The 72,089-nt window shown below is 43.3% G+C and overlaps 2 protein-coding genes and 1 pseudogene across 4 annotated transcripts; all 3 read left to right on the top strand.

Annotated features, from left to right (window-relative positions):
- The first annotated feature begins 14,949 nt into the window (after positions 1–14,949).
- On the top strand, positions 14,950–16,165 carry LOC115165962 (DNA-binding protein inhibitor ID-1). The gene is made up of 2 exons (XM_029719516.1): positions 14,950–15,474; positions 15,608–16,165. Exons 1-2 carry the CDS (start codon positions 15,130–15,132, stop codon positions 15,641–15,643), a joined length of 381 nt encoding a protein of 126 aa, XP_029575376.1. The 5' UTR covers positions 14,950–15,129; the 3' UTR covers positions 15,644–16,165.
- Positions 16,166–18,185: 2,020 nt separating this feature from the next.
- On the top strand, positions 18,186–21,949 carry LOC115165960 (MRG/MORF4L-binding protein). Of its 3 annotated transcripts, none has more exons than XM_029719514.1 (6): positions 18,186–18,475; positions 19,089–19,210; positions 19,335–19,416; positions 19,507–19,581; positions 19,742–19,781; positions 20,703–20,811. In XM_029719514.1, the coding sequence occupies exons 1-6, from the start codon at positions 18,340–18,342 to the stop codon at positions 20,779–20,781; spliced, it is 534 nt and encodes a 177-aa protein (XP_029575374.1). In that variant the 5' UTR covers positions 18,186–18,339; the 3' UTR covers positions 20,782–20,811. The 3 variants fall into 3 exon arrangements, with proteins under 3 accessions (XP_029575374.1, XP_029575375.1, XP_029575373.1); XM_029719515.1 differs by having other exon boundaries at positions 18,192–18,475; positions 19,742–19,897; XM_029719513.1 differs by lacking the exon at positions 19,742–19,781 and having other exon boundaries at positions 18,197–18,475; positions 20,703–21,949.
- Positions 21,950–22,406: 457 nt separating this feature from the next.
- On the top strand, positions 22,407–42,600 carry LOC115166366 (elongation factor 1-alpha 2-like; annotated as a pseudogene).
- Positions 42,601–72,089: the final 29,489 nt, after the last annotated feature.

The following is a 72,089-nucleotide window of genomic DNA, read 5'->3' as shown; positions in this document are numbered from 1 at the left end:
ACTGGCCCTGTTCCTCTCCTGACCCATATGGTCTCTATCTCTTCCACTGGCCCTGTTCCTCTCCTGCCCCCTATGGTCTCTATCTCTCCCACTGGCCCTGTTCCTCTCCTGCCCCCTATGGTCTCTATCTCTCCCACTGGCCCTGTTCCTCTCCTGCCCCATATGGTCTCTATCTCTTCCACTGGCCCTGTTCCTCTCCTGCCCCATATGGTCTCTATCTCTCCCACTGGCCCTGTTCCTCTCCTGCCCCATATGGTCTCTATCTCTTCCACTGGCCCTGTTCCTCTCCTGCCCCATATGGTCTCTATCTCTCCCACTGGCCCTGTTCCTCTCCTGCCCCATATGGTCTCTATCTCTCCCACTGGCCCTGTTCCTCTCCTGCCCCATATGGTCTCTATCTCTTCCACTGGCCCTGTTCCTCTCCTGCCCCATATGGTCTCTATCTCTCCCACTGGCCCTGTTCCTCTCCTGCCCCATATGGTCTCTATCTCTCCCACTGGCCCTGTTCCTCTCCTGCCCCATATGGTCTCTATCTCTTCCACTGGCCCTGTTCCTCTCCTGCCCCATATGGTCTCTATCTCTCCCACTGGCCCTGTTCCTCTCCTGCCCCATATGGTCTCTATCTCTCCCACTGGCCCTGTTCCTCTTTCTTTCTTTCTTTCTTTCTTTCTTTCTTTCTTTCTTTCTTTCTTTCCCCTCCCTCCCTCCCTCCCTCCCTCCCTCCCTCCCTCCCTCCCTCCCTCCCTCCCTCAGTGTGCTGTGTGCTGTGTACTATGTACTATGTACCCATGATGCAGGCGACTGGCCAGGACTAAACACCTGTTGTCTGTTCCCAGGGTTTGTATGGAGGGTGGGGCTTTGTGCACATTGTTGAGGTCCAGTCACCTCACAAAGCAGCCCATACAGCAGCTGGGCAGGTGGCCCTGCACCAGCCTACAAAAGCACTGTGTTTTCCCATGGCCTCATTATAGAGGGTTTCAGCTTTGTTTTTGTGTGGTGGCCGTTTTAACACTTTGCCCAGCCAGGTCATGTTTGTAAAAAAATTGTTTTTAAAAGACACCGAAAAATACTAAACAACAGCAGTGACACGAGAAGCGATAACAAACAGGCACAATGTGGGTCTATTGTCAGTGCTGCAGCATGCCAAACCCACTCACACCTGCAGCCTCACCACATCCTGGGACACACCCCAGTGTACCTACGTCTGGTTTCGGTCTGTTTGAGGAGTGTGTGTGTGTACGTGTTTGTGTGTGTGTGTGTGTGTGTACGGCCGTTCTCAGCAACAGGAAGGTCAGAGTGAATGCCAGATCACAGAATGTGATCTGTATGGTTGCCAGAGCACCTGAGACCACAGTATCCAGAGAGACCACAGTATCCAGAGACCACAGTATCCAGAGACCACAATATCCAGAGAGACCACAATATCCAGAGACCACAATATCCAGAGAGACCACAGTATCCAGAGAGACCACAGTATCCAGAGACACCACAGTATCCTGAGAGACAACAGACTACCTATCAGCCTGCAGCAGTCTTTTCTCAAGGGGAAGACTTTCTTGTGTCTAGAACCTTAAAACACCTGTTCTATGGCCCAACTAAACACGGACTACTGATTCCCATCCCTGGTGGGATAATTGGTGCTTTTTGTGAAGGTTTGGCGAGGTCACCTATTGCCAGTGTAATGTGTGTCCAGCTGATTAAATGGATGATGTGTAAAAATTCAAGCTATGTAGGTCAGCCTGGATGAAGGTTGTTTGCTCTGCGTGTGAGTGAGCAGATCAACTGTGGGGTTTTAAGGGGGTTTGTTCAAAAGTTCTGAACACTAAAGTACTATTGTGGTGAGCACAGGGGCAGTTACAGCTTGTATTTAACTAGGCAAGTCAGTTTCAGAACAAATCATTATTTACAATGACAGCCTAGGAACAATGGGTTTGTTCAGGGGCAGAACCTTGTTAGCTCAGGGATTTGATCTAGCAACCTTTTGGTTATTGGCCCAATGCTCTAAGCACTAGGCTACCTGCCGCCCCAGTTCTAGCTTATTGGTGCTCTCCACATGGGCAATTCCCTTTTTTCTCCAGAGGACTGAGACGGAATGTGATGAGAGGGGAGGCCTCTCTGTCTGTCTCTCTCCATCGTTTTCCCTCTCTTTCTCCATCTTTCCTTCCCTGTCTCTTTAGGGGGTGACAGCTGCCGACTGGCTGTTAATCTCAGGCTGGTTGAGGATGAGGCGCTGTGGTGCCGTTGGCCAGCTGTGAACAGCTGGTCCCTCTAAAGGGAAGCCCCTGCACCCCCCTGCACCCCCCTGCACCCCCCTGCACTTCCCGGGGTCTTTCTACGGGTGCAGCAGAAGAGACACGGCCTCATTGTTGAGCTCATCTGGGGGTGTTTGGGAAAACAGTTGTTAAAAAGGGGCCTTGTTAGACCAGGATCATTGTCTCAGTGTAAATTAGTTAACATGTCTCCAGAGTCACTTACCCCAGACAAATCTGTTGTCACATTTTTGGAAACTAAGAGTATTCTGTTTATGGAAGTAATTTTTTTTAAATTTAAAGCTATACTTGGTTGGACTTTGTTTATTTTTTTGAACTTCTTACCTAATAAAAATAAGAACATCTTTAAGCTTCTTGAGTAGGTTGTGTGTATCTTTTCTGTCTCTGGGCTATAAGCAATTTTCAAATCTGATTTTGAAACCGTTCCTCTCCCACTTCACATCTGTGGATATTGAAAGGGATGTTTCAATTTCAAAGGAGCGTTTGCTAACAAAAACAGAATGGAGCTGTGGATGAAAAGGAGAATTTTGAGAAAGGGATTCTTTCCCTCCTTTTTCAACCCAATGGCAGTAGGAATTAGCATTTTTAGCAGTAGGGCTGAATAATAGACTGCAAGCTACTTGCATCAATGGAAGGGTACCACTTTACAACACCTCCACATCTAATATATGCCATTTAGCAGAACATTTTATCCAAAGCAACTTATATGGTTGGAATTGAACCTACAATCCTAGCATTGCAAGTACTGTACTCTACCAACTGAGCCACAGAGGACCATGTCTACAATTACAACCCATCTGGGTTTGAAGTGCCATAAATGCCACCAGAAGCTGCAATGGAGGAACTGGTAACAACTTATAAACATGCAGATGAGGCCAGGTCTGTCTGGCACATTCCACTGCATATTACATGGTATGCACTGACTGAAGGAAGAGTCAGGGCTTTAGCTAATGCTGGGGTGATTGAGGAGGGGGTCAGAGAGAAGTAGCAGAGGGGTAGGTTGGGCAGGGCTGTCCAGAGCATTATAAAGGCCCCAGGCATTATTTGATTTTCTACAAGCTATAACAGTGTCTCCTATTGTGTGGGCCCTGACTGTGTATGGCTCTCAGGTCCTGGGCTTCTCCAAGCATTTGCCATTGGAGTGGAAAGGATCCCACTGCACAATGTCTATGCTCTCAATAGATCTTTGCGTGCCATCGGTGCACTGTCACTAGCAGATGGCGAGCTAATTAGAAGCTATTAAGGGCTTTGAGAGTGTGTGTGGGAACCAGGCTGGTTGTTGGACCCTGGTGCTCAGGGCCCTCAAGCTGTGGCCACTGCCCCAACCAAAGCCTCGCCCTGCTGGGTGTGGGAGAGAGGGGGCAGCCCTGTGGAACCAGGCACCATGGGGAGAGAGGGGGCACCCTGGGAAGACCAGGTGACAATGTAAATGGACAATGGTTTTTGTATTATGCATGAGTGAGTGCCATAGTGGGGGGGAAAGTTGGTGTTGCATACTTTCACATACCTAAGTATAATATATCCTGCATCACATAGCTCTCGGGGGGTGAGGGCGAGGTGCTGTGCTGTGTGGGTCTGAACTGGGCTTGACCCACTAAGACCGCATCAGTGAGATGGGTGGCAGGGGTCAAGGGTCACAGCACAGCCACAGGAGGATGCTCATTAACTGCCTTTCAGAGGGCAGCCTGCTGCCTGCATGGTGATTCTCAGGGCTCAGTGGAAAACTAAAATCTATACGCTGGCAATGGCATTAGCCTGAAATCTATGAGTGGAATAATAACTCAAACAAACTGATTACCAGGCTAAAATGGCATCAAATTCAGCTGAAGATGGCATCTAATGTCATAATGCCATGGCATTTATGCACAATTCTAAAGCATACCAGATTGCTGAACAACTCAGATTGATAGAATAACTTTATTCAAGTCTAAACTTGGCATGAACGATAAGATTAGACATAATACATGCTCCTTTTTTGGATTTACCTTGAAATATCCCACTCAAGTAGAAGTACTATTTTAATGACATTTTACTCAAGCAGAAGCAAAATTACTAGTGAAAAAAAAACTAAAGTAAAAGTACAAAGTAACTCATTTCAAAAGTACTCAGAGTAAAAGTAATTTAGTTACTTTAAAAATAAAAACATTGACCTTGATAATTAGCTAATTTCGCTACGGTTACCTGAACGTTGTTACACATTACCTTTTCCATGCATTACATTGAAAAGGGAAGAGAGAAAATGTATGTATAGTATGAACTAAGTTAATGTCTTACAAGGCACATCTGTATGTAAGAAAACTAAAGATTTGTCAAAAATATACTATTAAACTTTGAAAATAAATGTAACATTAAAATAAATTATATTTATTGATCAATAAAAATGAAATACAAAATAAAGTGCATTAAAAATAAAGTTGCCAGACTTTAATATACTGTACTTCAGTACTCACAAACTCCCTCTTTCACTCACTCACAAGGGGTGGAAAGAGTACGGAAATATCCTACTCAAGTAGAAGTACTGTTACTTTATTGAAATTTTACTCAAGTAGAAGTAAACTGACTGACTTTGAAAAATACTCTAAAAAGAACAAGTACTCAGAAAAGCTACTCAATTACAGTAACGAGGGTAGTTGTAATTTGTTACTTTACACCTCTGTGCCTGGCTTATACATAACTACTGATTTACGTAATACAAATTAATAACTGGTTAGGGAGCCGTAGATTCCTGTTATGCCCTGTCATTCACACCAGAGTGTATTGTGGGACAGAGATGAATATCAATGCAGACCAAGAAATTGTCCTGGATGAGACTATTCTATTTGACATACACAGGGAGTACTATAAAGACAGAAAGCTATGCAGTATTATGTTCACATCCTGTCCTATATATGCAGGCCTTTTATTAAAAATGTAAATTCAAATAATAATAATACATGTTTTATTGTCACATACACCGGATAGGTGCGGTGAAATGTGAAAAGTGAAAGGCTTAGTGAAGATTGAGATCATGAAAGCCCTTATAATCTTCTGACCCTAACCTAAATGACCATCACAATGCGTTTCTGACACCAGATGTCAATGGCTGGTGTCCATCTCAATTTGACCTGTGGGACATCCCCCTCCAAGCTGCACTGTTTGCTGGTGCGTAGCATCAGCCCACGCAGAGAAGAAGTGTTCCCCTTTACTGAACACCATCAATGTTTTGCTCTACTGTGGGAATTGTGCTCAAATCAACGCCATACTAGCCACTTTCAATGTAACATACGAAAACAAGACGAACTATGCAAGACTTATGCAAAACTAACTGTACCAGAGATTTCTTGTAGGCAGAGCACATTGGAGTAGGATTCAATTCTATTGACAGGCACGACTCAGGCCTGTACTCTACACAGACCAGTGTGCAATAACCAATCAGAGCTGCAGTAGGCCTATATGCAAATAGCCATTGCCATATATGGATCTGTGTCATTCACTTTAAGGATCCGCCCCTTTTTCAATTTTCGCTTAAAATGTCATACCCAAATCTAACTGCCTGTAGCTCAGGCCCTGAAGCAAGGATATGCATATTCTTGGTACCATTTAAAAGGAAAAACTTTGAAGTTTGTGTAAATGTGAAAGGAATGTAGGAGTATATAACATAATAGATCTGGTAAAAGATAATACAAAGAAAAAAACAACCGTTCTTTTGTATTTTTTTGTACCATCATCTTTGAAATGAAAGAGAAAGGCCATCATGTATTATTCCAGCCCAGTTGCAATATATATATTTTGGCCACCAGTCAGCAGCAGTGTATGTGCAAGGTTTTAGACTGATCCAATGAACCATTCTATTTCTGTTCAAAATGTTGTATCAAGACTGCCCAAATGTCCCTGTTTATTAATAACTTTTCATGTTCAAAATTGTGCATTCTCCTCAAACAATAGTATGGTATTCATTCACTGTAATAGCTACTGTAAATTGGACAGTGCAGTTAGATTAACAAAAATGTAAGCTTTCTGCCAGTATCAGATATGTCTATGTCCTGGGAAATGTTATTGTTACTTACAACCTCATGCTAATAGCATTAGCATATGTTAGCTCAACCATCCTGTGGAAGGGAAACCGATCCCGAAGAAGTTAAACTACACTGTGTTTAGAGCATGAGCGGTCGTGGGTAGATGCGGTTGTTTTGAGATCAAAGCGAGAGCTGCATGTAGCCACGTGTGCACATTTGTTCATATTCTTCACTAGTTAGTGAGTTATTAGCCCATTTATAGCTAATTTCTAGTCAACAATGGGTGAGTGATTGCTTCATACAAGAGCACAAAATGTGTGCATTTCTAGCCATCTTTGAAAAGCAAGTCAGGTAAAGAGCTTTTTTTGTCTTAAAGGGGCAGTGTTGTATTTTGAGATGGTCTTGATGAAGCTAAGTAGCCAATAGGCAGAGGGTAACATAATTTGTCTGATTCTATGTAATAATGGTATGGGAATAATAATGCATTTTATTTTGTACAGTGGGTTCTTGCATCAAACAACACAGCATTTTCAGTCACTTCCTTGTCTGAAGGACAAGTGGATAAACAGGTTAATGTCAAGCCTTGCATGTTTTTTTCAAAGGTGTCATGGAATGTAGACCTAAATTGAACACCACACATTCGCTGCTCCTGTAGGCTAAATGACAGAACAGCTATTTCCATGTAAACATGTTATGGGATGCATTTTTCTTCATTGTTGTTGATGGTAGGCCATTCACATTATGATCAAATAGCCAAAGTAGCCTACTTGGCCACTGTTGAAAAAGTAACTTAAAGCGGGTACAGCCTCAGTGCTCATAGTAACTGTACGCCAGAAGTTGCACAGAATTCACAATGTTCAAGTTTGCGCTCAGCAGACCTGAAATGTGCTCAGTCAGAGTAATATGCTAAAACCGAAGTGAGTAATGCCAGCATGTTAATGCTGTCTCCACCAAGTCCAGGTTCCCAGGGCCTCAGTTTGGCCATGGGCGAGGCTCAAGGCCCCACCCCCTCGGAACGCTCAGCACACCTGCTCACAGGAGATGTTATCAGTCAAGAAGGAATGGTGAGAAAAGGAAAAACACAGATGTAGCTTTCAGCTAAATGGGACATGCCTCAAAACGCATCTTTATGCCTAGCAGCTCTGTCACAGCTGTTTACTGACATGTTGATATACTGTACACAGAGGTTAAACTGTGGTAACATCACAGCTGGGGTTGAACACTGACCAATTATGGAGTGAGAAAGTCAGACATCCACAATAAATAATATGCAGATATGATTAGCAAGCATGAGATTAGTCTGGCGGACACCAGCTCTCAATGTCACAGCTTGCTGTGCAGTCAAGTGGATTCACCACCTGGTCAGTCTATGTCATTGAAAAAAGCAGGTGTCCTCAATGTTTTGTACACTCAGTGGATAAACAGTGCATTCGGAAAGTATTCAGACCCCTTGACTTTTTCCACATTTTGTTAGGTTACAGCCTTATTCTAAAATTGATTAAATAGTTCCCCCCCCTCATCAATCTACACACAATACCCAATAACAGATTTTTAGACATTTGAGCAAATGTATTAAAAACAAAAACTGAAATATTAAATTTACATAAGTATTCAGACCCTTTACTCAGTACTTTGTTGAAGCACCTTTGGCAATGATTACAGACTCAAGATTTCTTGGGTATGATGCTAGAAGCTTAGGACACCTGTAGTTGGGGAATTTTTCCCATTCTTCTCTGCAGATCCTCTCAAGCTCTGTCAGGTTGGATGGGGAGCGTCGCTGCACAGGTATTTTCAGGTCTCTCCAGAGATGTTCAATCGAGTTCAAGTCCGGGCTCTGGCTGGGCCACTCAAGGACATTCAGAGACCCAAAGCTACTCCTGCCTTGTCTTGGCTGTGTCCTTAGGGTTGAGCTGTTGGAAGATGAACCTTCGCCCCAGTCTGAGGTCCTGAGCGCTCTGAAGCAGGTTTTCATCAAGGATCTCTCTGTACTTTGCTCTGTTCATCTTTGCCTCAATCCTGACTAGTCTCTCAGTCCCTGCCGCTGATAAACATGATGCTGCCACCGCCATGCTTCACCGTAGGAATGGTGCCAGGTTTCCTCCAGATGTGATGCTTGGCATTCAGGCCATAGAGTTCAATCTTGGTTTCATCAGACCAGAGAATCTTGTTTCTCATAGTCTGAGAGTCCTTTAGGTGCCTATTGGCAAACTCCAAGCAGGCTCTCATGTGCCTTTTACTGAGGAGCGGCTTCCATCTGGCCACTCTACCATAAAGGCCTGATTGGTGGAGTCCTGCAGAAATGGTTGACCTTCTGGAAGGTTCTCCCATCTCCACAGAGGAAATCTGGAGCTCTGTCAGTGACAGAGTGACCATCAGGTTCTTGGTCACCTACCTGACCAAGGCCCTTTCCCCCCAATTGCTCAGTTTGGCCGGGCGGACAGCTCTAGGAAAAGTCTTGGTGGCTCCAAACGTCTTCCGTTTAAGAATAATGGAGGCCACTGTGTTCTCGGGGACCTTCAAGGCTGTAGAAATGTATTGGTACCCTTCCCCAGATCTGTGCCTCGACACAATCCTGTCTCGGAGCTCTAGGGACAATTCCTTTGATCTCGTGGCTTGGTTTTTCCTCTGACATGCACTGTCAACTGTGGGACGTTATATAGACAGGTATGTGCCTTTCCAAATCATGTCCAATTATTTAAATTGACCACAGGTGGACTCCAATCAAATTGAAGAAACATCTCAAGGATGGAAAAAGAGTGTGCAAAGCTGTCATCAAGGCGAAGTGTGGCTACTTTGAAGATTCTCAAATATAAAATATATTTGGATTTGTTTAACACTTTTTTGCTTACTACATGATTCCACATGTGTTATTTCATAGTTGTGATGTCAGCACTATTATTCTACAATGTAGAAAATAGTAAAAATAAAGAAAAACCAATGAATGAGTGTGTCCAAACTTTGGACTTGTACTGTATATTAACATATATATATTTGTTTTATTTTGTTTGTCACTTTCCCTCAGATATCATACTAGAAATTGCAAACATGTATCTCCACCCCATGGTAAAATTAGTAGAATTGCATGAAATAAGTCTTAAAATGTCAACATTTTCTCTACGCCCCATGTCAAAATGTGTAGAATTGCAGGATATTATCTCTAAAACTTCAATTTTCTCTCTTCACTGTCAAGAGGGTTGTGGCTATGCAGTCCAGCGAGCCACTGTGGCCGCTCCTGATGAGTTCTGATTTTTTTGTGGCCACCATCAAAATGGTGTTGTTAATATTTTGTATAGTCAGTGTACAGTGAGGGAAAAAAGTATTTGATCCCCTGCTGATTTTGTACGTTTGCCCACTGACAAAGAAATGATCAGTATATAATTTTAATGGTAGGTTTATTTGAACAGTGAGAGAAAGAATAACAACAAAAAAAATGCTATAAATTGATTTGCATTTTAATGAGGGAAATAAGTATTTGACCCCCTCTCAATCAGAAAGATTTCTGGCTCCCAGTTGTCTTTTATACAGGTAACAAGCTGAGATTAGGAGCACACTCTTAAAGGGAGTGCTCCTAACCGATCAATCAGATTCCAAACTCTCCACCATGGCCAAGACCAAAGAGCTCTCCAAGGATGTCAGGGACAAGATTGTAGACCTACACAAGGCTGGAATGGGCTACAAGACCATCGCCAAGCAGCTTGGTGAGAAGGTGACAACAGTTGGTGCGATTATTCGCAAATGGAAAAAACACAAAAGAACTGTCAATCTCCCTCTGCCTGGGGCTCCATGCAAGATCTCACCTCGTGGAGTTGCAATGATCATGAGAATGGTGAGGAATCAGCCCAGAACTACACGGGAGGATCTTGTCAATGATCTCAAGGCAGCTGGGACCCTAGTCACCAAGAAAACAATTGGTAACACACTACGCCGTGAAGGACTGAAATCCTGCAGCGCCCGCAAGGCCCCCTGCTCAAGAAAGCACATATACATGCCCATCTGAAGTTTGCCAATGAACATCTGAATGATTCAGAGGACAACTGGGTGAAAGTGTTGTGGTCAGATGAGACCAAAATGGAGCTCTTTGACATCAACTCAACTCGCCGTGTTTGGAGGAGGAGGAATGCTGCCTATGATCCCAAGAACACAATCCCCACCGTCAAACATGGAGGTGGAAACATTATGCTTTGGGGGTGTTTTTCTGCTAAGGGGACAGGACAACTTCACCGCAGCAAAGGGACGATGGACATGTACCGTCAAATCTTGGGTGAGAATCTCCTTCCCTCAGCCAGGGCATTGAAAATGGGTCGTGGATGGGTATTCCAGCATGACAATGACCCAAAACACACGGCCAAGGTAACAAAAGAGTGGCTCAAGAAGAAGCACATTAAGGTCCTGGAGTGGCCTAGCCAGTCTCCAGACCTTAATCCCATAGAAAATCTGTGGAGGGAGCTGAAGGTTCGAGTTGCCAAATGTCAGCTTCGAAACCTTAATGACTTGGAGAAGATCTGCAAAGAGGAGTGGGACAAAATCCCTCCTGAGATGTGTGCAAACCTGGTGGCTAACTACAAGAAACGTCTGACCTCTGTGACTGCCAACAAGGGTTTTGCCACCAAGTGCTAAGTCATGTTTTGCAGAGGGGTCAAATACTTATTTCCCTCATTAAAATGCTAATCATTTTATAACATTTTTGACATGCGTTTTTCTGGATTTTTTTGTTATTCTGTCTCTCACTGTTCAAATAAACCTACCATTAAAATTATAGACTGATCATTTCTTTGTCAGTGGGCAAACGTACAAAATCAGCAGGGGATCAAATACGTTTTTCCCTCACTGTATATTACCGTATGACCTCAAACACCCACTCATCCCCAGCAGCCCTACAGTATGTCACTCTGTATATCAGACATCCGTGCCTGTACCCCCAGCACAGCACTCCACAACAAGTCACTTACCACATAAGGAGCTAGATAAGTCTATGCAACAGGAAGGGCCTATTTCTACATTCCTACACTAGCAAAGCATCATCAGTCTACAGTACACCTGTATTCAAAAACATATTGCCTTCCATTAGATTTATTGAAATTATGCTGAAATATGAACACAAACTAAGGCTGTGGACAAAAGGTATCACTGCAGTGAAAGTAATAGATAGGGCCAACACAAATGGCTGTGAATGGAGAAGGTGGCAACTGGCAAAACATTCCTGGAATGTCCTTCGTCCTTATTGGGCTCCTGAGTGGCGCAGCGGTCTAAGGCACTGCATCTCAGTGGAAGAGGTGTCACTATAGTACCTGGTTTGAATCCCGGCTGTATCACATCTGGCTGTGATTGTGAGTCCCATAGGGTAGTGCACAATTGGCCCAGCGTTGTCTGGATTTGGCTGGAGTAGGCCATCATTGTAAATAACAATTTGTTCTTAACTGACTTGCCTAGTTAAATAAAGGTTACATTTAAAAAATAATTTTAAAAACCTGTTGCTTAAGGATGCTACAGTTCGGCTGGCGCCTAGCTGAATTCGGCTAGCCAAACCGAACTAGTGTGCTCGCATACTCCCTTAAAATACCTTGCTTGAAATAAGGAGAAAAAGACGGCAGAAGTACTGTTTGTCCATTTTGAGAAGCCGTACCCAGTAATCACTTCCTCAAAATAGTCTGAATGAATCAAGAAATCTGTCATTAATTTGAAGTTTTTGCAGAGATCTTAGTAGCACAATTTTACATCTAACTAAGATGTTTGGTGCAGTATTTCTCAATGAAAAAATGTGCATGAAAAGAGTTGTCTCTCGTTGAATGACAACAAAGACATTATTGAAGAATCCCTACTGTTGACCAATCACTGACGAAGGGCCGTAGACTTCGGCTCCGAACTTCAGCTTGCCTCCAGAAAAATATTTGTGTGCTCAAACAGCAAAAAAAACCTCCAAAACCTCACAAAATGTTGTCAGAATATATGCACAAACTCTTCCGAACTGTTTCGGCTGGGAAGCATGGTGGATGCTTTTAGCTTCTCTCGCTCTCTGTTTCCTGTCCACAGTCTGCAGCCGGGTGTTACTCCCTCAAAAGAAAATCTGAAATAAAGAGGTTGAGAGATCAAAAGTCCCCACATTTCCACCACTGACAATTCATAGAATTCAACTAACAACCAACTGTGTCCAAACCACAGTGTGTCACAACAAATCTGGGAGGCTCCAACAACAGGGAAGTGAGCGAGAAGGGCGAGAAAACATTTTTTACACCTCAATTAGTAGTAGCCAGTTGTAATGAATCACTACAGAAAGAACCTCCTCTCTGTCAGTTAAAATCAGGATCTAATCTGTTTCACTTTTCTCTGTCCCCCTCTCTGGCCCTCCCCTCGCCTTGATGTGCAGTAAACAAGATTAAAAGGGCCCAGCTGTGTGGAGTTATTGTTGGTGTCAGTAGGAAGTGCTGATAGCTGTTGCAGCTGAACAAAAGCTGGATGAGAGAGCAGGGGGCGCTCCAGACTCACTGGCTCCAGACGATGATTTCCCCCCACAATCCTTGCTCTGCACTCCCATTGTTTCAGACCACTGGCGCTCCCCATCCCCAACATGACCTGAGAAATAGGACGGATGAAGAACAGGATGCCACTCTCCTCAGGCACAGCTCTCTGCACGCTGGTGAAGAAGAAGAGTTTTACACAACTAGTATAAGCAAAAGCAGGGAATTTGTTTAAAAGAGGGTTGTCCAGGGGAGAAAATCTGACATATTAATTACACTTCCATAATCAATTACATGCACATTATAAGGATGCATGCTTTGGTTAAAAAAAACCAAATTCAAACCATAGATTTTTTTGCTAACAATTTTCTCCGTTTTCACTTTGTATTTTCATGGCTTCTCTTGTTTGGTTCTGTCTCCAAATGAATTGCAAGTTTGTTGCAAACAGCACAATATCCAAGTATTTTTTATTTTAATTTATCATGCAGACATCTCATTCTGGTGGACTCTACAGCCAGCCAGAGACAGACACTGAAATAGCAACATTGTAATTTGTTTTATGTGTGAAAGATACAATGTAGCCTATGCCTGGACATTCTACTTGAGGAATTTTATTAGACAAATTAAGGGGCGGACCCAACTGAAGGAATTCAGGAACTATCAACGCAAATTCAAAGCCTTCTGTCTTTTTGTATTTCACTAGCCTTTGGAATTTGAGCAAGCTAGTGACAATGGCAGTTTGCAGGTGTGGGGCGGTAATCTCTTCAGAGTGGTTTAACTTGATAAATGAAAATGAATGCCGATCTTGGGCAGCCAGTTCTCAGGGTTTGCGCTGCGCAGGTGAATGGGGGAGTGCAAGCCCGTTGTTTGTGGTCTCCATGGACACCGCCCGCGCGGCGCCAGGTTGACAGCCGTCAGGGACTTCATGAATGGGTGACGTCATGGCACTGGCGCCTGCCAGTCTGCTTCGGCTTGTTTGGACAATCTGGGGAAGATTCAGTTCAGAGCAGAGCAATGCTATTTCAATGCCGCACTCAACACATCGCCCAGCGCACAGTGGGAACATGTGAAGGAATCTGTAAAATGATTCATTGGAAGACTAATTTATGAGGAACGGGAGGATTTAGGCTTAATGTGTGAAATATGCAATTTGTAAATTGAAAGATTTATTGCATAGGCTAAGCTATGTGGTTCCATGAGATTCGTCTTCTAATGAAATGCAAGTTTTAATAGATTTAAACTTTTTTTTATCCTACAATTCAAGTCATAATTTGCATACAATACTACAAAATACTGCTACATTGTAATTACTTCGCCACTTTTGGCCTATTTATTGCCTTACCTCCTTACTTCATTTGCACACACTGTATACAGATTTTTTTTTGTATTATTGACTGTACGATTGTTTATCCCATGTGTAACTCTGTGTTGTTGTTTTTGTCGCACTGCTTTGCTTTATCTTGGCCAGGTCGCAGTTGTAAATGAGAACTTGTTATCAACTGGCCTACCTGGTTAAATAAAGGTTAAATAAAATAAAAATCAAGCTGCCAAATTAGTTGATTCCTTTGCCTATATTGGATACGCTTTGTTGAACGGCCATATGATGATGCAACTTTCGTTTATAATAAGATTTTATATTATTATGCACTTTTCCATTTGATAAAAACGTAATATTTCTACTTAAGCAAATCAAAAAAATAAGCACTTTGATTTGGGGTTGGAAATGATTATGCACAGTTGGAATGAGCAGAATGCTTAGGTTGGCTACTTTATTTAATCGAGATTACAAATGAACTGGAATTTCAAAAATATAAAGAAATCACCAATAAAATAAACGATATTGTTGTGACAGGTCTGGCCATTTACCGTATGATTGAGTTCAATCGGTCTACTCAGTTAAAGCTACAATTAAAAACCTATTCATCTAGTAATTGCAGCATTCTTCATGAATATGCCCCCCACCCATGTCTCCGGGCGGTCTCTACACCTGCAGAGTCCGCGGGCGACGGACAGCTGGGTTCCCACACAGGACACCATGAAAAAAAAAGCACACATTTGTTTCCATTTGTAACACCATCATTTAGCAGATTGTAAAGATTGATAACACCCAGTCTCTATTGGTAGAGAGAGGACTGGAAGCCCGCCCCTCCCATGCAGCTGGGAGTTTCTCATTGGTCCAACCCTTCAAATGTTCCCGCTTTGGTCACTCCCCGAACCCTCTGGAAAGATAAATTCAGCCCGAGTTCACCTCAGCCACAAACTGTCAAGTACGCTACAAACTTAACGCTTACGAGGATATCACCTGAACTTTTCTAACAGAACTAGCAGGTATTTACCTACTTTGTGTTGTACATTGTAGCAGAAATATATAGCCTATATTTTAGCTTTTCAAGACGACAAAATAAGAAAATGAAAGTTGTCGGATCTACCTGCGCCCTGAAGAACACCGAGGATGTGGTCCGTTGTCTCTCGGAGCAGAGTATGGCCATCTCCAAGTGTAAGATCCCACTGTTGGACGAGCAGATGAGTGTATTTCTTCAGGACATGAACAGCTGCTACAGCAAACTAAAGGAGCTGGTTCCCACTCTGCCAGCCAACAAGAAAGCCAGTAAGATGGAGATTCTGCAGCATGTCATCGATTATATCTGGGACCTGCAGGTCGAGCTGGACACACCGGGCAAGCAGCAGATCTCAGGTGCAACCCGCACTCCTCTGACAACCCTCAATGCAGAACTCGCCAGCATCTCTGTGGAGGTATGTGTACAAAACAATTGCAGCAAATGTATTGTTGTTGCCTGTGTAAAATGAGACCACTGCATATTCCTGTGTTATAATCAAGTTCTGTGTCATAAAACTTACCATTATCCATTCCTCTTATTTTTCACAGAACGGCTGCGCTGATGACAGAATTCTCTGCCGTTGATCAAGGAAGCGACAAAACGAATCATTAGCAGAAAGAACGATGTTGCCAGCCATGCATGACATGTCGTCGAATCTTATGTCTTACATCCAGCAGTGGAACGACGTGATAGTCCATGATGTGCGTAGATAGACATTCAGGAGCTGAAACTACGAAGTGTCAGGTCAGCGGCGCTGTCCCCAAGCAGCCACAGGTGTCCTGCTGTCACCAAGAAGAGCGGTGCGCGCCATGAAGTCGACCTGAGGATGACAATCAACAACAATGCTTCCTAAGCCAAACGAGCTCTTAGATGTTGATACATGTTGGACTTTATGTGAAAGAATCTTTCATTCCATGTTCGATTTCTATTTTCTGTATTTTTTTCAAGTCATACCTAGAAAATATGTATATATTTTTGGAAAAAAAAAGTAAATTTCTCAGATTGAGCTATATTTGTATTGTATATTACAATGATGCAGATGTGATCCCAATATTGTTTTTATAACAATGTACTTATGGTGTTTTTATTAAAACAGATATGGTAGATGAGTGTTTCCTACTCTTTTTTCTTCATTCTTTAGTTTGAACCTTGTTTATTCACAACACACACGTTTTTAGCAGTTACATTTCCACACAGAGCGTCGTTTTAGCAGGCAGGGAACATTACAATGAGTTCAATCAACAGAACCATGTATTTGGATCTACTAAGCAACCAAATCATGACAACAGTATGTTGTTGAACATGCACTATGAAGGTGATGACAATTATTGCATTGACACCAACGTTTAATTGTCGCGTTCAGTTTCCAACTATAAACGGCACAGCGAAACGCTTACTTGCAAATTCCCTCAACAGTGCCGTACAAATATCAATATAATTAGTCAAATAGAAGTAATCAAGTATGAGTAAAACATGTCATTCTGACAACTCACTGTCATTTGGAATCGATGGATCTTTACTCCCACTAATTCAGAGTATAACAACGTTAATGAGATGCATATATGCTTAATGTTACTTACACAGCTTATAACACTTGGATATTATCCAAACTATTCTAAAATTAATAAGTGGGCATTCAACATAAACTAATCTATTGAGGTTTCCATAATATACCTACACCGTTGTGTACCTCTATAGGCCTACTTATAATTTAACTATAAAACTGCCTAATTGAAATACCTACCAAGGCATTCAGCATAGCACTCAAAAGTGGTTAATGAATATATATACAGAATGATTTTGGTTTAGACTGACAATTATTCATTTTCAACATTATTCAGTATTATTTCTGTTCTCATATTCAGTTATAACTTTAGCCTACTATTCACGATCTCTCTCTCTCTCACACACAAACACACACAGCGAGTCTCCTTTCTTGGCTGCGATCCCGGTCCATCTGCAGCCTGGCTCGCGGATTACTGTTTGTTAATGTTTCAATCAGCTGTGCGCCGAGGAATGTTAGGCTATTTAACCTGAACTTCCCCAGGTGTGCGGCGGCGCCGCTCAGTCTGGGCCCGCCTGCCCTTTCCTGCCCTTGGCACGATGCTATCACATAAACACAATCCCACACTGACTCGGCTTTAAAACATTAGCGCCGCAGCTGTGCACACTGCACTGCAGGGGATTTAGAGCCGCGTTACATCTGGGAGTGGAAATAAATACAACTGTTGAATAGAGCCTACTATCTACCATAGATTTGTCCTGAGTCTCCTGAGCTATTTGACTTGTGTTACTGAAATCCATGAATGAGGCATGAACATGACAAACTAATGTGTTATTATAATGTGCTGTGATAAAAAGCTGAAACTGTGAAAAATAAATCGTATAAATGACTTCTCGTTTTACTGGATAATATCAATAGTAGGCATAGCCAATTACAAGTGAACCTTGTTTGTTAGTTTATCTAATGCCAACCATGAGACTTTAGAAAAATGAATGTTAATTTTACACTTGGCATAACTCTTTACTCTTTGTAGGCTATAATATTACCCCGTTGGATACAAACATAACTAAGAAATATAGCCAATTATCAATCTAAAATAAAAAGCAATGTGGCATTTAAACTAAATCATTATACATTGTTCAATACATCTGACATGCAGGTCCTTTTTTCAATAGTCTTTTTTTCTCTGTTCAATAGTAATTTTATCATACTACCGTTTTATGAGTAGTCCTATTGAACAGTGTCTATTCCATTGTATTTCCTTCTACTGTGCTGAAGCCTGGTGAAGCAAGAAGACGCAAGGTCATGTAGCGCTCCCTTGTGATGATACATGGATCGTACAGGCAGCCCCTTATCTTCTTTCCATAGCCAATCATTTGGTAATAAAGTGAGTGATACAATGTATTGAGTCTAGACTAGACACAGTGCAAAATTGTAACCGTAAGCAGGGGCATGCGGCTACCCCAGAGCTCCAGACATGCCCTCTGTCCAGTTTGTGTGCACGACGACGGCCTCAAATATGGAATGCCCTGTCTAAATGTAGCCTGGTGTATCCAAGTCACATATACACATTTTAGGCCTACTTTACCTCCGTTTGTACACATGCAATATAAGACATTTTAAAAAACGATATTATTATAGCAAGCCTATCAAAGTATTGTATCAAACATCTCTGGGTGAAAGTGCATCCCAGTTGGATAACCGTTTTAGCAGAGTGATAGGGGCGCTGTTCTCTGTCCTGCTTGCAGTTTTCTGTTATTGAAAGAGGACAACAGCATGGGGGAAGCCGAGGTTGTTCCAGCCGACGAAAAACAGACAGACTCGGCGATCAGTCCCATCGAAGACTCGGTGGTATGGAGTCAAGAAGTCGAGGTGTGCCTGTTCCATGCAATGCTAGGTCACAAACCCGTAGGTAAGAATATAAAGTTAGCTAGCTAACCGTATGGTAGCTTGCTAACTCAACGTTAGCTAACGAGCTGTGTGTTGATCGTGTAGGCCTGAAAGCTCCAGGTTGTAGTGGAGACGTGACGCAGAAGACGAGACAAGAGCCCGCCACCCACAATCACAACAAACCCCCAACAAGTTAGCTAGCCAGCTTATTCACAGCTAGATATCTACTCATAGCCAGACAATGACACATCTCAATGAACTCACACAATCATTTAACATTTTAACTTGCTAGCTAGCTAAACATCTGCATGTTCTCTCAAAGTGTGTTGGTCAAATGTATTCACCGAGAGAGCGTTCGCTAGCGAGCCAATTGAACTTCCGGTCTGCATACACATGTGAAAATCATAACACAAACAGCTTCTCTTCCCAAAATCAATTGCTTTGCCTTTTCTTTCTTTTTTACCTGCCGTTAGCTTATTGTACTAGCTAAAGAGGAAGTAAACTAGCTATCTCTAGTTTTACTTTTGGCCAACATATTGTTCTTTTATGATCCATAACTAGATTTGAATGGTCTGACTATAGAATATTGAATCAGACTGTCAACCTAACACTTGGTCCGGAATTTGTTTCTGTAGGGGTAAATCGTCACTTTCACATGATCTGTATCCGGGATAAATTCAGCCAGAATATCGGGAGGCAAGTGTCATCAAAGGTGATCTGGGACCACCTGGGAACTATGTATGACATGTCAGCCTTGGTGAGTAGAGCATCATGATCTTTGTCTGGCATTTGTAATAGATTGTTATAGATCCACAGTCAGCCCTTTGTTTTTATGTAACACTGAATACTAATGATAAAGGCACACATTCTGTCCACTGCAGCATGAGTCTGAAATATTGCCGTTTCCCAACTCAGAGAAGAGCTTCAATCTTCCAGACGAGATTATTCAACAAGTAAAAGAAGGTAAAGTCTCTTTTTTTCAGAATCCACTAAATTTACTCAAATGCTGAACTTCTAGAAAGTCCATACTATCTCTCTTTCCGCCTCAAACAGGTAAACTGGTATCCGAGGACGACACGAAAGACGATTTCAAAGAAGAACGAGACCCCCCAGCCATGCATGAAGAAGGTTCTCTCTCTCATTAAATTACATCAGCTATGTTTCACCTCCTTTGCCCCCCTCTTCCTCTCCTCTCCTCTTTCTCTCTGACGTGAGTCCGTGCATCTCTTCTCCTTTGGCACAAAAAGCGACATCCCTCACCCTGGTCGTTTGTGTCTCGTTTTTAAAGGTCTGAGTCCCAGTATGGCTGCTGGCCAGGATTTTGAGAGGTATGGACAGAAGGACTCTTTCGATCTGTTCCAAAACTCCAGCTTGACCCCAGTACAGACCAGCTCATAACCAGAGGCTTCTTTAGAGTGACCACCCGCCTAGTGCACAAAAAAATGTGCGTCTGTATTTTTCTCAGTTTCTCTTTTTCTCTCCTTTTAACCTTTTCTTTTGTTTTGAAGACGTTTTCAAGCATGGCATGTCCATTTTTGTTATAGTTCTATATTGTTTTGTTTTGATGGAATTTGATGACATAAGACAGAAGATATAATTGCATGCTTCAAATGGGTGGTGATGGGAAATGGAGGCTATGACTTAGTGCTCTTGAACCGGCCTTTTCTCTCTTCTATCATCATTCTTTTTCTTAAGACTATTTGAATGTCACCTGTCTGTTGAACTCCACTCTGGTCCTCTATCCACCACTGTGCCCTTGGTCTATTGTACATGATATCATTATTGGATGTACCCAGCAAACAGTATCGCCTGACACTAGAATAACAACTGGTTTAATTTGAGTCCACCATACCCTACCAAGTCACTGTAGTAGCTAGGGCCAGAACGCTACCAGTATCGCAACAGTATCGTGGCAAGGAAACAAAACACAAAGCGGATTTAACTTCTTTAGGAAAACAGCACTAAGCTATAGCACACAATATTTTACATACAGCAGGTTTTTAAAGGGCCAAAGAGTTTGTTTTTCTTCGTGTTTTCATTTTTGCCATGGAAAAAATATAGTGATACTGGTATTGTCCCAGCCCTAGTAGTAGCAGTCACTTTTGATGCCTTCCTCACTGACCTGAGAGAAGATTTCGGAACTTGGACTGAGTGATGCAGAATCTTTTAAACTGTCAATCATTTGCAAAACCTCCCTTACCTGAAAACTCCCTCTCATCTTCTCTTTTTCTCCTTTTTGTCTCTCTCAGGCAGCAACTCCTCGGTGAAGATGACAGAGAGGGTGGGCAGCAAAGACAAGGAGAGAGACAGAGAGAAGGGTTGGGCTGAGGGCGGCCCGGGGAAGGAGGCAGCAGACAAGAGGAAGAGGAACCGTGCCACTGAGAAGGTGCTCAACTCCAGCAGCAACCCCTCCAGCCCCGGTGGAGCCAAACGGAGAAGGACGTAGGCCAAGCCACCAGGAGGCGCCCTCGAGATATCATCCACTGCAGAGAGCAGGAGAGACCTGGGACTGGAGAGACTCATCTGTGAAGCCTGGAGGGAAGAGGGGGGAGAGAATGATAGGAGAGTGACATTTTATGAGTAATAGATAAGAGCTATTTGGACAATGCTGAATTTGTGGACAGGTATCCTGCATACCTCATTGAGAACGATTAAGCCCACAGAAACTGCAATTTTAGTATGTTGGGTTTTCTCAGAACAACTAGAAAGACGTAGCATTCCCTGTTGCCACACAATCTCTGAAAGCCACACCGCAAAAGCAGTGTGATGACTACAACACTGAATCGTCTCGGTCATGATGATCAATATACAGTCACAGCATCTGGTACATTTTGACCATCCCGTCCATCCAGTCCTCAGCTGTGCTGTGGATCAGAGGCCAGCATGACAGTCTACTAATGTTGACACAATTCAAGCTGACGCATATCAATGCTTCTGCACTGACGTCAGAATAAGTGTAATGGTACTAGTGCTTGTGTTCAGGCTTGTGTTATGTGAAGTTCTCTTGTTTGGCTTTGGAGAAATGCTGGACTACTAAATCACATCAATACACTGTATGTGACTGGCTGGATACTTGCATTAATTGATTGTCATTTGATTGATTAATTGACTGTCATTGTCATTTTTAGTTCTGAACTGTTACAAGTGGTTATAAACAAATGTATAGAGCTACTCATGGTTGTGTACCTGGTCCACCTCTTCCAGTGACTGCCAACCAGATTGTCATTGTGCCTCCTTATATCTGTATAAACTGTAGTTGCCAGTGGTGCAAAATGTTCGTAATTTTCCTCTTTTTTAGTTGATGTAATTTTGTCCTTGGGGATTATTGAATCTGCATGTTTTGGTAATTGCTCCAAAATATTTTTTTTGTCTGAATCAAATAAGATAATGTGTAGCTCTAGTCTCCATCCATGTGAGATATGTTATTTTGTTTGTCTATTTATTTGACATGTTCCATTTTAAGGCATATGTCCCATTAAATATGAGTTTGGACTAAGTTTGTGAATGGTTCCTTAATTCAACAGTGTACTCTAATGGAGTGTTATGATGTGTAGTATTTGTTCATTGATATCTCCCAAAAAGGATTTCCCTTAGTATGTCTTGGCTTTGAACTTCCTGGTGCTCACTCGGGAGGCATTTACTAAGCAACATGACTGTTTTTATTAAACGAGTATCTGTCAGAGTGATAGGCCAGTGACTAAACACTTCTCTGTACCACACATGAATCTTTGATACCCCATCACATTGCAGCAGAATATTTAAGTAGATTTGTTTGTTAGGACTCTAATTGTAGTGCGCCATACCATTGTAATGAATTCATACTAATTCAAAACAGATTTTACATGGCTAATAAGGAATTACTTTACTAACAGTTTTTGAGTTTCCAGTATGATATCTGGTATCACCCCTCTCTTTCCCCTCGTGTTAGTTGTTCTCCCTGTCACATTTGTAATGTTTAATGTGTTCAATATCCATTCTTTCCTCTACTGCAGTCCATCCCATGACATTCCAGGATGGGAAAGGAGAAAGTCCCATCAACATTGTGGTGATTGGTCATGTGGACTCTGGGACGTCCACCATCACTGGACACCTCATCTACAAGTGTGGGGGCATCGACAAGACGACCACTGAGAAGTTTGAGAAAGAGGCTGTAGAGGTGAGGCCAGTGTGGATTAGTATCTCTGCATTATCAGTGCTTGACAGCTCTGCTAAACCAATGAAGAGGAAGACTGTATTCATCTATGATTCACTGTTATTATAACAAGGGGTTATAGGGTATAACATGTCCATGACTCAATTATAAATAATTTCTCTCTAACCTGAACAGTTTCTCATTCTAACTTATCTTTACCCTATCTCTCTGCACTAGATGGGAAAGGGCTCCTTTAAGTATGTGTGGGTGCTGGAAAAGCTGAAGGCAGAGAGGGAGCAGGGGATCACCATTGACATCTCGCTGTGGAAGTTTGAGACCACTGAGTGTACAAAACATTAGGAACACCTGCTCTTTCCATGACATATACTATATATACAAAAGTATGTGGACACCCCTTCAAAAACAGTGGATTTGGCTATTTCAGCCACACCTGTTGCTGACAGGTGTATACAATGGAGCACACAGCTATGCAATCTACTTAGACAAACATTGTCAGTAGAATGGCCTTTACTGAATACTTTCAACGTGACACAGTCATAGGATGCCACCTTTCCAACAAATCAGTTCTTCAAATTTCTGCCCTGCTAGAGCTGCCCCGGTCAACTGTAAGTGCTGTTATTGTGAAGTGGAAATGTCTAGGAGCAACAACGGTTCAGCTGCGAAGTGTTAGGCCACACAAGCTCACAGAATGGGACTGCCGAGTGATATAGCTCGTAAAAATAGTCTGTCCTCGGATGCAACACTTACTACCGAGTTCCAAACTGCACCTGGAAGCAACGTCAGCACAATAACTGTTTTGTCAGGAGCTTCATGAAATGGGTTTCCATGGCCGAGCAGCCACACACAAGCCTAAGATCACCATGCACTACGCCAAGCATCGGCTGGAGTGGTTTAAAGCTTGCCGCCATTGGACTCTGGAGTAGTGGAAACATTCTCTGCAGTGATGAATCACGCTTCCCCATCTGGCAGTCTGACAGACTAATCTGGGTTTGGCAGATGCCAGGAAAACGCTACCTGTCTGAATGTATAGTGCCAACTGTAAAGTTTGGTGGAGGAGGAATAATGGTCTGGGGCTGTTTTTCAGCATTCGGGCTAGGCCCCTTAGTTCCATTGTAGGGAAATCTTAATGCTACAGCATACAATGATATTCTAGACAATTCTGTGCTTCCAACTTTGTGGCAACAGTTTGGGGAGGGCCCTTTCCTGTTTCAGCATGACAATTTTCCCATGCATAAGCGAGGTCCATATAGAAAAATGTTTTGTCGCGATCGGTGTGGAAGAACTTGACTGGCCTGCACAGAGCCCTGACCTCAACCCCATCGAACACCTTTGGGATGAATTGGAACGCCAACTGCGAGCCAGGCCTAATCTCCTAACATCAGTGCCCAACCTCACGAATGCTTTTGTGTCTGAATGGAAGCAAGTCCCCGCAGCAATGTTCCAACATCTAGTGGAAAGCCTTCCCAGAAGAGTGGAGGCTGTTGTAGCAGCATAGTTTGGACCGACTCCATATTATTGCCCATGATTTTGGAATGAGATGTTCGACAAGCAGGCGTCCCAATACTTTTGGTCATGTATTGTAGACTGACCAGGTGAATCCAGGTGAATGCTATTATCCCTTATATTGATGTCACGTGTTAAATCCACATCAATCAGTGTAGATGAAGGGGAGGAGACAGGTTAAAGAAGGATTTTTAAGCCTTGAGACAATTGAGACATGGAATGTGCCATTCACAGGGTGAATGGGCAAGACAAAATATTTAAGTGCCTTTGAACGGGGTACGGTAGTAGGTGCCAGGCGCACCAGTTTGAAGGTGTCAAGAACTGCCACGCTGCTGGGTTTTTCACGTTCAAAAGTTTCTTGTGTGTATCAAGAATGGTCCACCACCCAAAGGACATCCAACCAACCAAAGTTAGAATCATTTGAGTCAACATGGGCCAGCATCCCTGTAGAATGTTTCCGACACCTTGTAGAGTCCATGCCCCGACCAATTGAGGCTGTTCTGAGGGCAAAAGGGGGTGCAACTCAATATTAGGAAGGTGTCCCTAATGTGTTGTTCACTCAGTGTATTACATTACTATCATTGACGCGCCAGGGCACAGAGACTTCATCAACAACATGATCACAGGAACATCCCAGGTGAGGAGGTTAAAACCCTCACCTTAATGTTACCATTCCTCATCCTCACCCTAACCATTCTTCTAAACCCTGACTCATTGATCTCGCTGAGCCTAAACAATCCCCATGCCTGCTGTGTTGTACAGGCGGACTGTGCCTTGCTGATCGTGGGAGAGTTTGAGGCGGCATCTCCAAGAACGGTCAGACGAGGGAGCATGTCCTGTCCTTCACTCTGGGGGTCAAGCAGCTCATTGTAGGGATCAACAGGATGGACTCCACATAGCAGCTCTACAGTGAGAAGCACTATGATGAGATAGAAAAGGAAGTCAGTGCCTACAACAAGAAGATTGGCTACAACTCCAAAGCTGTGGTCTTCGTGCCAATCTCCGTTTGGCATGGGGACAACATGCTGGAACAGTCCCCCTCTCAGAGCTATAGTTGGTAGACAGTGTGTAATTCCTCAATACTCCACAAGATGTCCTCATGTTCATGTAAAATGCATTTTCCTGTTCCTCAATCAACTGATACCCCAACTTCCAAACAAATTCAACACTCATACATCCATGTTGTTTCTCTGTGTTGTCACTCTGTCCTCATTCCTTGGTTCAAAATCTGGAAGCTGGACAGGAAGGAGCACCACGGCAACGGAGTCTCCTGGAAACTTTAGACACCATCATGCCTCCGACACAGCCCGCAGACAAACCCCTCTGCCTGCCCCTGCAGGACGTTTACAAGATAGGAGGTAGGATTGCTACTCTAACACTAAACAAAAGTAATAGGCTAGTCTCGCAGGGATGGGCAACTAGCGGGAAACATGCTGCCCGTGGCCCCTCTTTTGTATGCCGCCGGAAATAAATATATAAAAATATATACTGAGTTTACAACACCTTCCTAATATTGAGTTGCACCCCCCCTTCAATTTTTTTCCCCAAAATATTGTTACGTTACAGCTTTATTCAAAGATAGATTTAATCGTTTTTTCCCCTCATCAATCTACACACAAAACCTCATAATGACAAAGCAAAAACAGGTTTTTATACATTTGAGCAAATGTATTAAAAATACAAAACTGAGATATGACATTTACATAAGTATTCAGACCCTTTACTCAGTACTTTGTTGAAGCACGTTTGGCAGCGCTTTCATCCTCGAGTCTTCTTGGATATGACGATATAAGCTTGGCACACCTGTATTTGGGGAGTTTCTCCCATTCTTCTCTGCAGATCCTCTCAAGCTCTGTCAGGTTGGATGGGGAACGTCACTGCACAGTTATTTTCAGGTCTCTCCAGAGATATTATATCGGGTTCAAGTCCATCCCACTCAAGGACATTCAGAGACTTGTGCTGAAGCCACTCCAGCGTTGTCTTGGCTGTGTGCTTAGGGTTGTTGTCCTGTTGGAATGTGAACCGTCATCCCAGTCTGAGGTCCTGAGCGCTCTGGAGTAGGTTTTCATCAAGAATCTCTCTGTACTTTGCTCCGTTCATCTTTGCCTCAATCCTGACTAGTCTCCCAGTCCCTGCTGCTGAAAAACATCCCACAGCATGATGCTGCCACCAGATGTCACACTTGGCATTCAGGACAAAGAGTTCAATCTTTGTTTCGTCAGATCAGAGATTCTTGTTTCATGGTCTGAGAGTCCTTTAGGTGCCTTTTGGCAAACTCCAAGCGGGCTGTCATGTGTCTTTTACTGAGGAGTGGCTTCTGTCTGGCCCCTCTACCATCAAGACCTGATTGGTGGAGTGCTACAGAGATGGTTGTTCTTCTAGAAGGTTCTCCCATCTCCACAGAGGAACTCTGGATCTCTGTCAGAGTGACCATCAGGTTCTTGGTCACCTCCCTGACCAAGGCCCTTCTCCCCCGATTGCTCAGTTTGGCCTGGCGGCCAGCTCTAGGAAGAGTCTTGGTGGTTCCAATACTTCTTCCATTTAAAAATGATGGAGGCCACTGTGTTCTTGGGGACCTTCAATGCTGCAGACATTTTTTGGTACCTTCAGATCATGTCCAATCAATTGAATTTACCACATGTGGACTCCAATCAAGTTGTAGAAACATCTCAAGGATGATCAATGGAAACAGGGTGCACCTGAGCTCAATTTCTAGTCTCATAGCAAAGGGTCTGAATACTTTTGTAAATAAAGTATTTCTGTTTTTTATTTTTAATAAATTTGCAAAAAATTGCTTTGTCATTACGGGGTATTGTGTGTAGATTGATGAGGGAAAACATGTATTTAATCAATTGTAGAATAACAAAATGTGGAAAAAGTCAAGGGTTCTGAATACTTTCCGAATGCACTGTATCTGTGAAGGGCATCCGCAGAGGGAACATGTGTGGGGACAGCAAGTCTGACCCGCCCCAAGTGACCGCTTGGTTCACAGCTCAGGTCAAGGTCAAAGGCCATCCCTCTGGACATCTCAGACACATACAGTACTAAAGCCTGATAGAAATATTTAATTGACCTATTTACATGAATTCATTTGTTCTCTCTGTCCCTTCCTCTCTCAGGTGATTATCCTGAGCCACCCAGGACAAATCAGTGCAGGCTTTCCCCCAGTCATTGACTGCCACACGATCGCCTGTAAGTTCGCTGAGCTCAAAGAGAACATAAACCACTGCTCTGTGAAAAAGCTGGAAGACAACCCCAAGGCCCTGATGGCTGAGGATGCTGCCATTGTATAGATGGCTCCTGGGAGCCCATGTGCGTGGAGAGCTTCTGCAAATACCCACCCCTGGGTTAGTATACGTACACATGTTAACCGTCACTGTTCAACTAACTAACATCCACTGTCCTCAGCCATCTACAGCACAGCAGCCATATACCCAAAGCAAGAGAATGGATTCTATTTCTCTTCCAGACTTGTCTGGCTAGCTGCCCTCTAATTCGTTCATGTCCCTCAGCAGCCCACGTGTGGTCAATTCATTGGTTATAATCAAATCTCAGGGACTGACGTACTTGTAAGAATCCACCTTTTGTTTGGCGAGCTGGCATGATGTCTTCCACATCTTGTTCTAGTTCCAAAAGGGAGGCTGTTTTGGTTACACACAAACAGACAAGTCACCAAGGTGAAGCCCCCTTGGACATCTGGTTCATCTCAAACACTCTCTCTCTGCTGATTGTGAGGTTGTAACATGGATTCATTAAGCAACCTTAACGCAGTCCAGGGAGCGGTTTGGTGGATTTCTCTGGACTTGATTGAAAATATTTGCTGCAGTTCTGTCTGCAAACAATGGAGGAAATAATTGCATGTGTTTTTGAAGCGTGAAATCACAGTCCTCTGTGAAACCACTGGGCCTTGGCCTCAGATGTGTGTTGGGCCCAGAATGGTGGAGTGAGGGAGTATTATTTTGTTAAAAAGAAAAATGCTATTGCAACCTCTATGCAATAAGGAATTGAGACCAAAAACTCAAGAGAAGTTTTAAGTGTTTATTACCAAGGATGCCATCAGCCGATGGCATACATTTAGAAAGCTCACAACACGTCTTGTACTCTTCCCTTGTAGGCGTCACCTCCCCAGCTATACATTTTATGACCCCAATGATTTTCCCTCCTTTCCCCTGTGGAATGTCCATGGTCCTCTCTTGTTTAGCTAGATGTCAGAATCACACCCCATCCATCTTCATCCTGGCCCTCTCTCTGATCCTAAGTAATTTCCTCTCATCTGATTAGGTCAACCTTTCTAAATTAGCATACTCACAGTTTCATGGTCTAAACTCCATTAATTCTCACAGTAAACATTTGCTAAACAGGATACAAACAAACTACAGTTTAACTTGAAACATGTTACATTTGAACAGAATCCATCAGTTTGTGAGTGGTACCTGGGGACAAGCAGCCTTTTGCATGGCTGGGTTTTAACAGGCCAGCTTAGTATCAGAGAGATCATACAAGACAAGAGCAGAATACTGAAACAATATTAAATACTAAGGATGAGGAGCCAATCGAATCACATGTGTGGGGACAGCAAGTCTGACCCGCCCCAATGATATATTTACCCCCGTCCTCTCCGGGCTCTCTCTGAGGACTGGCTGGCACTCCTTCACAGTGAAGTTTCTATCAGTCTGACCCCGTTCCTCACTATTATCTGATACTAGCTGTGTGCTACTCTGTCTGCTCTCTACATCCCTACATAATCCTGGTATGATTTCTCCTGTTCCTTTATCTGTAACCAAAGACAAGGTCAACAGGTAGCAGTGGAGCCCTTCCAAATAGCAGGAAATACAGTGAGAACCCAGTAGCATCACTGGTGGTACAATTATATGAATGAATGACCTTGTTCAGATAATCACACCAGTTGGCCTTTTTTTCTTCATCTAGTGTGCGCAACATTAACAATAGTGTACGGTTAAATCATCAATGAGCTTGACGCCTTGATAAGTTCCTTTCCTGAGGATGGCTCACCTCTCACAGTTCTGGGTGACTTTAACCTCCCCACGTCTACCTTTGACTCATTCCTCTCTGCCTCCTTCTTTCCACTCCTCTCCTCTTTTGACCTCACCCTCTCACCTTCCCCCCCTACTCACAAGGCAGGCAATACGCTTGACCTCATCTTTACTAGATGCTGTTCTTCCACTAATCTCATTGCAACTCCCCTCCAAGTCTCCGACCACTACCTTGTATCCTTTTCCCTCTCGCTCTCCTCCAACACTTCTCACTCTGCCCCTACTCGGATGGTATTGCGCCGTCGCAACCTTCGCTCTCTCTCTCCCGCTACTCTCTCCTCTTCCATCCTATCATCTCTTCCCTCTGCTCAAACCTTCTCCAACCTATCTCCTGATTCTGCCTCCTCAACCCTCCTCTCCTCCCTTTCTGCATCCTTTGACTCTCTATGTCCCCTATCCTCCAGGCCGGCTCGGTCCTCCCCTCCTGCTCCGTGGCTCGACGACTCATTGCGAGCTCACAGAACAGGGCTCCGGGCAGCCGAGCGGAAATGGAGGAAAACTCGCCTCCCTGCGGACCTGGCATCCTTTCACTCCCTCCTCTCTACATTTTCCTCTTCTGTTTCTGCTGCTAAAGCCACTTTCTACCACTCTAAATTCCAAGCATCTGCCTCTAACCCTAGGAAGCTCTTTGCCACCTTCTCCTCCCTTCTGAATCCTCCTCCCCCCTCCTCCCTCTCTGCGGATGACTTTGTCAACCATTTTGAAAAGAAGGTCGACGACATCCGATCCTCGTTTGTTAAGTCAAACGACACCACTGGTCCTGCTCACGCTGTGCTTTGACCTCTTTCTCCCCTCTCTCTCCAGATGAAATCTCGCGTCTTGTGACGGCCGGCCGCCCAACAACCTGCCCGCTTGACCCTATCCCCTCCTCTCTTCTCCAGACCATTTCCGGAGACCTTCTCCCTTACCTCACCTTGCTCATCAACTCATCTTTGACCGCTGGCTACGTCCCTTCCGTCTTCAAGAGAGCGAGAGTTGCACCCCTTCTGAAAAAACCTACACTCGATCCCTCCGATGTCAACAACTACAGACCAGTATCCCTTCTTTCTTTTCTCTCCAAAACTCTTGAACGTGCCGTCCTTGGCCAGCTCTCTTGCTATCTCTCTCAGAATGACCTTCTTGATCCAAATCAGTCAGGTTTCAAGACTGGTCATTCAACTGAGACTGCTCTTCTCTGTGTCACGGAGGCTCTCCGCACTGCTAAAGTTAACTCTCTCTCCTCTGCTCTCATCCTTCTAGACCTATCTGCTGCCTTTGATACTGTGAACCACCAGATCCTCCTCTCCACCCTCTCCGAGTTGGGCATCTCCGGCGCGGCCCATGCTTGGATTGCGTCCTACCTGACAGGTCGCTCCTACCAGGCGGCGTGGCGAGAATCTGTCTCCGCACCACGTGCTCTCACCACTGGTATCCCCCAAGGCTCAGTTCTAGGCCCTCTCCTATTCTCGCTATACACCAAGTCACTTGGCTCTGTCATATCATCACATGGTCTCTCCTATCATTGCTATGCAGACGACACACAATTAATCTTCTCCTTTCCCCCTTCTGATAACCAGGCGGCGAATCGCATCTCTGCATGTCTGGCAGACATATCAGTGTGGATGACGGATCACCACTTCAAGCTGAACCTCGGCAAGACGGAGCTGCTTTTCCTCCCAGGGAAGGACTGCCCATTCCATGATCTCGCCATCACGGTTGACAACTCCATTGTGTCCTCCTCCCAGAGTGCTAAGAACCTTGGCGTGACCCTGGACAACACCCTGTCGTTCTCCACTAACATCAAGGCGGTGACCCGATCCTGTAGGTTCATGCTCTACAACATTCGCAGAGTACGACCCTGCCTCACACAGGAAGCGGCGCAGGTCCTAATCCAAGGACTTGTCATCTCCCGTCTGGACTACTGCAACTCGCTGTTGGCTGGGCTCCCTGCCTGTGCCATTAAACCCCTACAACTCATCCAGAACGCTGCAGCCCGTCTGGTGTTCAACCTTCCCAAGTTCTCTCACGTCACCCCGCTCCTCCGCTCTCTCCACTGGCTTCCAGTTGAAGCTCGCATCCGCTACAAGACCATGGTGCTTGCCTACGGAGCCGTGAGGGGAACGGCACCTCCTTACCTTCAGGCTCTGATCAGTCCCTACACCCAAACGAGGGCACTGCGCTCATCCACCTCTGGCCTGCTGGCCCCCCTACTTCTGAGGAAGCACAGTTCCCGCTCAGCCCAGTCAAAACTGTTCGCTGCTCTGGCACCCCTATGGTGGAACAAGCTCCCTCACGACGCCAGGACAGCGGAGTCAATCACCACCTTCCGGAGACACCTGAAACCCCACCTCTTTAAGGAATACCTAGGATAGGATAAAGTAATCCTTCTAACCCCACCCCCCCCTAAAATATTTAGATGCACTATTGTAAAGTGGTTGTTCCACTGGATATCATAAGGTGAATGCACCAATTTGTAAGTCGCTCTGGATAAGAGCGTCTGCTAAATGACTTAAATGTAAATGTTAAATCTCTCCACCGGATTCCTCTGTGGATGATATGGAGAGGTTCTGGAATTGGCTATTCCGTACAGTTCTGCAAGGCTCTCAATAACTGATTTTCAAACTCTCTTCCCTGATCATGATGGAATTTTGACACAAAGCCAAACTTTGTGAAAAAAATGTTGAAAAGCTTTTTTGCTGCAGTTTTCCCTGACCATTTTCTGGTGGGGTAGGCTTGTGTAAATTTTGTAGTTATCTAAAATGTACTCGTAGCCCGCTCGGCTTTTCTCCAAATGCACATAGTCAATTGAAATCATCTGGAAAGGAGCTGTAGCTCGTACATGTTGCATTGGGACCCTAGTTATTACACTGGGTTTATTTTGTTTGATACACTTACACACTTTAGTGATAAATTGTTCAATGTCATGTTGCATGCGCGGCCAATAAAAGCATTCTTGTGCTAAGTTCAACACTCTTTCTGTTCCTAGATGGGCCATGTCAGTGTGTAAGTACTTGTAAATCAGTGTTCTACACTGACTTGGTACCATAACTTGTGCTATTTTTTCTGTTTTCCTTTGTAATGATCCCTCTGGTGAGACATGGAGCCTGTTCCACTCTTGCAGTAACGGTTTGACTTTGTATGACTCTTGTTGACATTGTGTTTGTTTAGGCTTAGTCCTTTGACTTTTCAGTTCCAAGATTCTCCATACAGCTGCATCTTTTAACTGAGCCTGCATGAGATCATGTGGAGACAGTCGCTGTAACTGTTCCCCCCCACCATGACAGCTCATCTTGCTCTGATGGCCTTAGTGTGACCGTGGATATCCAAGTTACACAGTCATTCTGTTGTGTCTGAACAGTATTGAGCGTTGCTTTAACCGTCTCAGGTGAGTGTTTTTTGTGTGCATTCTTCCATGTAATATTCAGCATGCAAAGGAGGACGTGACAGAAAGTCTGTGTCAGTGTTTATCTTTCCAGGATGATACATCAGTTTGAGATTAAAGTCAGACAGCTCCGCCACCCAGCGATGACTGGTGGCATTCAGTCTTGCTGTAGTTAGTACTTATGTCAAGGGGTTATTATCACTGTACACTGTCACAAAGGGAGCATAAAATAGGTAATCTTGGAACCGCTCAGTCACTGCCCATTTGAGGGCCAAGAATTCCAGTTTCCCAGAGTGAAGGCGATAGTTTCTCTCTGCTTGTGTCAGGGTGAGGAGACATATCCAATGACCCTCAGTTTGCCACTTTGTCGTTGGTATAACACACCTCCCAATCCCTCTTCAGAGGCATCAACGTGCAGGATAAAAGGCTCCTTGAAATCTGGGTCAGCAAGCACAGGTGGATTAGTCAACACACTCAAGTGTTCTAATTCTCTGTGGCATCCTCCCATATAACTTTCTGGTGGGGCAGAGCCTGTCCCGACTGCATCGCTATCTTGGTCCTTCTCGTCCCGGAGGCTGGGGTCTCCGACTTCACTGCTAGTAAGTCATAGAGACATTATGCATGTTGTGAGAAGTTCTGTACATAACCCCTATAGTACTCTAGAAACCCCAGTAGTTTCCTCAGCTCTCTCACGTTTGTTGGTGGCTGTTTACCAGTTCTTGCACTGCTACAATTTCTTTAACATCCATTCTGTAACCCTCAGCAGAAATTATTTTTCCTAAATAACGGACCTCATTCTTGAATAGGTCACACTTATCAGCCCTGAGTTTAATACCCCATTTATTTTGCTGTCTGAGTACCTGACGGATATCTTCCACATGTTGTTCAAATGACTGACTAAAAATAAGAACATCATCCAAATATGGTGTACAGATTCTATCTCGTATACCCTCTAAACTTTCAACCATGCTTCATTGGAAGGCAGAGGGACTGTTTGATAAGCCAAAGGGAATTATATTCCATTCACATAAGGCCCAAGGGGTGCTGAAGGCAGTGTATTTTCTGGACACCTCTCCCACAAAGCCTTGGTGGTATACCTTTCCTTGATCTAAAACTGTAAATCATGAGTTTCCTCCCAAACCATTAAGTATTTCCTGTATACGGTGTATGGGATGCCTGTCCAGAATAGTTTTCTTGTATAATCCCCTATAATCAACACAAAGTCTTAAACTCCCATCCTTTTTGCATACACAGACCAGAGGTGATGCGAATGATGAAGTTGACTTCCTGATTAAGTTTTTGTTCAGGAGCCCCTGAAGGTGGCTTTTCACCTCAGCATACAAGGGGCGTGGCACACCATTGTATCTCTCTGCCACTGGTATGTTATCAGTCAATGTTATCTACATTCTGCGATTTTCAAATCACCATCTGTACATGTCATATTTGGCGAAAATGTCTGATTCCTCTCTGAGCATCTGTTTGACTAATTCTTGTTGTTCATGGCTCAAGTGCTGAACATCTACAGGTTAACATCTACCACTCTATGTGACCGGTGTCAGGGCCAGGCTCCACTGGGGATCTGTCCTGAACCTGTGCTACAGTAACCTTTTCTCCACTGGGCACAGGAACCATGTGACACGCTACTACTCTCTGTAATGTCCCTATCACTGTTTGTCTTGGTAAGGTTATGTCATGTTTTGTAGTATTCACTACTGCAATGTCAACTTTACGAGATGGCCGTTTTGATGTTTTCACGACCTGACTTTGTAGGTCCAGGCCACAGACCATTCTCAAGTCCGGTTCAAATAGCAAAATTTCATCATTGAATGGGGGCCTCTCTTGGGATACAGGGATGAATCCATTTTGTTTTTCCACCTGGAATGACAATGTCACGTCTGCCTGCTGTAAGCAAGCATTCCTCTGTGTACTATGAGTGCTGAAGCAGATTGAGTAGAGTCTTTGCCTTTCCCTGTCCTAGCTTAAGTGCATTTCTTAGCATCGTTACTGTATATAGCAGCTCTGAGGGCTCATTGTTACTTTTTGATTTAACTATTTCTTCAATTACATTAAACCCAATGATTGGTTTCTCCAGTCTTTCATTTGTGACTAATATCGGAACCCTCAATTGTTTCCCTGCAATGACATCAGCTTTGGGATCAAGCAAACTAAAACAAATGTCCATCCAATCCAGAAAGGGAATTTCAGTGCCATTGGCTGCCCTCAGATCCAGTTTCTCTGTATTGCCCATGATTTCTGCCAGTGGTCAAATTTGTGTGCGTGGCAAATTAAGTTTTCTCCATTCCTCACTTCTGATGGATACCTGAGCCCCTGTGTCCCATAGTGCTAGGGTCTTTACACCCTCCATATAACACCACACTTGACATTTTTTTGACCAATGAGCTGTGCTATATTACAATGTCCTGTGGTAGCTGGGGTAGTTGCCCCCCACTTTGTTGTGGGCAGTCTTGTGGGCAGTCTTACATGTAGGTTGGTGCTGTTTCCAATGATCCTGTTGGCACACTCTGGAACAATAGGCAGCTTTATGACACAATGAACACAACTTAAACTCAGATTCTCTCTACCTTTGCACTGCAGCCACTGCAACACTGGATGGAACTAGATGTATCTGAGGTCACTCCCCGTTCCATGGTTGTGACCCCCAGGCGTTTCCCGATGGATGTGCGTTGCCCCTGATCCTACTGCTAAATGGCTATCACTGCCATATTTGTAGCAATGATGGAAAGTCTGTTGACCAGTCTCATAACAACTTTTGTTATTTTCTTTTCTCTCTGTTGGTTGGACTTGGTTTTCTGTTGGTTGATTCCTAACTGAACTGTCACCCTGGCCCCGCACTAACTGTACTAATGAGGCTACCTGTCAGGTCAGTTCTTTGATTGCTTTGTTGCTCGCATCAATTTTACTCAGGAGGGGATTGTAGTTCTTTTGTTTTCGGACTGTGGTCTGTTGGGGCTCTGCCTGAGCACATTCCCCTCCGCTATCCCCATTATCCTCACTCTGTACAGCTTTCACTCGTGTGGGTGTGAACTTACGTGAAATCCTGGCCTTTTGCATGCGTTCGCTTTCATTGCCCTAGGCAATTTGGATTTTCTCAAGCAAAAGTTCATCACTGGTGTTAATATTCTGGAGATGCACTCTCATCTCTGCCCTGACATTATCATTTGAAAATCCAGTAAGAATGGCCTGCAGGCATTGGCTCTTGACTAACTCTGTACCATATTTCAGTCCTGATTGGACATGAGCTGAGGCTAATAACACTTTCTGTCTCAGGTCAAAGACTCGGACTAGGAAGTCCAAGGCAGACTCTCCCGGCTCTTGTGTTGCCTTAGTCAACTTGTGATACGGTTCTTCTCTGCATAATGGGTCCTCAAGATTTGCCTTAGTGTGTAGTGTCATGTCTGTTTTTCCCTCCAGATAACTCCTCATCTTAAACCCTGGGCTCACAGCTCTGATTACTTTTTCTAGGATTTCTAATTCATGGTACCCTTTTCTCCGTCCATTTTCAATCTGATGTTCTAGGCTGCTGAACCTGAGCTTATCTTTCTGATTCTGATTTCCTATCGGTCCGTGTATTTCCAAGTCTTGTAGGCAGACTTTTCGCAGTATCCTCAGAATCCGATATTCCTTTGATTATGTCTTTCAGTTGAAGCAGCCAAGACATTCCCTCATCCTCTGATTCCATTAAATCCTCCTTCTCACAGTAATCTTCCATCAATTTGCGCCGCAAAGCGCGTTGGCTCTTTCCTTTTACTTCAGAGTCAGCTACACCTCCTATTCTACAAAGTACACACAAGTGCCATAAATTGTCCTCAGTTTTTGTAACAGTATTTTTATTGGAGTTTCACAATTTTCACCCATATTAAGAGATACAACAACAAAGACAAGGCAAAAAAAACAGCACTCACTTACACATATCCGTATGTATGCACGCACGTACACACACACACCATTTTCCTCTCCCCGCTCAGCGCTTCTCTCACCCCATCTTCCTCATTGCGTCTCTCAATACATACATTTTAAACAACCATAAACAGAAAAAAAATAAAAATAAATAAATAAATAATAATAATTAAAATAAATTAAATAAAATAAAAAGCTCAGTTTAAACCAAGAAGTTGAGTTCCCCACATGGACCGTACAGTGTAATTCTGAAATACATAGATCACCACCATTCTAAGAGAATCCTTGCAGCATAATAGCTGATACTTCAGGTTCTAGGTAAGGTTCCCATACTTTGTAGAACTGATCTGTCTTAGAATGCAATGTACATGTCAGATATTCCAGCGGCATCCATTCAAATAGTATCTTATGCCAATCTTTAATAGAGGGGACCTTATCACTAATCCACTGTAAAAGTATGTTTTTCCTCGCTGCGAAGGTGAGGATGTTGTAAAGCCTCCTCTTACCCACAGAAGTTACATGCCTACTAGGGAGACCTAACAGTAGAGAAACTGGGTCCAATTCTAGATCGACCCCTAGGATCTTTTCAATTTCTTGCAGAACACCAGACCAATATCTTTGTATTTTGGTACATGACCATAAACAATGTGTTAGGGTGCCTGTATCAGTTTTACATTTGAGACACTGAGGAGAGGAGGAAGAGGGGCTAAATGCATGTCTGCGATTTGGGGATATATGCAATCTGTGTATTATTCTTAATTGAATTGCTCTAGTACGATTACATATAGATATTGTTTTTGCATATTTCCAAATGTCCTCCCACATCTCTTCGTCAATGGTAACAGACAGTTCTTTCTCCCACACTTGTTTCACCCTCTGTGTGTCGACAGCGGAAAAGGACCTTAAAGCATCATAAAACAGACTTACAGACATTTTCCTTTGTGGGGAAAAAAGCATTCTTTCAATGACAGACATATCAGGGTTGCCAATTAAGGTGGTGCTCTTCAGAATATAATGTCTTACTTGTAGGAAACGGAAAAAGTCCTGCTTTGGGAGTTGATATTTCTCGACCATCTGCTCAAATGACAATAAAATCTTATCCGCAAATAAGTCATTTAGTCTGCGTATGCCCTTATTAAGCCAAACGTTAAAGCCAGCATCCAGTAATCCTGGGACAAAATCTGGGTTCTTAAGAATTGGGGTAAGAGCAGAGGTTAGTTTGGACCTTCCCAGGAAACGTTGAACTGACCTCCATACTTTGAGTGTGTTAAGTGTAATGGGGTTGTTACAGTGATCTTTTACAGACTTGAAACTTGTGAAAAACAAAAGGTCCTGTAAAGGGTATTTTGAAAGAGAAGTCTCAATGTCTAACCAAATAGAGGAGTCATCGTTTGTGATCCAGTCGGAAATATAACATAGGTGGGCACACCACTGATAGAACCTGATATTGGGCAGATCCAAGCCACCCATAGAACTTGGCAGCTGCAATATTGCCATCTTAAGTCTTGGCTTGCGTTTACTCCATATAAAGGAGAGTAATACTGGGATCATTTGGATTGGGTAAAGTAGCCTAGGTAAAATGTTCATTTTCAAGAGGGATATTCTACCCAACCATGAAATCGGAAGAGAGTTCCAGCGCTCCAGATCCTGTCTTATTGTGTCAAACAAGGGAACAAAATTGGCTTTGTACATTTGTTGGAATTTAGGAGTTACAAATATACCCAGATACGTAAAACCTGAGGGAGACCATTTAAAAGGGAAGGGGGGAGAAGTATTAGGTACAGAGTGAAGGTTACCAAGTGGCATAGCCTCTGATTTAGTTAGGTTAATCTTGTAGCCTGAGAATTCGCTGAATAACTCAATAATATTAATAAGAGATGTGATTGAAGTCTCGGGATTAGAAATGAATATCAGGACATCATCAGCATACAAGCTTATTTTATGGTGAACATCACCAATGAGCAGCCCCTGTATAGCAGGCGTTACTCTGATGGCCTCGGCCAGTGGTTCCATAACAAGTGCAAATAGGAGGGGGGACAAAGGACAGCCCTGTCTGGTACCTCTGTGTACAGAGAAGCTATTTGACCGTAGTCCATTAGTAAGGACAGCAGCCTGAGGATCATCATATAAAACTTTCACCCATTTTATAAAGTTGTCCCCCAGACCAAATTTATTTAGAGCAAAGAATAGGTAAGACCACTCCACACGATCAAATGCTTTCTCAGCATCTAGGGAGAGCACAAGACCATCCATAGCACTTCGTTGGTAGACTTCAATTACATTAAGGAGTCGTCTGACATTGTTACATGACCTACGTCCCTTAATGAAGCCAGTTTGGTCTCCTTTCACAATTAGTGGCAGTGAGTCCTCTAATCTTGTGGCTAGAATTTTAGAAAGCAATTTTCTATCCACATTCAGAAGGGAAATTGGTCTGTACGAGGAACAAGACTCCGGACAATTTCCCTTTTTGAGAATAAGTGATATGTTCTCACAGCGTTTGGGGGAGCTGGTCATTTGAAAATGAGTGGTTAAACATATCACGCAATGGCTCAAGGATCAGGCCATGGAACTCTTTATAGAACTCACTACAAAACCCGTCCGGTCCTGGGGCCTTACCATTTTGCAGATTCTTAATTGCGGACATTATCTCTTCCTCAGTAATAGGGGCATTAAGGAGAGACTTCTGTTCTTTGGAGATAGTAGGGAGCTCAATCTTAGAAAATAAGTTCTCTTGGGTGCGTCATTTGGCAGTTCTGAGGCGTAAAGATTTGCATAAAATTTCTTAAATGAGTCATTTATCAATTTATTTTCATATAAATGATTGCCATCAGAATCAGTAATAGCCGCAATTGACTGTGAGTCAGCTCTCTTTTTAGCTAGGTACGCCAAGTACTTTCCTGGCTTATCGCCATGTTCATATAGCTTTTGCTTGACAAATCTCATTTTCTTTTCAGCGTCCTGTGTTAGGAGGGAGTCCAGCGTTGATCTAATGACTGATATTTCCTTTAATAGGGCAGGAGTGGGAGTTTTAATGTAGTCCTTCTCTTTAGTTCCTAATTCACCCTCTAGTGTTTTTTGCTTTTCATGCTTTTTCCGCCTCTTAGTGGCTGCGTATGACATAATCAGACCCCTGGCGTACGCCTTACAGGTTTACCAAAGGAGTGAGGGGTTATCTGTTGATTGAGAGTTAATAGAGAAAAATGCTTTAAACTCTGTAATAAAATATGATGTGAATGTATGGTCTTTAAGAATGGTTGTATTCAACCTCCAATGTCTTGACTGATTGAATGCCCCGTTGAGTTTTATGTCCAGGATCACCTCCGCATGATCAGATATGACTATGCTTCCTATCCTAGCGGATAAAACAGACTGCAGCGACGTCCTGGGCATAAAAAAGTAATCTATTCTAGTCTGACATCCATGAGGTGCAGAGAAAAAAGTGAACTCTCTGTTGGAGGGATGAAAAGCTCTCCAAACATCAGCATACCCCAGATCATCACAAATAGCTGTAAGTGACTTAGCTTGAGAAGAGAGTGAGGCTATACCACTGGGAAGCTTATCAATAAGGGGGTTCAACAAACAATTAAAATCTCCTCCAACCACTGCAGTGTCTGAGTTTAATTCTGAAAAGTCTAGAAATACCTTAGTGAGGAAGTCAGGGGGGTGGGCAGGGGGGAAGTAAATATTCATTATGGAAATGCTCTGCCCTTGTAAAGTACCATTAATTATAACAAAGCGACCCAATTTATCTTTCACACACTTCAAGACCTTAAGTGGTAGGTTCTTTTTCACAAGAATTGCTACACCTCTACTTCTGGATGTAAATGATGAGAAAAACACTTGACCAAACCCCCCTTGTTGTAATTTCAGATGCTCCTTATCATTCAAATGAGTTTCTTGTAACAGGGCAATATCAATATTTTCTTTTTTCAAAAAGGATAGTACCTTCTTCCTTTTAATGGGGTTATGGCTCCCTCTAATGTTCCATGTACATACACGTAGTCTGTTACCTGCCATTGCGCTTTGACCATTCAATATCCAGACTGAATCCTACTGTAAAAATGGGGTGGTACCTTTTTCCATGTGTTGAACTCTCCTCTATCTCACTGAGCGTAAACAAACGATATGAACCCTGAACTCGAACTATACTAAACCCAAAAATTAAACATGTAAAGATCCAAAAGGGGGTTTTCCCACTAGCTAACATGCAGGGGATTTCAACTTTCCAATGTAGACTCTTAAGTCCGCATTGCCACTCAATAGCCTCATCCTTTATATATGTGGAAATTAAAATCAATAGAAGAAGATTGAGGCTCTTCCACCTAAAACCAAGCCTGGGCACCAATATAGGTTCACACATATCTCAGTCTGAGCTACGGCGGCAGTTACTTTAGCAAGAAAAATAATACCGATACGAATATTACTGAACAGGAGCACATGAGAACTTACACCACTGTTTCATGATCAGATTAAAAATAAAATAAGACGTTATCCAATGCTGCGGAGGTGCAGCTTAAGGTTATTTACCCGAGAGAGTCAATAAACGCAGCAGCCTCTTCAGATGTGTAGAGTTTTTTAGGCGATCCGTTGACCATAATCTTCAATGTGGCCGGGTACAGCAGTGCGTAGTCGATCTTCATTCTCTTGAGTCGAGCCTTCACCTCATCAAACGCTTTGCGCCTTCGTACAACCGCTGTGGAATAATCATTGAAGAATGAGACCTTTGGACCTTTACGTTGACTACCGTCAGAACCAATGTTTCTAGCCGCATCCATGACGCGCTGCTTGTCGGTAAAGTTGTGGAACTTTATAACCACTGGTCGTGGGCGCTGATTGGGACCGGGTATCGGTGCTTGAGAGCGATGTGCTCTGTCTAGCTTCACACGACCAGCCTCAGTGTCCATTTGTAGGTAGCCAGGGATACATTCCTCAAAAAATTTTACTGAACGTGTCCCTTCAGAATTTTCCGGGAGTCCCACAACACGGATATTGCATCTGCGTCCTCGATTATCCAAGTCGTCAATGTGCTCCGCCATTTCGCGCACCTGCTTCTCAAGTGCTTTTATCTTAGTGTCCATGGATGTAGTTGAAGTTTCCACAGTAGCAATTCTTCCTTCCGCCTCATCAACACGTTTGACAACCCTCTGTAGTTCAGCTGAATGGCCTGCTATTGCTTCCAGGACCGTTCTTATCTTAACATCGATCACTTTAGTAATGTTATCTGTCATCCTTTGAATCACCAGGTCCATTGTGCCTGGATCCGCAATGTTGTTAGATTCGCTAACGTTAGCTAGCTTCTCCTGCACATCTACAGGGATGGCGGTTTTGGTCGACTTCTTAGTAGCTCTGTTGGGCATGTTGTCGGAGATTTTTGAGAAATAGTCGCCAAGACTCATTGTAGGGTAACTTATTTAGCCAATTCTACCACTTTTTCAAGCTAGGAGATTAATGTAAGAATATAAATTTACGAATACCGCGTGAGCTCGCTGAAACACCGTGTTCTCTCTACGGTGCCATTTTGTTCCCCAAAATTGTCCTCAGTTAAAGTCCATAAACTCTGTTCGATTTCATCCAACGTTTCCCTCTCTCGACTCATATTGTTCTACTCACGTGGCAACAGCGACAATGCAGGCAATGGCAAGATAGCTACAATCCGTTAGGAGGTTAGCCCGCTAACATTAGCTAGCTAGCTACTCTCCCAATGTCTCTCACTCGTCCCTTCCAGGAATATGGGCCGGTGCTCACATGAAAATAAATCTCAGCGGAGCCTCCAAATGTGTTACCCTTTCTATGAACTTATAATATAAACTACAACGTGAAAGGTACTGTTTACTAGACTTTAAATCATGTCAGCACATGTAACAGCAGTTTACAGCACTTTCTGTTCATTTTTCTTCCTCTCCCCAATTCACTTAAACTATATTTCTTTATTTCCCATGGGCTTCACCCGAGTACCCCCTAGTGGCTGGAATACATCTGTATTAAGCCCCTTACATGTGCTTGCGTGCATTGTGTATTTTAGTGTGCAAACAGGTCATTTTGCTGTCCGGGACATGCTGCAGACTGTTGCTGTTGGCATCATCAAAAACATGGAGAAGAAAACGGGTTGTACTGGCAAGGTCACCAAGTCAGCCCAGAAGGCTCAGAAGATCAAATAAACCAAGCTGTGGAAGATCCCAGTGACATCTTTATCTCCAGCCAGACCTTTCCATAATACAACCAATATTGTAGTGTAGCATCATCACCTATCATCTGGGCAGGATCATATACGTTGTAGTAACACACTAAATGTCAGCCAGTGGCAATGGAAGTTCTTGAGAAAAAGGCAGCATGTGTCCACATCTGTAAGGTCCCTTATGAACTGTACCAATCAATGACTGTATACACTGGCTGATACAGAGAGACTCATCCATGCTTTTATTACAACATTGGTCAACTGCAAACCATACAGAATGCTGCAGCACGGGTACTGACCAACACCAGACGGAGAGCACACATTACATTGGTTTTAAGGTCTCTGCACTGGCTGCCTGTGAGTTGTAGAATTACTTTAAAGATTATTCTACTGGTTTTTATCAATCCACGACTGTGCTCCCCAATACATGTCAGACATACTTTTAAGTTATGTACCCAGTAGGTCCCTCAGGTCCTCTGGCCTTTTAACTATCACAAAGCGTAGGAACAAGAGGCATGGAGAGTCAGCCTTTACTTACTGTGCCCCCAGCCTCTGGAATAGCCTGCCAGAGAACCTGAGGGGGACCAAGAGGCATGGAGAGGCAGCCTTTACTTACTGTGCCCCCAGCCTCTGGAATAGCCTGCCAGAGAACCTGAGGGGGAGCTAAACTGTGGACATTTTTAAAAGAGGTATTAAAACATACCTTTTAGCTTTGCTTTTCCTTAGGGTGCTTTTTAGTCCTTCAGTTTGTATTGTTATTCTTTAGTTTTTTATCCTCCCATGTTTGTTGTGCAGTAAATATTTCATTGTTTTTATTCTGTTTTTTTTCTCACCTGTGAAGCACATTGTGTTGCATTCCATGTCTGAAATGTGCTGTATAAATAAAGCTTGATTTGAGTGTAAATATTATGAACACCTGCTCTTTCCATGACATAGACTGACAAGGTGAATGCAGGTGAAAACTGTGATTCCTTTTAGATTATATGTCACCTGTTAAGTCCACTTCAATCCCTGTAGATGAAGGGGAGGCGACAGGTTAAAAAATGATTTTTTTACAGCCATTTTTTACAGCTAGCCTTGAGACAGTTGAGACATGGACTGTGTATGTTTGCCATTCAGAGGGTGAATGGGTAAGACAAAAGATTGAAGTGCTTTTGAACGAGTCTGATGTGCCTGATGAGAACGATATACTGCTTTCTCGGGAACAGGCCCAGATCCCCGTGATTTGCATGAAGAGGTGGTGGAGAAAAAGGGGCCAGAGGTCGAGCTGCCTTCTGAGAATTCGTAGGCGATCGAATAAACCACTTCCTTCCATTCTGCAAGGAAACGTGCAATTTATGGAGAATAAAATCAATGACCTACGCGGAAGACTAAACTACCAACGGGACATTCACAACTGTAATATCTTATATGAACGATGACACTATCAACATACAGCTGGCTGGTTATAGGCTGTACCGGCAGGATAGAACAGCGGCGTCTGGTAAGACAAAGGGCGGCGGACTATGTATTTTTGTAAATAACAGCTGGTGCATGATATCTAAGGAAGTCTCGAGCTATTGCTCGGCTGAGGTAGAGTATCTCATGATAAGCTGTAGACCACACTATCTACCTAGAGAGTTTTCATCTGTATATTTCGTAGCTGTTTACATACCACCACAGACTGAGGCTGGCACTAAGACAGCATTGAATGAGCTGTATTCCGCCATAAAAAAAACAAGAAAATGTTCACCCAGAAGCGGCGCTCCTAGTAGCCGGGGACTTCAATGCAGGGAAACTTAAATCCGTTTTACCAAATTTCTATCAGCATGTTAAATGAGGGGAAAAATGGGGGTGGGGGGGACGTTGGACCACCTTTACTCCACACACAGAGACGCATACAAACTCTCCCTCGCCCTCCATTTGGCAAATCTGACCATAATCTATCCTCCTGATTCCTGCTTACAAGCAAAAATTAAACCAGGAAGCACCAGTGACTAGATGAATAAAAAAAGTGGTCAGATGAAGCAGATGCTAAGCTACATGAATGTTTTGCTAGCACAGACTGGAATATGTTCCGGGATTCCTCCGATGGTATTGAGGAGTACGCCACATCAGTCATTGGCTTCCTCAATAAGTGCATCAATGACGTCGTCCCCACAGTGACTGTACGTACATACCCCAACCAGAAGCCATGGGTTACAGGCAACATCCGCACTGAGCTAAAGGCTAGAGCTGCCACTTTCAAGGAGCGGGACTCTAACCCGGAAGCTTCTAAGAAATCCCGCTATGCCCTCCGACGAACCATCAAACAGGCAAAGATCCAGGACTAAGATCGAATCTTACTCCACCGGCTCTGACGCTCTTCGGATGTGGCAAGGCCTGCAAACCATTACAGACTACAAAGGGAAGCACAGCCGAGAGCTGCCCAGTGACACAAGCATACCAGACGAGCTAAACTACTTCTATGCTCGCTTCGAGGAAAATAACACTGAAACATGCATAAGAGCACCAGCTGTTCTGGAACACTGTGCGATCACGCTCTCCGCAGCCGATGTGAGTAAGACCTTTAAACAGGTCAACATTCACAAGGCCGTGGGGCCAGATGGATTACCAGGACGTGTACTGTGAGCATGCGCTGACCAACTGGCAAGTGTCTTCACTGACATTTTCAACCTCTCCCTGTCCGAGTCTGTAATACCAACATGTTTTAAGCAGACCACCATAGTGCCTGTGCCCAAGAACACTAAGGTAACTTAGCCATGAAGTGCTTTGAAAGGCTGGTCATGGCTCACATCAACACCATTATCCCACAAACCCTAGACCCACTCCAATTTGCATACCACCCCAACAGATCCACTTATGATGCAATCTCTTTTGCACTCCACACTGCCCTTTCCCACCTGGACAAAAGGAACACCTATGTGAGAATGCTATTCATTGACTACAGCTCAGCGTTCAACAACATAGCGCCCTTGAAGCTAATCAATATGCTAAGGACCCTGGGACAAAACACCTCACTCTACAACTGGATCCTGGACTTCCTGCCGGGCCGCCCCCAGGTGGTAAGGGTAGGTAACAACACATCCTCCATGCTGATCCTCAACACAGGGGCCCCTCAGGGGTGCGTGCTCAGTCCCCTCCTGTACTCCCTGTTCACTCATGACTGCACGGCCAGGCACGACTCCAACACCATCATTAAGTTTGCCGATGACACAACAGTGGTAGGCCTGATCACCGACAACGACGAGACAGCCTATAGGGAGCAGGTCAGAGACCTGGACGTATGGTGCAAGGACAACAACCTCTCCCTCAACGTGATCAAGACAAAGGAGATGATTGTGGACTACAGGAAAAAGAAAGGACAGAGCACGCTCCCACTCTCATCGACGGGGCTGCAGTGGAGCAGGTTGAGAGCTTCAAGTTCCTTGGTGTCCACATCACCAACAAACTAACATGGACCAAGCACACCAAGACAGTCGTGAAGAGGGCACGACAAAGCCTATTCCCCCTCTGGAGACTGAAAAGATTTGGCATGGGTCCTCAGATCCTCAAAAGGTTCTACAGTTGCACCATCGAGAGCATCCTGACTGGTTGCATCACTGCCTGGTATGGTAACTGCTCGGCCTCCGACCGCAAGGCACTACAGAGGGTAGAGCGAACGGCCCAGTACATCACTGGGGCCAAGCTTACTACCATCCAGGACCTCTATACCAGGCGGTGTCAGAGGAAGGCCCTAAAAGTGGTCAAAGACTCCAGCCACCTTAGTCATAGACTGTTCTGTCTGCTACCACACGGCAAGCGGTACCAGAGCACCAAGTCTAGGTCCAAGAGGCTTTCAAACAGCTTCTACCTCCAAGCCATAAGACTCCTGAACACAATGGCAACCCAGACTATTTGCATTGCCCCCTCCCCCTCTTTTACACTGCCTCTACTCTCTGTTGTTACCATCTATGCATAGTCACTTTAATAACTCTACCTACATGTACATATTACCTCCATTGACTCTGTACCTGTACCCCCCTGTATATAGTCTCACTATTGTTATTTTACATTTACATTTTAGTCATTTAGCAGACATCATTTAGCAGCTCTTATCCAGAGCAACTTACAGTAGTGAATACATACATTTCATGCATTTTTTTTTTGTACTGGCCCCCCATGGGAATCAAACCCACAACCCTGGCGTTGCACACACCATGCTGGCATTGCAAACACCATGCTCTACCAACTGAGCTACAGGGAAGACTATTTTACTGCTGCTCTTTAATTAGTTGTTACTTTTGTTACTTTTATTTCTTATTCTTATAAGAAATACTACTGCTTCTCAATATAAGGAAGGTGTTCTTAATGTTTTGTACATTCAGTGTATATCAATGTTCAAATCAATTGTTATTGGTCACATACACATATTTAGCAGATTTTATTGCGGGTGTAGCGAAATGCTTGGGGTCAATTCCATTTAAATTCCAGTCAATTTAGAAAGTAGTACACTGAAATACCAATTCTCTTTAATGCTTTTCAATTAGTTAGGTAAATTTGGAATTGGAATTTGGTTTACTTTCTGAATTGACTGGAATTGAAATGGTAATGACCCCAACCCTGGTATATATTACAAACCAATAAACTGGACAAATTCCTGCCAATTTCTGTGCTTCTTTTTCCAACGTTATTCCAGATACTAACAAGCAAACATAGGCCCTACAGGTCTAAATCCAGAGGTGGGACAAACATTTCTGTCAGAAAAAGGTCTACTTACTGTATGTTGGTTGTGTCAGAATAGTGCAATGTGTTTAACTGGCCAGTAGAGGGAAAGCCTCACCAAGTTATCACCATTATGTTTCCACATTTTGTGTACTTGAAGGTAGAGCCAAGTGATAATTTGTTTAATTTGTCTTTTAAATCAGGGGGTTTCAAACTGGGATCTGAGGTAATGCAGGGGGTCAGTGATGTTTATTTTTGAAAAAATATTTTATTGTATTTTCTTATGGGAAAAATAAATATTTTTATGAATATCGCTAGCTACAACAGAATACCATCGTGGATACCATTTTTATTTCTACGTCCAGTATGAAGGAAGTTAAGAGGTAGTTTCATGAGTAAATGCTAACTAGCTTTGACTGGATGTTTACAATACTACTACAGTAACCATTAGCATGCTAGCTGTTCATACGACTCTGGGGAAGTAGATAAATGGCTTCATTAACAAAATCTCAAACTTTCCCTTTAATGTGGAGGAAATTATAGTCATTGGAGCTAATTACAGGGTTTTTTTCTGTATAAATTCTTAGTTCCAGTGTCAACTTAAATGATCAAAACCAGATAGAAAGCATAAAGAACTATACTGTATACATATTTTTTTAAATAATACCATCATTGAGAACTAACGATCAAATAAAACCTAGACAGTCAGGGAGAATAAAACAAATAAAAATAAATAATGGCATTCAGGGCCCATTGATTTTGTTATAATGAGCTGAAGAACACAGCATTAGCCATGGAAAAATGCATACAATAGCATGAAGTTTGCTTTAAACCTGCAAAATTGATCTCTCAACTCCATGCCAAACTGTGTAGAATTGATGAAAATTTGCTTCAAATCTGCAATATTTTTTATCAGCTTAATGGCTTTTTCTTTTAATTGCAGAAAATGTGCTTTACAACAGCAAAATGTCCTCTCCGCTAGCAAGATAGCCTATTAGCTAGAAAGGTATGTTTGAATTTACACTTCCTCTTCCATGAGGGAGAGAAATTATAAAATAATTTAAAGCTAGAATCCTTAATTTAAACAATAACAAAGACTTCACCCCACCCCTGTTTTGGTATAAAGCTGAGGGATGGGCCTAGAGAAATGTAACCACTCTCAAGTTCATAGACAGAGCTATGGATGCAAGGACTGACCATCCATAATATCAACATTATAGTTTTAATCATATAGTGAGGCAATACAATGTATATTTACATATACATTGTTTACAAACATTGGAGTAAAACAAACTTATTTTTTGGGTTCTTATGGGGTATGACAGTTGAACTAAGTTCATGAAGCATTTGGAAGTTAAATTCTTCAAGAATTGATGGATATATATAATTAATTTATCAGTCCAAAAATGAATGTTGCAACTAAGGATTCTAGCTTTGAAGCTATATGGGTTTTTGGTGACAGAATGACAAGACACTAGGCACTTCTTAGGGCTCGGCCCCTTTTTCTCCACTTCCTGTCTTAATGACGTGCCCAAAGTAAACTGCCTGTCACACAGACCCTGAAGCCAGGATATGCATATAATTGGTACCATTGGAAAGAAAACACTTTGAAGTTGTAGAATTTAAAAAAATTATGTAGGAGAGTATAACAATAGATATGGTAGGAGAAAATCCAAAGAAAAACCAACCAAATGTTTTGTTGTTGTTGAGAGAGACCATGCTCTTCCAATGGCAAGTATAAGGGCATACTCAATTCTAGCTCACAGGAAGCAATTCCTATGGCTTCCACTGGGTGTCAGCAGTCGATGTTCACGGTTTCAGGCTTGTAACTTCCAAACGAATAAGAAATAACAGTTTTAGTGGAAGGACACAATCTTGGTAATTCGTGTTTTCGCTGCCATGAAGACAAGACACACCTGCTAAAATCGGTTTCCTATTGAACATCACTCCCCCCAGTTAGGGGGAGTGATGAGCTCTACAGCAGAGTCTCACAACTCAATCGCTGGTTGAAAACTGTGTTCTGCCCCTCCCAAAAGATAGAATTTGTAGATAATTGGCCCTCTTTCTGGGACGCACCCACAAACAGGACCAAGCCTGGCCTGTTGAGGAGTGACGGACTCCATCCTAGTTGGAGGGGTGCTCTCATCTTATCTACGAACATAGACAGGGCTCTAACTCCTCTAGCTCCACAATGAAATAGGGTGCAGGCCAGGCAGCAGGCTGTTAGCCAGCCTGCCAGCTTAGTGGAGTCTGCCATTAGCACAGTCAGCGTAGTCAGCTCAGCTTTCCCCATTGAGACCGTGTCTGTGCCTCGATCTAGGTTGGGCAAAATTAAAAATGGCGGTGTTCGCTTTAGTAATCTCACTAGTATAAAGACCTCCTCAATTCCTGCCATTATTGAAAGAGACTGTGATACTTCACATCTCAAAATTGGGTTACTTAATGTTAGATCCCTCACTTCCAAGGCAGTTTTGTCAATGAACTAATCACTGATCATAATCTTGATGTGATTGGCCTGACTGAAACATGGCTTAAGCCTGATGAATTTACTGTGTTAAATGAGGCCTCACCCCCTGGTTACACTAGTGACCATACCCCCGTGCATCCGGTGCATCCGGTGTTGCTAACATTTACGATAGCAAATTTCAATTTACAAAAAAAAACAATGACGTTTTCGTCTTTTGAGCTTCTAGTCATGAAATCTATGCAGCCTACTCACTCACTTTTTATAGCTACTGTTTACAGGCCTCCTGGGCCATATGCAGTGTTTCTCACTGAGTTCCCTGAATTCCTATCGGATCTTGTAGTCATAGCAGATAATATTCTAATTTTTGGTGACTTTAACATTCACATGGAAAAGTCCACAGACCCACTCCAAAAGGCTTTCGGAGCCATCATCGACTCAGTGGGTTTTGTCCAACATGTCTCTAGACCTACTCACTGCCACAGTCATACTCTGGACCTAGTTTTGTCCCATGGAATAAATGTTGTGGATCTTAATGTTTTTCCTCATAATCCTGGATTATCGGACCACCATTTTATTTCGTTTGCAATTGCAACAAATAATCTGCTCAGACCCCAACCAAGGAGCATTAAAAGACGTGCTATAAATTCTCAGACAACCCAAAGATTCCTTGATGCCCTTCCAGACTCCCTCTGCCTACCGAAGGACGTCAGAGGACAAAAATCCGTTAACCACCTAACCGAGGAACTCAATTTAACCTTGCGCAATACCCTAGATGCAGTTGCACCCCTAAAAATGAAAAACATCTGTCATAAGAAACTAGCTCCCTGGTATACAGAAAATACACGAGCTCTGAAGCAAGCTTCCAGAAAATTGGAACGGAAATGGCGCCACACCAAACTGGAAGTCTTCCGACTAGCTTGGAAAGACAGTACCGTGCAGTATCGAAGAGCCCTCACTGCTGCTCGATCATCCTATTTTTCCAACTTAATTGAGGAAAATAAGAACAATCCGAAATTTCTTTTTGATACTGTCGCAAAGCTAACTAAAAAGCAGCATTCGCAAATGGAGGATGGCTTTCAATTCAGCAGTAATAAATTTACTTTCTTTGAGGAAAAGATCATGATCATTAGAAAGCAAATTACGGACTCCTCTTTAAATCTGGGTATTCCTCCAAAGCTCCATTGTCCTGAGTCTGCACAACTCTGCCAGGACCTAGGATCAAGGGAGATACTAAAGTGTTTTAGTACTATATCTCTTGACACAATGATGAAAATTATCATGGCCTCCAAACCCTCAAGCTGCATACTGGACCCTATTCCAACTAAACTACTGAAAGAGCTGCTTCCTGTGCTTGGCCCTCCAATGTTGAACATAATAAACGGCTCTGTATCCACCGGATGTGTACCAAGCTCACTAAAAGTGGCAGTAATAAAGCCTCTCTTGAAAAAGCCGAATCAAGACCCAGAAATTATAAAAAAAGTATATTGAATCTTCCATTCCTCTCAAAAATTTTAGAAAAAACTGTTGCACAGCAACTCACTGCCTTCCTGAAGACAAACACTGTATACGAAACGCTTCAGTCTGGTTTTAGACCCCATCATAGCACTGAGACTGCACTTGTGAAGGTGGTAAATGACCTTCTAATGACGTCAGACCGAGGCTCTGCATCTGTCCTCGTGCTCCTAGATCTTAGTGCCGCTTTTGATACCATCGATCACCACATTCTTTTGGAGAGATTGGAAACCCAAATTGGTCTACATGGACAAGATCTGGCCTGGTTTAGATCTTATCTGTCATAAAGATATCAGTTTGTCTCTGTGAATGGTTTGTCCTCTGACAAATCAATTGTACATTTCGGTGTTCCTCAAGGTTCCGTTTTAGGACCACTATTGTTTTCACTATATATTTTACCTCTTGGGGATGTCATTCGAAAACATAATGTTAAATTTCACTGCTATGCGGACGACACACAGCTGTACATTTCAATGAAACATGGTGAAGCCCCAAAATTGCCCTCGCTAGAAGCCTGTGTTTCAGACATAAGGAAGTGGATGGCTGCAAACTTTCTACTTTTAAACTCGGACATAACAGAGATGCTTGTTCTAGGTCCCAAGAAACAAAGAGATCTTCTGTTGAATCTGACAATTAATCTGGATGGTTGTACAGTCGTCTCAAATAAAACTGTGAAGGACCTCGGCGTTACTCTGGACCCTGATCTCTCTTTTGAAGAACATATCAAGACTGTTTCAAGGACAGCTTTTTTCCATCTACGTAACATTGCAAAACTCAGAAACTTTCTGTCCAAAAATGACGCAGAAAAATTAATCCATGCTTTTGTTACTTCTAGGCTGGACTACTGCAATGCTCTACTTTCCGGCTACCCGGATAAAGCACTAAACAAACTTCAGTTAGTGCTAAATACGGCTGCTAGAATCCTGACTAGAACCAAAAAATTTGATCATATTACTCCAGTGCTAGCCGCCCTACACTGTCTTCCTGTTAAGGCAAGGGCTGATTTCAAGGTTTTACTGCTAACCTACAAAGCATTACATGGGCTTGCTCCTACCTATCTTTCCGATTTGGTCCTGCCATACATACCTACACGTACGCTACGGTCACAAGACGCAGGCCTCCTAATTGTCCCTAGAATTTCTAAGCAAACGGCTGGAGGTAGGGCTTTCTCCTATAGAGCTCCATTTTTATGGAATGGTCTGCCTACCCATGTGAGAGACGCAGACTCAGTCTCAACCTTGAAGTCTTTACTGAAGACTCATCTCTTCAGTAGGTCCTATGATTAAGTATAGTCTGGCCCAGGAGTGTGAAGGTGAACGGAAAGGCTGGAGCAACGAATCGCCCTTGCTGTCTCTGCCTTGCCGGTTCCCCTCTTTCCACTGGGATTCTCTGCCTCTAACCCTATTACAGGGGCTGAGTCACTGGCTTACTGGTGTTCTTCCATGCCGTCCATGGGAGGGGTGCGTCACTTGAGTGGGTTGAGTCACTGACGTGGTCTTCCTGTCTGGGTTGGCGCCCCCCCCTTGGGTTGTGCCATGGCGGAGATCTTTGTGGGCTATACTCGGCCTTGTCTCAGGATGGTAAGTTGGTGGTTGAAGACATCCCTCTAGTGGTGTGGGGGCTGTGCTTTGGCAAAGTGGGTGGGGTTATATCCTGCCTGTTTGGCCCTGTCCGGGGGTATCATCGGATGGGGCCACAGTGTCTTCTGATCCCTCCTGTCTCAGCCTCCAGTATTTATGCTGCAGTAGTTTATGTGTCGGGGGGCTAGGGTCAGTCTGTTACATCTGGAGTATTTCTCTTGTCTTATCCGGTGTCCTGTGTGAATTTATATATGCTCTCTCTAATTCTCTCTTTCTCTCTTTCTTTCTTTCCCTCGGAGGACCTGAGCCCTAGGACCATGCCTCAGGACTACCTGGCATGATGACTCCTTGCTGTCCCCAGTCCACCTGGCCATGCTGCTGCTCCAGTTTCAACTGTTCTGCCTGCGGCTATAGAACCCTGACCTGTTCACCGGACGTGCTTGTTGCACCCTCGACAACTACTATGATTATTATTATTTGACCATGCTGGTCATTTATGAACATTTTAACATCTTGACCATGTTCTGTTATAATATCCACCCGGCACAGCCAGAAGAGGACTGGCCACCCCTCATAGCCTGGTTCCTCTCTAGGTTTCTTCCTAGGTTTTTTGCCTTTCTAGGGAGTTTTTTCTAGGGAGTTTTTCCTAGCCACCGTGCTTCTTTCACATGCATTGCTTGCTGTTTGGGGTTTTAGGCTGGGTTTCTGTACAGCACTTTGAGATTTCAGCTGATGTACAAAGGGCTATATAAATAAATTTGATTTGATTTGATTTGAACATACTTCATTCCATAAGAAATATTATAGTTTGATTACATTATAGGGTATCTGAGGATTAAATAGAAATGTATTTTGACTTCTTGAAACAAAGTTTAGGAGTAGATTTTCGTATTCCTTTCTCTGCATATTGAACGAGTGGATTACTCAAATCGATGGCACCAACTAAACAGACTTTTTGGGATATAAAGAAGGATTTTATCTAACAAAACGACATTACATGTTATAGCTGGGACCCTTTGGATGACAAATCAGAGGAAGATTTTCAAAAAGTAAGTGAATATTTAATCGCTATTTGTGAATTTATAAAACCTGTGCCGGTGGAAAAATATTCACTTACTTTTTGAAAATCTTCCTCTGATTTGTCATCCAAAGGGTCCCAGCTATAACATGTAGTGTAACAAATACATTTTTTATGATTATTTATTTGAATTGTGCGCCCTCCAGTTTCACCGGAAGTTGTCCCGCTAGTGGGACGCCTATCCCTGAGAGGTTTTATACTTACAGAAGGCAAATCATTAATGCAAAACCAAATATAAATGTCGATATTAGTTGGCAGGGTCCTTTACTTCAACATTATTGTGTTTTGATGGCTTTCTAATACCTTTTAACCCTTTAAATGGCACACCAATAAATACATATATAAAAATAAATAAATACAACTATAAAATATATGTGTATTTCACCTTAATATAGGCCATACATTCATATTTTTTATTTGCATGACTTAAAATTTGATAGATAACATATCGCAAACATCTCAACCAGCCAGTTGAGTTGCCCAATTAGGGTAAACAAATTTTGTATTAGAATTTGCATATCATCAAGAAATGATACATTCATTAACATTATGTCTTCTTTAGTTACTTATAATGGATGACAGGTCTAGTTAAATGAGGACTGATATCAAATATGAATAAAATATGATACATTTGTGTGTCAAAATATGAATATTCAAATATATGTAAATTCTTGTTTTTTTATATGCTCATAATATCTATAAAATCACATGTACTGAATAATATTGTGAAACATATTAAAGATAGCAGGCAGACAGTAAATACTGATATTTATATGAAAACATTTTTCTATTTCTACAGACAGAAAAATTGTCCATAATAGCTAGCTTTGACTAAATTGCATTCCTTTAATGGGCAACTCAACTGCTGGTAGAGTATATTTTCCAAGAGTTCTTAAAAATATAAAACAATAATATTCCAAAATTATGTTTTAGAGGTAAACAATATTTTACGGTCTTGTAATTTCCAATTTTATACACAATTAGTACTGAAAATGTGTGATTAATGATGTTCGGTTTTGCTAACATTCCTGGTTTTCAACTATCTTTGAATGTGTGTCCGATAATGAAAACTGTCACACCCTGATCTGTTTCACCTGTACTTGTGATTGTCTTCACCCCCCTCCAGGTGTCGTCCATCTTCCCCATTATCCCCTGTGTATTTATACCTGTGCTCTCTGTCTGTTGCCAGATCGTCTTGTTTGTCAAGTCAACCAGTCAACTGGGGAATAGGGAAACAGGTCCGGGAGGCGCAGTGGTCCCAGCCGAACCCTGGGGGGAGCCCTGATAATCGGATGTTTGTGCCTGACGCTGTCCACTCTGCGGTCCTGGAGTGGGCCCATTCCTCCAGGCTTGCCTGCCACCCAGGCTTCCATCGGACCCTGGCCTTTCTGCGACAATGCTTTTGGTGGCCTACTATGGTTCCGGATGTCGCCGCGTTTGTCACACCCTGATCTGTTTCACGTGTCCTTGTAATTGTCTCCACCCCCCTCCAGGTGTCATCCATCTTCCCCATTATCCCCTGTGTATTTATACCTGTGCTCTCTGTTTTCTCAGCTCCTGCTTTTTCCCAGTCTCTCTTTTTCTCGCCCCCCTGGTTTTAACCCTTGCCTGTCCTGTCTCTAAGCCCGCCTGCCCGACTACTCAGCCTGTCCTGACCCTGAGCCCGCCTGCCATCCTGCACTCTTGCCCCATCTCTGGATTACCAACCTCTGCCTGACCTGACCCTGAGCCTGCCTGCCGTCCTGTACCTTTGCCCCTATACTCTGGATTATCGACCCCTGCCTGCCTTGACCTGTCGTTGCCTGCCCCTGTTGTTATAACGACATTGTTACTTCGACAGTCTGCATCTGGGTCTTACCTTGATTCCTGATAGAAAACCACATGATCATTTTACTAAATGGCATTGGTTGAGGTGATAAAATATGCTAAACAAAATTAATGTTTGATTTTATTTAAAATAGTTTTTCTATAAGTAGTTTTTCAAGACCCATTTTCCATATGTGTGCTTATTCCTAATGTTTAGAATGGAAAATGTTTGAAAAACCTACAGTACCAGTCAAACGTTTGGACACACCTACTCATTCAAGGGTTTTTCTTTATTTTTACTATTTTCTACATTGTCGAATAATACTGAAGAAATCAAAACTTTGAAATAACACATATGGAATCCTGTAGTAATCAAAAAAGTGTTAAACCAAGCAAAATACATTTTATATTTGAGATTCTTCAAAGTAGCCAAGAAGGAGAGTGATGAAGTGCTGCATCAGATGACCTGGCCTCCACAGTTACCTGACCTCAAACCAATTGAGATGGTTTGGGATGAGTTGGAACGCAGAGTGAAGGAAAAGCAGCCAACAAGGGCTCAGCATATGTGGGAACTCCTTCAAAACTGTTGGAAAAGCATTCCAGGTGAAGCTGGTTGAGAGAATGCCAAGAGTGTGGAAAGCTGTCATCAAGGCAAAGGGTGGCTACTTTGAAGAATCTCAAATATAACATGGTTACTACATGATTCAATATGTGTTATTTCATAGTTCTGATCTATTCAATATTATTCTACAATGTAGAAAATAGTAAAAATAAAGAAAAACCCTTGAATGAGTAGGTGCGTCCAAATCTTTTGACTGATACTGTAGATTTAAATACATGTATATTCTGGTGCTCCTTAATACTGTTTGGTGCTTAACTTTTTAAAGTTGGGTTCTACCAATTAAAAAAAGTCAACTCTTTTTTAAGGTTGTCTGCATTTCACAAATGTTGTAATCTGTCCTATTTGTATCAGTTTCTGTGGGAAGAGGGGGAGGCCCAAGACAATGTGACACAGAAGTGTCGAAACTGAGCTCCTACAACATCAGCAGAGCTGGGGCATGCCGCACAGTGGAGAAGATGGCATAAGACTGCCAGAGGTAGAGAGCCTTTGTTGCTGCCCTATATGCTAGCCCGCACACACACCACCTCACACACATTACCACTGATTTAACATTCACAAAAACACACCACCCCTTCCAGCTAGCCGATGCGCTCACACACCACATACACCACCACCACACCGTTACCATTACCATACCAGCACTCTGCCACCACCACACACACAAAGACATAACAGATGTTGTAGGGTATATTTATGTTGTGCAGTTCTTATAAGAATAACTCTACAGACAAAGAATAGAAGCGTGCTCTGCTCTCTGAGTAAGACTAGGAGAGGAGGCAGCAGTTATCTGGTTGGACATACTGTATCTCTCTGCTGACGAAATTGGATCTGGGCTTCAGTCATTCGGGTGTTACTGTGCATGGAAAGACAGATGGAGCCAGAACCGTAAAGGGGTCTGAACTTACTGTCTAGTATTGATGCCACATAGGCCGTACCAGAGAAGTTGTATATTGCCTTCAGTTGCTCTTTAATGGCATTTGTGGTTCATGCACTTTCTCTCGTGTCAAACCGCTTCTAAGAAAATCAATATCATTAATAACTGTTGAGATAACACTGTTTACGGTCATTACCACATTTCTTTAGACAACGCCAAGGATCTGTTGCTGCAAGACAGAGATGGGCGTAAGACTGGATCATGGCTAGAGATTGGAATAAAAAGCTATTATTTTTTTTCACACAAACACATTAAACCATAATGTGAATCGGTGTGAAGATTGGTTATGGGCTGGCTCTGATGCCTGAAACATGATACAGTCTCGGACCTCTCCTGGGAAAAGACAGTCAGGCACATTAATGGAGTCCTAATCTGACAACCAGTCTTTATGCCCAGTGACCTTGTCCTGCCTCTCTGTCTTCTGAGATTGACTGGAGGTCATTTAAAACACAGCAGACTGTACTACACAGGAATAAATCATATCCCTCTGGTCAGAAGAGTGCATTCATGTTCCTACCTATCGAACGCTGTGTTCTATCTTCTGGCTTGTTGCAATAGTAATTAGCCTAAATGCTACAGCTCCTGGCTTTGATTATTTATTTTTTGGCTTTTTTATTTTTTTTGCTTTGCTCATAAGCAACCCAGTCATGGGGCAAATTAGTTTTCAGTCCAATTTTACAGGTCTCCTTGTTGGCACGCTGTCCGCTTCTCTTTATGGCTGTCAGGTTGGAGTAGGTAGTAGGTACTGGTGGCAGCAGCAGGCAGGGATAGAGCAGCCAGAAAACATTTCTGTTGGTGTGGCCATGTCACTTAAAACCGGCGACTTAAAGTCTCTCTCTTTCTTTCTCGCTCTCTCTTTCCACTCCAGCAGGGCCAGCAGTTTGGCCATTAAAGATGTCATTCAGACTCAGAGCTTGCTATCTAGGAAGCTTGTAGGAAGGCCATCCCAAAAAATTGAAATAATGAAATAAATCAGTGAACATATGTTGGCAGGAAACTTGGATCGGTTGAGAGTGAAACAATAAAAATAACACAGGATGTTGGGGGAGATGGCTCTTTTGAAGAAGGGACTTTTGAAATATTATTTGAATTCTATCATCAGTGCACAAGAGGACAGACCTACCCTGGCCAATCTCTCAGAACTGAGTGTGTGTTGAGAGCATATTAACCACGATCAGGTGGCTCATGCCTTATTTATTAAATAATGAATTACAGTGTACAAGGAACTCCAACACACTGTCCATGAAAACATGCATGATCCTCCTGAGAGGATCCTCCTGAGAGACCTGCTCTCCCTCTTAATCTCCCTTACTCTTTTGTTCTGGGGAAGCTTGTGACAAGAACATTACTCAGAGAAAGGGGTTTAGAATTATAATTAACAATGATATTTATTGATATTGAAAACCTGTGTGGCAATTCTCGGACAGTCTATGACTCCCACATTCTTATGCTTCATAAACATGGTATAAGGACTCTATTCAATCTATATCACTGAAGCATTAGAGATTGCGCGAATAGAAATGTATAGATCATTTCTGATTGAGCCGACATATGCAGTGTTAACCGTGAATGTAGTCTCCCCTAATGTGTGAAAATGCCTATAAATTTCATTCACGCTCTAAAGCTGAACTTCCGCCCTAACTTGTTTCACTCAGAATTGAGTCAGCACATTTCCCTTTGCATGCACAAATTTTGAATACTAACTTGATGTGCATTTGATGTGAATGTCCTCTCAAAAAATTTAATGTTAAACTTTTTAGAATCCCAAATTCAGTGATTTTGTGCTTTTTAATCATTTAAATGTTTCATTTTCTCTTGGCTGTTTCAGAAAGAGACATCAGAAGGTACTAGCATTATTTTTGCCTTTGAGGTTAAAAGGCAAATTAAGTCCTCATCGGTTTAACATATTTCATCGAGACAGCATTTATACATTTGTGTATCTCGGTATAGAAAGCACAGCAGTTGATCTTTGAAAGCTATTTGGAAAGTCAAATCTGTTAGTGAGAGTAAATAACTTAATAAAGCGTTACTTATTATTGGATTGCATTTAATTGAGCTGGTCCACACGCGCGCACACACACACACACACACACACACACACACACACACACACACACACACACACACACACACACACACACACACACACACACACACACACACACACACACACACATACACACACAGTCCATAATAGCGTGTTCTGTGTTGAGACGGAGGCGCCAGTCTCTCTCTGTGGTTTCACACAGCTCTGCTGGCACCTGACTCACTGGTTGCTCAGAACTGTCTGGCACCTGAGTCACTCTGGCTGTTTATGGGCAAGGCTACTGGTTAGGGCAGGTCTGGGGCACAAGCCAGTCTGCCCTGCACTGTGAGTTTAGGCTGGGGGGAATCAGGGGGCTGGTGTTACATAGCATAGCAAAAGTGTGAGGAGAATGGTCCATGTCCGGCTAGAGTACTTAATAGTGAAGTATTTAGAACTTTCATAATTTGACTCCACCAAACTGCCACATTACCACCTTCACCATAGCTAGATTTGAGAATGACTCTAGGGTATTTCTGAATGTTTTTTAGGAGAATACAGATATAGATCTTTCTGGGGAGAAAATAACAGAGCCCTGTCCCTGCATTCATTAAGTGTTCCTTAACATCCCACATGGATGGTTTGTTTAATCATGTTTGAAATAAGTTTGCCACTGAAACACTATTGTAATGTATGCATTCTCTTTCTCTACTGGATTGTGTAAATAGCCAAGCAGCCCAGAGCTGTCTTTAAATGATAAGTGAAATAATTAAGGCTGCTGTGTTAGAATGCCAGACACGACCCAGCCAAGTGAGCCTCGCTTAGTTCCATAAATGAAACCGTCAGGTCCATTGTCAGAGCTTCTTGTCATTGTTGCTCATGAATCATGTTCTGAAATGCCTATTCATTGGTTGCATGTTTCGTCACAATATTGTTTTGAACATTCAATTTTGGACTGATGCTGAAGAACATTTAATAAAAAAATCATCACAGTGGCTTATAAACGATGGCGTATCAGAAGGCGGCAAATAATATTTAGCCTTTTGTCATCCTTGTGATGTCACCAGATTGATTTAGCTAAGCTAGCTAAGATTGAGGGGACAGCACTAAATTTGAGCTAGCTAACATTAGAATTGATAACTATTTTGACTAACTTTGCTAGCTAATGACAACATTGCTGTCTCTCCAAAGTCATTTGACCACATCATAATGATGGCAAAATTATTTCCTACTAATTATTTGCCTACTTTAGTATTGTCATCGTATTTCCAATCCACTCTTAGAAAAAAGGGTTATTTCGGCTATCCCCATTGGAGAACCCTTTTTGGTTCCAGGTAGAACTCTTTTGGGTTCCATGTAGACTCCTTTGTGGAAAGGGTTCTACATGGAACTCAGAAGGTTCTAGCTGGAACCAAAATGGTTCTACCTGGAACCAAACAGGGTTCTTCAAAGGGTTCTCCTATGGGTATAGCCGAAGAAATCTTTTAGGTTCTAGATAGCACCTTTTTTTTAGTGTAGTGAAATTTAGACAAAACAGTCATTAGCCCCCGTTCAGAATGATTGGCCATCAGCCTACTTTCTGGCATCAATATGGCTGTGTTGAACGTTGATAACAATGGCAGCAATGCGATGAGTGGCGGAGGTGCAACCCATGAATAGAAAAACAGCTTCAATAGAATGTTGAGGGATGGTAGGACTGGACTGGACTGTTCTATTGGTTTTATGCTAGCGGGATAGAATCCCAATAGCGGTATGCTAGAGGAAAAGAATCCCAATAGCGGTATGCTAGTGGGATAGAATCCCAATAGTGGTATGCTAGTGGGATAGAATCCCAATAGCGGTAAGCTAGAGGGATAGAATCCCAATCTCTAATGCTTCAGTGATATAGATTGAATAGAGTCCTTATACCATGTTTATGAAGCATAAGAATGTGGGAGTCATAGACTGTCAGAGAATTGCCACACAGGTTTTCAATATCAATAAATATCATTGTTAATTATAATGCTAGAGTGATAGAATCACAATAGCGGTATGCTAGAGTGATAGAATCACAATAGCGGTATGCTAGAGGGATAGAATCACAATAGCGGCATGCTAGAGGGATAGAATCACAATAGCGGCATGCTAGAGGGATAGAATCACAATAGCGGCATGCTAGAGGGATAGAATCACAATAGCGGTATGCTAGAGTGATAGAATCACAATAGCGGCATGCTAGAGGGATAGAATCACAATAGCGGTATGCTAGAGTGACAGAATCACAATAGCGGCATGCTAGAGGGATAGAATCACAATAGCGGTATGCTAGAGGGATAGAATCACAATAGCGGCATGCTAGAGGGATAGAATCACAATAGCGGTATGCTAGAGGGATAGAATCACAATAGCGGCATGCTAGAGGGATAGAATCACAATAGCGGCATGCTAGAGGGATAGAATCACAATAGCGGTATGCTAGAGTGATAGAATCACAATAGCGGTATGCTAGAGTGATAGAATCACAATAGCGGTATGCTAGAGGGATAGAATCACAATAGCGGCATGCTAGAGGGATAGAATCACAATAGCGGTATGCTAGCGGCCCAATATAAATGTATAAAATGCCACCAGAGCTGTTTTCCAATCCACACAAATCTAAATGGATCAGGTTTGAGGTCACTTCTGAATGAATGTCCACGTTTTCATCTCTCTCTCTCTCTTTCTCTTTCTCGCTCTGTGTCTCTCTCTCTCTCTCTCTGTCTCTCTATCGCTCTCTCTGGGTATGTGTGTGTTGTGTGTGTTTGTGTGTGTGTGTGTGTGTGTGTGTGTGCGTGCGTGCGTGCGCACGTGCATATGTGGCCAGCATCCCTGACCCGTTGCTCATTTTTGACATTAAGAGGAACGAGATTGCTTTTGAAGTGGAGGAAGCCTTGTCGACCCACTGTGACTGTGACTTCTATTGTGTCAATGTTCAAAGCATAATGACATAGTCACATCAATAAGCCCCATTCTCTGATCTCCCTTTCATGCCCCATGGCCATCTAACACCTCTGGATTGACGGTATTGTGTAGTGTCATTACATGTGCTTTCGATTTGACACTATTGGACTATATGTCATTTCTCTCCATCCCACTAGAAAACAGGCCTTGAGAAGACTATATAGGCAGTGTTTCATTGTAAGCTTGCCACCACTGCTGAGACAGGGAGCAATGTAGTTTTTAAGCAAGGTTCATATGGCTATACTTTTCAGTTATAACAACAACGAAAGTCATGTATCTTGGATGGTCTATGATCTAGGGCAAGTATATAGTCAGATATCACATCGCCTGTTTCTGATTCTACCAAACTCTCCTAATGTAACTGAGAACAGTAAATTATTGAGTGTAAGAAATGAATTATTCAGAGAGCGTATTAAAGTCTGCTTGTCGTGAGCATTTTGGTCGACTCCTGTAAGGAAGATAAATGCTCCAAAGCTTGGGCTATGCATGAGGCCCTGAGTTAGTCTAGACATGTGAACAGCAGCATTTGGCAAGCCAGTGTGGAGTCCATGGAAGCAGTAGATGCAACGCAAAATAATCTTTAACACTTAAACTGCCGGGCCTAGCTACCCCCTTACCACGCCAATGAGCAGCCATTTTAACTGCAACATTCTAACAGTGTAATAAATACATTTGATTTCATATATGCTATCTGAAAAATAATCCTTTGGTTTATGTTTTTCAAAGAACACAATAGCATTTTTGTTAGTTTGTGTTACTGTAGGCGATCTCCTGCTGAGTGCTCACATCTGGAGCGCAAAGGCACAGCGGTTATTCTTGGAACATTTTGTGCACAAATTTGTTTACATCCCTGTAAGTGAGCATTTCTCCTTTGCCAAAAGAATCCATCAACCTGACAGGTGTGGCATATCAAGAAGATGATTAAACAGCATGAACATTACACTATATGCTGACTGCAGGAATGTCCAACAAAGCTGTTGCCAGAGAATTGAATGTTTATTTCTCTACCATAAACCGCCTCCAACGTTGCTTTAGAGAATTTGGCAGTATGTCCAACAGGCCTCACAACCGCAGACTACGTGTATGGCGTTGTGTGGCAAGTGGCTTGCTGATGTCAACGTTGTCAACAGAGTGCCCCATGGTGGCGGTGGGGTTATGTTATGGGCAGGTATAAGCTACGGACAATGAACACAATTGCATTTTATCGATGGCAATTTGAATGCAGAGAGATACCGTGATAAGATCCTGAGGCCCATTGTTGTGCCCTTCATCCACCACCAGCACCTCATGTTTCAGCATGGTAATGCACGGCCCCATGTTGCAAGGACCTGTACACAATTCCTGGAAGCTGAAAATGTCCCTGTTCTTCCATGGCCTGCATACTCACCAGATGGCCTGCATACTCACCAGATGGCCTGCATACTCACCAGATGGCCTGCATTTTCACCATTGAGCAAGTTTTGGATGCTCTGGATCGATATGTACAACAGTGTGTTCCAGTTCCCGCCTATATCCAGCAACTTTGCACAGCTTTTTAAGAGGAGTAAAACATTCCACAGGCCACAATCAACAGCCTGATCAACTGTATGTAAAGAAGATGTGTCACGCTGCATGAGGCAAATGGTGGTCACACCAGATACTGACTGGTTTTCTGACCCATGCCCCCTAAAGTATCTGTGACCAACAGATGCATTACTTTATTCCCAGTCATGTGAAATCCATAGATTAGGGCCTAATTAATTAATTTCAATTGACTGATTAACTTATATGAACTGTTACTCAGTAAAATCTTTGAAATTGTTGCATGTTGCGTTTATATTTGTATTCAGTATAATAACGAAATTCTATTGTGATATCGAAATTCTAACAACATGTGTGTTAAATAGATTTATTGACTGGAAAAATTGCAGTGATATTTCCATTTTAAATGTAAATGTGTCAAAATGACTGGCTCAGGGCTTCTTGTTAAGAGGACTGAATGAAACACATTGGTTTTAAATTAAGAGGATGCTAGGGCTTTTTTAGGGTAAATCAACAGCTAAATGTTTAGACAATGACTACAACACTAACTGGCACCGACAAATATTTTATAGGCACATTTTGTCTGCCATCTCCCTGCAGACCCAATCTGGCAAGTGTTGTATGGTCCCTGTCGCAGCGAGTTAGTGCCTACTTTGATAAATGTTGAGCTGAACTTTCTCTGTGCCTCTCCAGAGGGGATGCAATCTCGTAATTAACCCAGTTTTCAACCCCGATGAGAACACAACACCGGTCATCATTCAGGGGTTTAAGAATAGGCTAACTGCAGTTTTGGACCCCTTTTAAGTGGGGAAGTGGTTTTCGGTCCGGTTAGCGTTGTCTCTCAGTGGTCGATACAGTGTGTTCGCTGTCAGAGCTTACAGCAGAGTAACAGGATGGCCTCATTGTTCACGTCAGTGGAAGTCCCTGCTGCTTCCTTCAACCTGAACGGTGACAGTTAGCTTAGGCCCGACTGGAGAGGAGAGCTTTTAAAACACCCTGTTAAAAAAGATATGCCAGACAGTCATAGAAAGGACAAGCAAGTAAACAGGCTAAGTCAGGAACGATAGATGGAGTTAAGAACTGAAATGAGTGTTGTATGTGAGGAAACAAGGCAAATAAGATATACGTTGCAGCCAGGTGTGACAATTTTCAGGCTGTTTTTCCATGCATGAGGTTGTTTATTTGCCTTGTGCATACTTCCATTTCCCCAGCTTAGTGAGCCTGGATCCATCGGTCCAGATGCATTAGTTAGCACCTCTGTATGCGTAAGCATCTGTAATTTCTCTCTCCATTAGGTTCAATATCCGTTTCTGACAGGGTCTCTGGTATTGGAAGCACTGTAAATCACGAAGACTGTGTGCTTACAAAAACAGTTTTGCTTCTTTTTCTGTGTGAAAGGAGCAGATTCAGAAGCCTAGCTTCATCGTGCATCTCTAAAGCCAGTCCGGACAGCTCTGCATTAACTCAATTAGTTTAATTGTCTAATGAATTGGATGCATTTGCTGGTAGCACTTCTCTCTTCCTGAACAACCACATCATGATTCAGCAGGCAAATGACACCTTGTGTTTCATCTGCTAAACCGCGGTGCAATTTTTGGGGGGAGAATATCAAAAGGTGTAAACATTTGGGTCACTAAGAAATTGAGTCCTGAAGTTTTCACAACCGTGCAGGGTTCCTAGAATAGATCCAGCAAACCTTGTTGAGAGAGAGAGGCCAGTCCGTGCGACTGTAGTATTAACATTCCCTCAACATGTAAAACATAGTGCCCACTGCCAACCTCAGCCAGAGGAGACATTAATTTAGCCTGGTCAGACAGAGTCATAGGGGCAATGTGCCCCAGCACCTCATCAGCATGAAGAGCAAAGGAGAGTAACAGCTTTTTGATGACCCACAGTGTGTGTTGGCCCTGTGTGCTATCTGTTCTACACAGTGTGTGTTGGCCCTGTGTGCTATCTGTTCTACACAGTGTGTGTTGGACCTGTGTGCTATCTGTTCTACACAGTGTGTTGGCCCTGAGTGCTATCTGTTCTACACAGTGTGTGTTGGCCCTGTATGCTATCTGATCTACACAGTGTGTGTTGGCCCTGTGTGCTATCTGTTCTACACAGTGTGTGTTGGCCCTGTATGCTATCTGTTCTACACAGTGTGTGTTGGCCCTGTGTGCTATCTGTTCTACACAGTGTGTGTTGGCCCTGTGTGCTATCTGTTCTATACAGTGTGTGTTGGCCCTGTGTGCTATCTGTTCTACACAGTGTGTGTTGGCCCTGTGTGCTATCTGTTCTACACAGTGTGTGTTGGCCCTGTGTGCTATCTGTTCTACACAGTGTGTGTTGGCCCTGTGTGCTATCTGTTCTACACAGTGTGTGTTGGCCCTGTGTGCTATCTGATCTACACAGTGTGTGTTGGCCCTGTGTGCTATCTGTTCTACACAGTGTGTGTTGGCCCTGTGTGCTATCTGTTCTACACAGTGTGTGTTGGCCCTGTGTGCTATCTGTTCTACACAGTGTGTGTTGGCCCTGTGTGCTATCTGTTCTACACAGTGTGTGTTGGCCCTGTGTGCTATCTGTTCTACACAGTGTGTGTTGGCCCTGTGTGCTATCTGTTCTACACAGTGTGTGTTGGCCCTGTGTGCTATCTGTTCTACACAGTGTGTGTTGGCCCTGTGTGCTATCTGTTCTACACAGTGTGTGTTGGCCCTGTGTGCTATCTGTTCTACACAGTGTGTGTTGGCCCTGTGTGCTATCTGTTCTACACAGTGTGTGTTGGCCCTGTGTGCTATCTGTTCTACACAGTGTGTGTTGGCCCTGTGTGCTATCTGTTCTACACAGTGTGTGTTGGCCCTGTGTGCTATCTGTTCTACACAGTGTGTGTTGGCCCTGTGTGCTATCTGTTCTACACAGTGTGTGTTGGCCCTGTATGCTATCTGTTCTACACAGTGTGTGTTGGCCCTGTGTGCTATCTGTTCTACACGGTGTGTGCCCTGTCTTCGGTTGTCATGACAAACACAGGAACGTCAACTCACCTTGGGAAAAAAAGGTCATATGATTATTGTTCAATCTTATACTTACAACTCGTGCTAAGTTAAGATATTATACTGAATTTAATCAACCTGACTCAGAGGTAAACTTCAACATGTCTTTACTCCATCACTATCCATGTAATCACCCATTGTCACGGTCGTCGTAGGAATGAGCGGACCAAAGTGCAGCGTGTGTGTCGTTCCACATTTTATTTACTCTGTGAACTATGCAATACAGAAATAAACTGAATAAACAAAACAACAAACTGTGACGCAGAGGTGAAACATACACTACTCAAAATGAATCACCCACAAAACCCAGGTGGAAAAACCCCTACTTAAGTATCATCTCCAATTAGAGACAACGAGGACAAGCTGCCTCTAATTGGAGATCATCCCAAACAAAACCCCAACATAGAAATACAAAACTAGAACCTAAACATAGAAATAGAAAACAGAAAAAACCCTGTCACGCCCTGACCTACTCTACCATAGAAAATAACATCTTTCTATGGTCAGGATGTGACAGTACCCCCCCCCCCAAAGGTGCGGACTCTGACCGCACCTAGACAAAACAACAACAAACCCCCCCCCCCACAAAAAAAAGAAAAAAAGGGAGGGCAGGGTGGTTAACTTGTCTATGGCGGCTCTGGTGCAGTACCCAGAACCCTATCATCCAGCGGATCCTCCCACAGAGGAGGCAGCTCCGGTTCGGGGCGTAACCCCCGCTCCGCCCGCTGATCCCTCTGCTTCAGTACCACCGGACCGTGGATCGTCATCGGAGGAACCGGACTGTAGATCATCGCCCGAGGCTCTGTGCTGCAGACTGCCTCCGGAGGTTCTGGGCTGCAGGCCGCCGCCGGAGGTTCTGGGCTGCAGGACGTCTCAGGAGGTTCCGGGCTGCAGGACGTCTCAGGAGGTTCCGGGCTGCAGGACGTCGCCGGAAGCTCTGGACTGGGAACTGTCGCCGGAAGCTCTGGACTGAGAATGCGCACTGGAGGCCTGATGCGTGGGGCTGGCACAGGTGACGCCAGACTAGTAACACGCACCTCAGGGTGAGTGCGGGGAGCAGGAACAGGACACCCAGGACTGGGCAGGCGCACTGGAGGCCTGATGCGTGGGAGTGGCACAGGTGGCGCCAGACTGGTGAAACGCACCTCAGGGCAAGTGCGAGGAGCAGGCACAGGATGTACCAGGCTGGATAGACTCACTGGAGACCGGATATACTGGGCCGTGGAGGCGCACCGGAGGTCTCAAGCGTATAGCTGGCACAACCCGTCCTGGCTGGATGGTTACTTTTGCCCGGCAAACGCGGGGAGCTGGCACAGGACAAACTGGGCTGTGAATACGTACTGGCGACGCAGTGCGCAGCGCCGGCGCAGGATATCCTGGACTGAGAAGGCGAACTGGAGACCAGGAGCACTGAGCTGGCACCACCCTTCCTGGCTGAATGCTCAACCTAGCACGGCAAATGCGGGGTGCGGGCACAGATCGCACCGGGCTGTGAATGCGCACTGGCGACACAGTGCGCATCACCGCATAACACGGTGCTTGCTTCTTCACTCGCTCCCCATGGTAAGCACGGGGAGTTGGCTCAGGTCTCCATCCTGACTCAACATTTTTTGGGGGGGCTGCCTCTCGCACTTGTCTCGTGGTTGGTGTAATGCCTCGTAGTATCGCCGCTCCGCTCTTGCTGCCTCGATTTCTTCTTTTGGATGGCGATACTCCCCAGCCTGACTCCAGGGTCCTTTCCCGTCCAGTATCTCCTCCCAGGTCCATTCCTGTTTCTCCTGGGCACGCTGCTTGGTCCTTTGGTGATGGGTGATTCTGTCACGGTCGTCGTAGGAATGAGCGGACCAAAGTGCAGCGTGTGTGTTGTTCCACATTTTATTTACTCTGTGAAACTATGCAATACATAAATAAACTGAATAAACAAAACAACAAACCGTGACGCAGAGGTGAAACATACACTACTCAAAATGAATCACCCACAAAACCCAGGTGGAAAAACCCCTACTCAAAACCTCTTGACGGTCTCGTCCCATAAGCGGGATCAACATCCAGCGAAAAACTCCTATCGACATTAGCATAACGAAATTTAATATATATATTTTTTCAAATATAGGACTGTCTCATATCGTTTTATAGATACACCTCTCCTGAATCGACCCACGTCGTCCGATTTCAAAAAGGCTTTACAGGAAAAGCAAAACATTAGATTATGTTAGAGGAGTACATGGTAAAAGTAGCCATAAAAACAGCATTTTACATCGGCGCCTGACGTTGACTAACTATTTTCCCTCAAATGCATCCCGGGAAACAGTGCTACAATTTACTCAATTACTATTCGAAAACATTTTTAAAATGTAATATTGTCATTCTAAGATTTATAGATGAATATCTCTTGAAAGCACCTGTAATACCAGATTTAAAAATAACTTTACTGGGTAATCACACTTTGCGATAAAAGGGGATGCGATACTCAGAAAATTAGCTAGTAAATACAGCTCGGCGCCATCTTGGAACAATCGCATATCACATCTAATCTTGTATACTATTGTCAATAATCCCTTACCTTTAGTTGTCTTCATCAGAAAGCACTTCCAGTAATCCCAGGTCCACAACAAATGTATTTTCGTTCGAAAAAGTCCATCCTTTATGTTCCATTAGCTTGCTGTTGTTAGCGCGTCTGAAGGCTGTATCCAAAACCTCCGTCGGCCGCGGGACAGCAAGTTCGAAAAAAAACATTTTTCTCCCATTTAGGTTCGTTCAAACATGTCAAACGTTGTATAACATAAATCTTCAGGGCCTGTTTCAACAAGAGAGCCAATAAGATTCGAGGGGGACGATTGCATTGTGTTTCAAAACGTTTCGAAAGGAGGGGGTAGACAGGGTCGCCGGCGTCATAATGGTGATGGCCCTCCTCCTGTGACCAATTTCAACAGCGTGTCATTCTGTCAGTTTCCACAGTAGAAGGCTCAAACCACTTTGTAAAGACTGGGGACATCTAGTGGAAGCAATAGTGCTCAATGAACCATAGCTCACGGTGTGATTAATAGGCAAAGATGTGAAGTTGAGTCCACAATTCAGAATTCCACTTCCTGTTTCAATCGGTCTCGGGTTTTGACTGCCATATAAGTTCTGTTATACTCACAGACACCATTCAAACAGTTTTAGAAACTTTAGGGTGTTTTCTATCCACAGGTATTAATTATATGCATATCCTAGCTTCTGAGTTTGATTAGTAGGCTGTTTAAAATGGGCACGAATTTTTTTCAAAATGCGCTGTGGCGCCCCCTATCCTAGGGTAACGTCAAGAGGTTTTAAGTATGATCTCCAATTAGAGACAACGAGGACCAGCTGCCTCTAATTGGAGATCATCCCAAACAAAACCCCAACATAGAAATACAAAACTAGAACCTAAACATAGAAATAGAAAACATAGGGAAAAAACCCTGTCACGCCCTGACCTACTCTACCATAGAAAATAACATCTTTCTATGGTCAGGACGTGACACCCACATTCCTTTACTGACGTGGTATGTCCTATCTCAGTACGTCACATCAATACACAACAATTATCTGTTTGTTTTGTCCTGCAGCACAGAATGCCTGCAGACCCATTTGTCTTGTTTCCATCGCCAGGTCCAGAGGCTGAACAGTGCATCTTAATCCAGCCCTGGCACTGCCAAACCCAGTGAGGACAGCAAAGCCCACAAATGCCCGAGGTTAACTGAAAAAGATAATATTACCAAAGTAATGAGCGCCTCTGCTGATCCACCCGGCGGCAGCGTGCTCTGCCCACTACTGAAGTCAGGAGGGGATTCAGGGGGAGTGGAGGGCGCAAGGGGGTGCAATGGACCCTGAATACTGATGCCTCTGTGTGGCTTTGCGTGATGTGGATGTGGCATGTTAGTTCTGCCAGAGCCCATATACAGCTTCACTCAGGAGACAATGCCCTTTTCAAAGGCTCTCTGTCTCTCTGGCTTTCTCCCCTGTTTATTAACAAGCAGAGTCTTTGCCTGTGGCTACATGTGTTATCACGTCCCAGCCCTCACCTCCATATAAACCATCTCACAGTCAGTGGATCAATGCCCGCTGCAATAGGCATTGTCTTCTGTCAGAGAGATGCACTCAGTGTTACAAAGTCTGTTTAGGAGATAAAGGTCACATATCTCAGCCTCCAGAGAGGTATTGATGTTAACCTGCTGTGTGTTCTTATCCTCACCTCGGCTTCCTACCTTGGCCTGTACTGCTACATCTCAGAGATGTGTATGACACAAAGGGTCATGTCTCATTTGACTAAGAGTCCACTCGTAATAAAAACATTCTTGTTTCTGCCAAAAAAATCTATCAATGTCTCGAATCAATTTGCAAGTTGAGTTCTGAGCTCGATTGGACTGGTCTTCCACCCCTGGACTCAGTCAGGTTGATATAATAACATAATCTTTCTGGTGCCAGACCTGTAATTGGTGATTAGCAGCAGATTTGAAGTTGTGATCCCCTTCCAAACCTCTTTGAATGTTTGGCACAGTCTCGAGTTTTAAAAAAACAAAGCAGGGAAATCGGCAAGGTGTACAGAGGAGAATCAATACAAAGCAATTACAGCCAACGTCAGAGGGGCTATGAGTCATGTGCTGTGGAATACCAAATGCTGTTGTCAACCCTCATCCACAATGCTGCTGAACCAAGACAGAGCACATGTCACAGTGAGACGTTAAAGTGCAAATAGGTTTTACCACTCACATTGACTTATAAAGTCTCAACTGATGCTGTTTAGCATTAGAATAAGTTCTAGTTTGGCTAACTGGCAGGTGTTCACAAATACACAACCGTTCAAAGGTTTGGGGTCACTTAGAAATGTCCTTGTTTTTGAAAGAAAAGCTATTTTTTTGTCCATTAAAATAACATCAAATTGATCAGAAATACAGTGTAGACATTGTTAATGTTGTAAATGACTATTGTAGCTGGAAATGGCTGATTTTTAATGGAATATCTACATAGGTGTACAGAGGCCCATTACCAGCAACCATCACTTCTGGTCTCCGATGGCACATTGTGTTAGCTAATCCAAGTTTATAATTTTAAAGGCTAATTTATCATTAGAAAACCCTTTTACAAATATGTTAGCACAGCTGAAAAGTGTTGTTCTGATTAAAGAAGCAATAAAACTGGCCTTCTTTAGACTAGTTGAGTATCTGGAACATCAGCAATTGTGGGTTCGATTACAGGCTCAAAATGGCCAGA

This window comes from Salmo trutta, chromosome 28 (genome assembly GCF_901001165.1).
Source record: "Salmo trutta chromosome 28, fSalTru1.1, whole genome shotgun sequence".
NCBI lineage: Eukaryota > Metazoa > Chordata > Actinopteri > Salmoniformes > Salmonidae > Salmo > Salmo trutta.
The sequence above is the reverse complement of the archived record's forward strand: the minus strand, read 5'-3'. Positions and strand labels throughout refer to the sequence as shown.

Coding starts and splice junctions, on each gene's coding strand:
- LOC115165962 (XM_029719516.1), top strand. CDS start 15,130: ATGAAAGTTGTCGGATCTACCTGCGCCCTGAAGAACACCGAGGATGTG. Junction 15,475..15,607: donor TCGCCAGCATCTCTGTGGAG/GTATGTGTACAA, acceptor TATTTTTCACAG/AACGGCTGCGCTGATGACAG.
- LOC115165960 (XM_029719513.1), top strand. CDS start 18,340: ATGGGGGAAGCCGAGGTTGTTCCAGCCGACGAAAAACAGACAGACTCG. Junction 19,417..19,506: donor TATTCAACAAGTAAAAGAAG/GTAAAGTCTCTT, acceptor CGCCTCAAACAG/GTAAACTGGTATCCGAGGAC. Junction 19,582..20,702: donor CCCAGCCATGCATGAAGAAG/GTTCTCTCTCTC, acceptor TGTCTCTCTCAG/GCAGCAACTCCTCGGTGAAG.